Source organism: Vespula vulgaris, chromosome 16 (genome assembly GCF_905475345.1).
Source record: "Vespula vulgaris chromosome 16, iyVesVulg1.1, whole genome shotgun sequence".
In the NCBI taxonomy this organism is placed as follows: Eukaryota; Metazoa; Arthropoda; class Insecta; order Hymenoptera; family Vespidae; genus Vespula; species Vespula vulgaris.
In genome coordinates this window covers 3,947,501-4,018,222 of record NC_066601.1, presented here as the reverse complement: position 1 = coordinate 4,018,222, position 70,722 = coordinate 3,947,501, and the positions used below count along the sequence as shown (strand labels likewise).

The 70,722-nt window shown below is 35.2% G+C and overlaps 2 protein-coding genes and 1 long non-coding RNA gene across 4 annotated transcripts; 2 read left to right on the top strand and 1 right to left on the bottom strand.

The window, feature by feature from the left end:
• The first annotated feature begins 16,758 nt into the window (after positions 1–16,758).
• On the top strand, positions 16,759–23,759 carry LOC127069725 (uncharacterized). The gene is made up of 3 exons (XR_007783686.1): positions 16,759–17,966; positions 22,355–22,632; positions 23,338–23,759. It is a non-coding gene; the product is annotated as an uncharacterized LOC127069725 (long non-coding RNA).
• Positions 23,760–31,796: 8,037 nt separating this feature from the next.
• Positions 31,797–38,863, top strand: LOC127069709 (pickpocket protein 19-like). Its single transcript, XM_051007070.1, has 7 exons — positions 31,797–33,176; positions 33,807–34,065; positions 34,479–34,760; positions 36,524–36,793; positions 36,915–36,971; positions 37,098–37,322; positions 38,435–38,863. Exons 1-7 carry the CDS (start codon positions 32,961–32,963, stop codon positions 38,707–38,709), a joined length of 1,584 nt encoding a protein of 527 aa, XP_050863027.1. The 5' UTR covers positions 31,797–32,960; the 3' UTR covers positions 38,710–38,863.
• A 9,662-nt stretch (positions 38,864–48,525) lies between these two features.
• On the bottom strand, positions 48,526–58,082 carry LOC127069698 (zinc finger protein Xfin-like). Of its 2 annotated transcripts, XM_051007010.1 has the most exons (3): positions 57,905–58,082; positions 57,396–57,567; positions 48,526–57,012 (listed from the first exon to the last, which is right to left on the bottom strand). In XM_051007010.1, the coding sequence occupies exons 2-3, from the start codon at positions 57,468–57,470 to the stop codon at positions 53,086–53,088; spliced, it is 4,002 nt and encodes a 1,333-aa protein (XP_050862967.1). In that variant the 5' UTR covers positions 57,471–57,567; positions 57,905–58,082; the 3' UTR covers positions 48,526–53,085. The 2 variants fall into 2 exon arrangements, with proteins under 2 accessions (XP_050862967.1, XP_050862968.1); XM_051007011.1 differs by lacking the exon at positions 57,905–58,082 and having other exon boundaries at positions 48,526–57,300; positions 57,396–57,535.
• Between the last annotated feature and the right edge of the window lie 12,640 nt (positions 58,083–70,722).

Sequence of the window (70,722 nt, the reverse complement as noted above, 5' to 3'; positions counted from 1 at the left end):
GAAGAAAGAACAAAACAAGAACAAGAAGAACAAAAAGAACAAGTAGAAGAAGAAAGAAGAAATAAAATAAAGTAAAGGAGTGTTGGGTGTCGATAATTCGAGTAGAGAAAAGTAACATCTATGACAAGGAGTCTAAAAGGATCTTGCCTTTCTCCCGCGGGTATCACTGCACGCCAGGGATAGACAATGATAAGGAAGAATGGGCTTGGGTAAACGCAAGGACACAACGGGACCGTAAATTCCCACGGCGAGCCAACCTTTTCTCCTTCCACCTGCTTGACAAATGCACCCCTTCGAAGGAACGTCCGATCTTCGTGGCATCCTCACGTTTGTGACCTCTGATACCACCCCCAACCCACACACACCCCCCTAGAGTAAGCCCGTGTCTACGTGCATTCGATTTGCGGAGAACCACAAGATCAGGAAGGCACGATAGAAACTCGCCTCTGGCATACACGATTTCGTCTCTCTCTCTCTCTCTCCTTTTCTCTTACGCGTGCAGACACGATTTAAATCACGTGACTCCTGCAAGCCTTGTGGTTTTTCGTATGTGGAAAAATACGGAATACCTCAAAGTACTCGAGATCTCTTTCGTAAATCGTGCTTGGAAAACTTAACTCCTGTAATTGATGGTTAAAAAGATTTATAGTTATTATTGTACGCTATCGTGAGTAACTTGATTCTTTCTTTTTTTTTTCTTTCTTTGTTCGCTTTTATTTTCACTTGGACTCGTAAGTAATTTCGTTAAATTTTTCTTTATTTAGTTATTACGGTCATGCGTTTGTTGTTTGGAGATCGTTGTTACATATAGGTTCTCCTCTTTCCCTTTCTATGCATTCTCACGCTATAAAAGCGAACTTGGCTAAGCACACGTTTTCCTTATCGATTCTCGCGACGGTTAAACGTCGCGCGAGACGTTCAGCCTAGCCGATTCTTAATTAACAAACGTTTCCGGGATTCGAGTCACGTCAGTACTAATGGATTTTAGGATAAAACGGAAGAAATACTTGGAGAGTTTAGTCGGGTCGATGTTTAATTAAGCGGATAGACTCTTTCTCTCTCTCTCTCTCTCCTTCTCTTTGAGTACGATGACGAAAATTGAAGGTGGTACAACGGGTTTCTCGTTCGTGCGATCCTTTCTATCGTTACAACACCTTTGTTTCACGTTGGGCACACTGTACTTTAATTTATCGCTCGATTGCTAGTCATCCCAGTCGATAGCTCAAACGTGGAGAACTTTGAAAGTTTTTACCCTTCTCTCTCTCTCTCTCTCTCTCTCTCTCTCTCTCTCTCTGTGTGTCTGTCCCTCTCTGTGTCTCTTTACTTCTCTCACTCTTGTACACATCGTCAATGACGTTGGATAAACTATACCTAAAGGATCAGTTCACTCATTAAATTTTCCTTACCACCGCGCCTCTAAATACGGCTAATTAAAAGCATTCGCGAAATAATTGCTTTATCCGTTCCAGACGACGGAGAATATGGAAGATCGACGTCGAATTGTATTCGCTAGTGTATGAGTGTTAATTGCATTTTCTCCGTTTTCCTCGTCGTTTTCCGTGATATATTCATATCATATGTGTATATGTATATATATATATATATTTTCACATCTACATTACATACCTCATGTACCATAAACGTAGTATATGCAGCCTTCTAGCGTGCTTCTTTATTAAAACACGCGAGATGCGAGAATTGATTTGGAGAAATTGCTCGTATCGTTTCGTAGCTCGATTCGATCTAACTCACGCGCCCTATCCAAAGATTTTATCGAGTTTCTGATCGCTATGAATACGGAGTTAATTGAATTAACTTCGCAGGTATTGAAAACGAAATTGGTCAAATTAAAAGATGATTTATTTGTTATATTCGCACCGGTACAATTTATCCATGATCTCTTTAGGAGACATTTGCTAAGAAAATTGAATCGGACATTTTCGATAAACGAAATGTGTTTGCTAAACTTGACACGTATAAATATACACGTATACACACACACATATTCGAGCGCATGTGTTCCGCTCAGAAGCTAAAAGCCTTATGCGACGAGACTCTTCGGCGTCACTGTCGGAAACGCTCAAAAAGTTAACCGGAACGATCTAATGTCCCTTCGTACTACGCTCGGCCGGTTTTCTTAGCTCACGATTGCCGGTTAGGACATACATACATATATACGTGTATACATATACATACACACGTATATATATGTATCTATATATAGTGATATAGCGATATACAGTATAGATAGAGAAAGAGAGAGAGAGTGAGAGAGAGAGAGAGAGGGAGGAAGAGAGAGAGTATGTGCGAGTACAAAAGCGGCGCATCTCGCTGCGATATCTCACTCTACCAATTTCCGAAGCTTTCAAAAGCGACGTAGATTTATGGCAGTTCGCAAAGTAACGAGATTCCACTCGTAAGAGACGCGTACTACTATACTCCCTTGTATTCTATCGTTTTTCGCGGGGCCTGCTTCGAATAAGCTAGCCTATGTATGCGTGCGCATCCAGCTTCACGATTATCGGCGCAAGTCGTTTATCGAACTTCGATAAGTTCAACGACTTTGAATATCAACACGGCCAGATGAAAATCATTTCGTATCGTAGCTCGTTTTAAACGTCGATCGTTGAATGTATTTCACTCGATCGATATCCAATATCTTTCGTAGCTTTATTCAGCAGAAACATGAAATACTTTATTAGATATTAATTTGAATTGCAAAAAAAATTTATATTACGGATGGATGTGTATATATATATACATATATAGATTAAAAACATAAAAGATATAAATTGTTATAATGGATATTAAATATTATACATGATTTGCCAATCGACAGAATTAGTAGAATCAGACGAGATAATCTTTTAAAGTGATTTAGAAACGTATTCGAGGTAATATATTTTTTTCGAATACTAAATTTCCAATGTACAGTTATTATTTATTAAAGATATTATTAGCATAGGGAAATTGGTAAAATCGAGTTGTAGTTTATCGATGAATTTCATGTCATACGATTTGTTAAATATTACAAAGGGGAATTGCATCGAGGTCGAGTAAACTCTTCGAAGTTGTTGACGAAAAATGACGTGATGTGAAAATCGGTCTAAGTTTAATCGAACTCTTTGAACGTTTAAGCTCTCCTCATTTTATTTTTTCCACATCTTTCTCCTTCTGCTTTTCCTGAATTTTTCCATGCAATTTAGAAATAAGCTATCGTCGAATTTTTTTCACCAACTTTTGGACTCTCTTTGTGCTTGATAATTCTTGTGATAATATAATATAAAAAGAGACATCTTCCTTCTTCTTATCTCCTTTCTTTTTCGCATCGTTGCTCTCAAACGAATTAGAAAATTCTGTATCTCCATTTTTATAAAAACGTAGTCACGATCGCATGATGGAAGTCGTGGAAAGTCGAACGTGCAACCGTGGTAGGTGTAAAATCGTTGCACCTGTCTCTATCTCTATCTCTATCTGTCTCTTTTTCTCTTCCTCTGTCTCTCTCTCTCTCTTTCTCTCTTTCACTCTCATAAACGAGTTTACTCGTTGAAAAGTGTGACAGTTAGCGCTTCACCAAGCACGAAACCAATTTTCGAAAAGGGGCTTATTTAATTAAAGCAATTTATTCGACTCTTCGCCTTCTCACTCCCCCCCCCCCCCCTCTCTCTCTCTCTTTCTCTCTGTCTTTCCTATCTTCTCATTTCGGTACTCCTACGTGTTTTCTCTTTCCAACGATATTTCGGCAAAAATTGCAATATCCATGTAGGTGGCATGCGGCCAATTTCTACGATAAGCTTTTAATTATTATTTGTAGTTTAGTCACTGGCGGATTTAAGGTGAAACACGCTCCTTTCCTTCTCTCATGCCTCGCGAAAACTTTTTTATTTCGTATATTTTAATCTTATAAATTCAATGATTTTTTTTACTTAAAAAATAGATCGGAAAAGTTGGCGAATATAAGTTCGAAATTTAAGGAGAAGAATAAGAATCTCTTATTGTCGCATAAATAAATTACACGAGATTACGTGTATTTACCATACGTAGTACGCTCGCGTATTTTTACTATACTTCTTTTTTCTTCTCGAAGGAAAAGACGCAGTTTGTAAAGTTGTAAAAAAAGAAAGGAGCCAAAAAGAAAGAATAAAAAAAAAAAGAATAGAAGTGAAAATTCGATAAACTCAATCCTTCGGACGAAGTTAATACGTTGACTTTTTCGATGTTTACCGAGCAAGCTTTCTCGTGCGTTCGGTGTGATAATTGTGTTTACCGAAATGCTTTAACGATCGGTGGGTGTATACATATTTTCAAGGCAAGTAATTTATAAAGTCGTCCCCTAAGGCTGCTGCGTTGCTTTCTACGTTGGAAACTTACGCGTGTCACGCAAAACGTCAAGACGAAAAATTTGCCCGGAGCCCTCTCTCTTTCTCCTTGTAACTCCAATTTGATTACCATAAGTTAGCATAACTATGCCAAGACCTTCAACGTATCCGCCATCTTCCACTCGAAACTTTCGACCTGATCTTCTCAAGAATCCTCGGAACTTATCAATTTTTCATCGTTCGTTCTAGAATTTATCTCAGCTACCGATCGAGAAACGTTTTGATTATTAATATCGATCATTGGATTATGGAAATTAGGGATTAGGATAAGCAGTAGGGTGGAACAAGCTCGAGTACACGAATTACATGTATGTATTATACGTTTGGTAAACATACTCGACGGGATGAGTAAATAATCGCTATCACGTTGGTAATAACTCTTTGTAAATTTTTTATAATATAATATAATTTTCATATTATATAGATAAACAAATTAAAAGTTTCTTTCGACAAGATAATCCTTTTCCTCGGTATCCTCCTTTCTTCTTCTTCCTTTTTAATATTTTTTCTTTTAATCGAAGATCAGATAAGGAGTTAAGTTCTTTTATCCGACGATCACAACCTCCTTTCGAAGTTTCAGAGGAAACTTCTAGAGAAAATGATGTACGACCCTATCGTCTTGAACTGTCGAAACTTATCGAGCCGAAGGGAACAAACGAGTACGTATGGTTCGTATCGTAGACCTCGTTGGAAACGGGAAATGGTATTGAAAACTTTCGTTAGATGCTCAGTTCGAATTTAAATTGCAGCAACCGAGAATAGATAGCAAGCATTTGAAACGAACGCCTCAGGAAATAGGTATAGCTGATATCGTTCACCATCACGATTCGCTTTCTCATTAATATACAGAATAATAAGGTTTTCGTTGAGAATAAACGAAAGAGAAAGAGAAAGAGAAAGAGAAAGAGAAAGAGAAAGAGAAAGAGAAAGACAGACATACAGATGGACAGAGAGAGAGAGAGAGAGAGAGAGAGAGAGAGAGAGAGAGAGAGAGAGAGAGAGAGGAAGGAGAGGAAGAGAAGACAACGACATATCTGATTCTATTAGTTTACCAGTACAAATTGCGAACGCGATGTTTCGATAGCTTCCGTTATTGATACCAAGAGAAAACGACAGGAAGAAGAAAGAGAAGAGAGAGTGAGGAGGAGTAAAGTGCTTTCGACGTGAATCGTTCGATCTTTCAAACGTAGCTTTCGATTGAAAGATATTATCTCGACTTGTTCTATCATTTCTAAACAGCGCGATGGACTTTCTAGACAGAGCATAATAAAGAAAGACGTAGCCAAAGAAAGCCAAAGACATACAAGATTCATTTGAAAATTCATTTTTTAATTGTAAGATAATCAAAAAGTTATATATACATACTATTAGTATATCTTAATTAACGAGAGATCAGAGAAAAACGTAATGGAAGTTAATTAAATTTATTTTATCTTTTTAGCATTCGTTATACCGAAAAGAATTCTTTGCTTTCTACAAACATCGTCATTCTTAAAGCCTTTGAAAAAATATCATAAGAAATGTAGATACGACAAATTCATAATATTCCTATAATAATCATTACGTTTTCCCTTTTTCTTTTTCTTTCTTTTCTTCATAGATAAATATACGGTGAAATTAAACACGTTTATCGTTCATTAAAATTGATACATTAATTAATACACATTAATTGACCTATCTGTATTTTCGTCAAAAGTAAACGAAGATATTTTTTATTATTCTTTATATTCTCCGTTGAACGATGAAAAGGATACAGTGTCAATTAGTAAACAAAGAAATAAAAAAAAAAGGTTATTATTCAAAAAGAGATTTTCATTGTTGCTACGATACGACGTCATAGAAAAATTTCATGTTTTTCCACCCTTTTAAACTAAGGTTCACCCTTGAAAGACATCGGCCGTGCTCGTCACCCTGTCATCGTTGGGGAAAAAGCTTGGCCTTTCTTTTCTTAGCTTTGAGAAAAAGCAAAGAGGAAGTTTCTCTCCTTTACTCTCTCTCTCTCTCTCTCTCTCTCTCTCTCTCTCTCTCTTTCTTCCTCGCTTTATCTTCGTCTACTTTTCTCGTCGAGCTCGTGCAAAGAGTTTGTGCAACAGCAGTTAATTACAGCAGTGGCCGCAGCTACGCAGTAGGTACTACTCCGTTAATTACGTGTCTGCCTCCACTCTCATAGCACCCACTTGCAGGTCGATCGAACTCTCGTAAATTGTCGTAAATTTTCGTCTGCTTTTTCCGGACATCGTTCGACGATGGCGTCGTAAAGCCACGACAATGAGAAGGAAAGAGGAAGAAGGAAGAAAAGGAAAAAAAAATAAAAAAAGAAAGAGAAGACGAAGACGAAGACGAAGAAGAAGAAGAAGAAGAAGAAGAAAATAGATAGGTAGACGAGAGACTGAAAGGCGATGAAAATTTAAGCCAAGCTTTCACAAGGAAACATCGATCCATTCGCACGATGTTACGGATTTTCTGAACGAATTCGAAATTGTTTTTCGGTTTACGAGAAAAGTTTTTCGCGTACGCTATTACCTATCTATCTACCTACCTATCTACAGACGCCGCGGGCAACACAGCGTTCGATTTAATTTCAATTATTTCCTAATTTCGTCTTAATCTACATATACCTTCATTCATACATTTACCTCCAAGCAATTTTCCCAGAGGTTCATTAACAAATCGTTCAACCAAGCACGAACTTGATTATTCGACACCAAATGTCCGTACTTTTATCTAATAACTTTACTTTATCTAATAACTTTACTTATCAAATACTATTACCTTCAAATCGTATAACATTGTTAAATATTTTTTTAATCATCGATTAGAATTTCACAATGAAAATCGAAGGAAATTCATGAAACAAATAAAAACCGAGAGGAAACGATTCCATCGACCGCGTTTAACTGTTATCAATGAAAACACACGATTGTAATTAGTTGAATTCGTCATAAAGCAGATTAATTAAGTCAAATGCTTTTGATTAATATCACGAGACTCTTCCTATAAACGATATGTTAATTCAAACTAGAACAAAGCTATTACGCTCATAGATATCATCATTACGCGATTTATGGCGTCGAGCTCGAAAAGGGAGTATTCCTCTGAGAAAAGTAGAAAAGAGGAAGAGAGAGAGAGAGAGAGAGAGAGAGAGAGAGAATCTTGAAAGAGAAGGTTGGAGTGAGAAGGAAAATAGCATAAAATGCTAACTTGCTGAGCCCATGGGAGTACGAACAGATGGAATTATAACAGACGTCACTATAAATCAACTCTGCTCGCGTACGGCTACTGCGTGGCAGACGCGATTTATTCGTGCTAGACCACGAGAAAGAAAGAGAGAGAGAGAAAGAGAGCGAGAGGGGGAGAGAGAGATCGAGAGAGAGAGAAATAGAGAGTAGGGAGAAGTTTAATTTCCAAGCAATTTGCTACAGAGTACAGAGGATAGATACGTTTCGTCGCTCGGACACGATTGGTATCACGTTTAATTGCAACTAATTCGGTTATTCGCTCAGATATTCAACGATACTAACAATTCTGTTGATATAACATCGAACACTCTCTCTCTCTCTCTCTCTCTCTCTCTCTCTCTCTCTCTCTCTCTCTCTTTGTCTTTCTCTCTCTCTCTCTCTCTCTCTCTCTCTCGTTTTCTTCCGTCTTAGCTTTGCATTCCACGCCATTGCAAATACAATCCCTACCATTTAGTTACCACGTTAGTTACTATCGTCTTTCTCCTCAAGAGATAGATAGTAGAGAAATAGATCTGACCAAAGCGATACTTGTACTACTTGTTAGTGGTCGAATAAACTCGAAGGATCGAATACCATGTGTTCGATCGACCTTGCGGAACGTTCTTCCACGTTGCTACTGGCATTCTCTCGATAACTTATCCACTGTTTCTACATCGACAATGCAATAATATTCCAATGGAAATCGATGAACAAACGAAGAAGTAGTTATTCGCGTCCAATAAATTCCATGTTCGACGAGTTCATTGAAATGATACTTGAAAAAAAGATTACGAGAAGTTTCTTTTTATAAATTCAATCCTTGAAACTTTTCCTTTTTTCATTTCTATAGAAATCTATAAATGAATAAATGTTTATAGAACAGTTCGAGCCGATATTTATACGTATATATATATATATATATATATATATATATATATATATATATATATATATATATATATATTTCACGAATAAAATTAAGTCGATATCTCTTAGCTCGATTGGACAGAAAGATGATATTTCAAAAAGGCGAATATGTTATTCGATCATGCGACAGTAATATTTAGTTTTAAACAGAGCTTCTAAATCTCGACGGGAATGAAAAATATTATCGTACGATCGAGCGGTCCGTAAGCTAACTTGCTCTCGAAGCTCAATGCGTTGCATTAAAGTTTTCTTTCTCTCTCTCTCTCTCTCTCTCTCTTTATATACATCTCTCTCTCTCTATCTATAGCTCTATCTATCTCTCACCTTCTCTTTTCGCCTAACTCGAACATGCTTCTAAGCGCCATGCTGTGGTTTACGAGGGTGCTAAGAGAGAGAGAGAGAAAGAGAGAGAGAGAGAGAGAGAGAGAATGAGGATGCACATAGAACGTTAGCAAGGCTCATTCATCGCGGCCTCGTGCTCTTGATGGATTTTCCGAAAAGCGGTTTTGCACAATGTAACGGCGGATGTCCAACGAACGAAATAGACGCTATATGGACCGCTTCTGAAATCCTGACCACTATCATACTCCTTTCTCTCTCTCTCTATCTCTCTCTCTCTTTGTCTCTGTCTCTCTCCGTCTATCTCTTTCCATCTATCTCTCCCACGCACTCTCACTCTCTCTTCTTCTCCATCCATGCTTCTCTATCGTCCTTCGCTTTCTCCCCATTATCCAGACAAAGGAAACTGGAATACCGGATATGGGATCTATACTTGATGCAACATACGCGTTGTATCGACATATAGAATATCTCTTTGGATTATCGATCAAAATGGTATTCGTCCGATTGGTAGTCGTATTATTAGATTCTAATGTATCCTTAAGAACTTTGTTATATATTTTTCTTCGTTTATAACGTCCACTTAGTTATGTATCCGTTTCAGGAGTGAAGAAGAAAAACGAAAAGATTCTACGTGGTCGAACTTTCTAATAAGAAAAATGTAACGGGATTAATGAAACGTTAGGAAATGTTTAATAGAAAGATCGAGTTTATTAACGTAGATGCTAATAAAAAAGAAAAAAGATCTTAAATTATCTCATGGCACCATAATCATAAGGGACAATAATATGATAAACTAACTATCTCATAGTTAAGTTGTTAGTCGACGATGTTATAACGCCGTCAAGTATGCTAGAATTAGGATCTTAATGGACCAGTGCATAGACTGCTCGTTTTAGCAAGACAACCGCTTTCAAAGTACCGGAAAGCTTGCTTTTCGTCGAAAGTAAGGAATAGCTCGTTCTATTACACATCAAACGATTTTCCTCCCTGTTTCGATCGTTCGTAAACGCGTGCTAACTTCTACATTGCAATTTCAATCGAATATCGGCTTTAAGGTTATACATCACCTTTCCCTCGAAGCGTGTGTAACTTCAGCGACAGGTATGTACAAAATATGAACTACAAGCACAAACGGGGAACATTGTCTCCGCCATGCGCCTATCGTATCATAAGCTAGTGTTGGTTATATCCCTCTGACGCGTGACATAACAATCGAGTTAGTATGAGTTAGAGTGAGTGGTATTAGTAATCTGTGAACTTATACTTTTCACTCTCTCATATTTACATTCGTTATATTTATATTTACATTATAATTACATTTATATTTATAAAACATTGAAACTGCAGTTAATTATAAAGGCGTTTGAACGAGAAAACTCTATTCTGATTTAATCCTAATAAATCAAAAAATAAGAAAATATTCGTGGTTGGATTCATTGTTGGTGTAAACCCTAATACAACTAAGGTTGATAAACAGTCTTAACAATAGCTTTACTCTAAAACCCCATAGTGTTCGATCTTAATCGAAGGCAATCGAAGGACTTAATCCCGTTGTTGGAGTAAAGCGATGATAAAACGTTGCCGATCGTATCAATTCGTTTTTGGGATTTAGTTTGAAGATAAAGAGAGAGAGAGAGAGAGAGAGAAGACAAAGAATGATTAAAATAGGCAAAAGTAAAACGTTTCGATATTATTCTGAATGGACAAAGAGCTCTGCATGAGAATATCCTCGAATATTTATCGTATTTTCAATATTCGTTATGGTTAAATCTCGCGTTTTATCGATCGACCACACTTTCAATTCTCTAACGATGATGATTGTGCGATAGCATAAGTGAGACAGGATACAATTAACTCCATCCGTATTGTGGTCGCACTGTGAATAAGAGTCACGAAAAATTACAAGAGATTTTCATAATAATTACATCGTTTTCCATCGCTTTCGAGATACAAAGTTTTTCATTTATTTCTTTTTTATTTTTAATTTAGATCGGATCACTGGAATAGACGGTAGAACTAAAGTAGAATGTTTAAATTAAATGATTACGTAAATCCATCCATTAACTTCCACGAAATTATTTCGAAATTGGTAAAGAACTTTGGGAAAGGACTCAATCTAAGTAAAATCCTTTAGCCATAGAAAATGTTATTTTCTCGTGTGTCGTCTTTCTTGCAAAGTAGTCAAACGCAAATAGGAAACCGCTATGCTCATATTTAATTCGCTTTATACACAGTGCCAATCGTTTTGCCCTGACCGAAATGCGTTACGACATCGCGTTGCAACGCTTTGCGTCGTGCCGCATGCCAGAAAATATCGGTCCCAGGATGGTGCTGAAAGTGATGCCAGTGGTCTTTCTGTTGGTTGTGTAGAACTGCCGGCGGTGGTAGTGGTGGTGTATTCGATGTTGGCAATGATGTTAGCGTAGGTTCAGTGCACACCAGATTCGAGTGACTTTGTTGACAGGACCGTGAAATTAATCGTTGCTCGGAAAGTTAATGAATAACATAGCTGTCGCTGACAAAAGTGCTCGTTCTCATATCATACCTGTACGTATCCATGTATATGTACATCTATGTATACATCCAGCTTGTGGGAGTATCGTTTCCACGGAAAATTTGATTTTATAACTACAACGTTGACCTGGCGATCCGACGAAAGTCAGTGAAAAATGGTTGAACATTAAATCCACCTATCTACCTCTAAAACCCATCCGTGCTATCAATAATAAATGATCCAACATAAAGGTTTCTTGAAATATTCCAAAATTTCTTTTTAATTTACTATCAATGATTGAAGAAATTCCTATATAATCATATTCGATATAATGAATTATATACGGTCGATCGTAATAATGGCTTTTCTCTTTTAATGCTCGTAAAACATCGAATATATTTTAGCCCCTTTTTTTATTTTTTCTCTCTTTCTATTTTCTTTTTTCCTTTTTTTTTCACAATCGGTTATTTCTATTGGATGGTTTTAGCGAGTTACGTCGCGTTTGATACACGTTAATGAATTCGTTTTGGTGGGAGCTTTAATCATCGGTTGTAACACGCTCGTTTCGAAAGTTCCAAATTATCGGCTTGGCTCTCCGTGCAATCGTGGCACGTTCTCTATTCCATAAATGAATTTAGAATGCGACTCACGCATCCTGCATATTGCCTTGTCTCCGACCAATAGGGTACTTAACATTTCCTCTTTTTCTCTATCTCTTCTTCTCCCTTCCTCTAGAGCTTTCTCTCTCTCTCTCTCTGTTTCTCTCTTTTTCTCTCCCTATCTCTATATCTTCCTCTTTTTGTTCCTTTTTCTTTATACAATTTTCTTCTTCCTTTGTCCCATATAAAAAAATTCGATACAATTTTATCGTCCGAGTTGTTCCTCTTTTTTCTTTTCTTTTTTCTTTCTTTTTTTTTTTTTAAGCAAATGTCGACGCAGACGAAGAATTAATTGATGGGAAGGATAGTTAATGAACAATACTCCTTCAGGCAAAAGTGGCTGTCCTTTATGGGAACCAATGAGTATTCAACTATTTGGATAGGAAATATTTCTTTTCCATTCGTCCTTTGTCCATTCATTTTCGTATCGCCAAAGAATTTATCAAAATCCTTTATCGTTCTTTATAATTAATCCCATCGATGTGTCAGGCAAAAAAATAATCCTCTTTTGATATAAACGGTAATATTCTTTTGAAAATATTCGTTTTTTACCTTTCGAGAACATTACGTTTATGCTCTCTGTAATAACATTTGAAATTGTAAAGATCTTTCTCTCTTTTCATTTCTCTTTCATTTCGTCAAATCAGAATTCGCTTCGCTCGGCAATTAGTTCGCGATAATTAATAGGGGATACATTTATGAAACAACTCTTGCGTTATTGCGAATCATTGATCTACGTTTCTTTAACACAAACAGAAATTTTGTCGATCGTTTCTTCGTCTAATTAAAACTTCAAAATTCATTATAAACGAATTTCACGATCGGTGGATTTTGTCCATCGATTCTCGATTTATTAATGTTGTTCAAATTCGTTTCTCGGTTTGTTCGGTCGCTTTTTTTTCCTTCTTTTTTTTTTTTTCTTCAAATGTTTAATCCTCGTTTCTTTTTCTGTCTTGTAAGATTTCTCTCGCCAGCTGTAAGCTTGAAATTTGCATGCATTATGAACGTTTGTCACATTCGGCGGCTCATATCAGTCGACCGCTGTCACGCCAAAACGTTTGTGCGATAGTGGGCAGATTGCGTTATCGATTTCCGATGCTTACTCAGCTTTAAGCTCTATTGCGGTTGATGGAGAACCGAGCAAGCGAGCTGTTACGTACCGTCAGCCACTCTTCGTTTCGATTTTTACTTTCCTCACACCGAACGCAAAAAGGCAAGATGTCACTAGATCCTTTTCCTTTAACTTTCAATGCTTCCTTCTGCGTTTTTCTTTTTTCTTATTTTGTTTTTTTTTCTTCTTTTTATACGATATACAATATTTGGAAAGTTTAAATGGAATTTGTTAAATACAGTAAAACGTTTGATGAAAGCATTTGGACAAATATGACGACCATATTACTTTTTCATATTTAACTTTACATATTCGTAAGTTTATATTTAAGTTTACAAACAACGTCATAATTAGTCTAAAAAATAAATTATGTGATGTAAACTTAATTAAAATTTTTCAATCCGTGACTTTACCGCGTGTAATTTTTAAATCATTATTCTCTTTTTTCTCTTCTCGTTTTTTTTTTCTTTTTTTCTTTACAATAGACTAACTTCTCTCATATTTTTTTTTCCAAATTAAACATAGTTAGTAACAAAAAGAATCGAAGACCGAACGAGACCACATTCAAAACACGATTTAATAATTTTTCATAACTTTCGACGCTAATACACCTCTTCGGCAATACTTGGAGCATTAGAACGATCGCTCGATCGCGTCCAATTGATCGTACGATCGTGTTCAGCCGTTCGAACGCGATATCTTACAGGCGCACAACTGTGCTCGGCTCTTTAATAATTCAGAGAACTTGATATCGCAAGTGGATAACGCGTAGGGCCAACTGTTACTCGTTCCGGAAACGAACGAACGAACGAACGAACATGGTTCCTCTGTGTGTAGGCAGAGGAAAGCACGGATAAATGTTACCCATTAGTTTCACGTCCTTAAAAAATGAGAATGCCAACGACGAAAAGGTACAAGCGCGAGCATGCAAAAAATGAAAAAAAAAGAAAGCAAAAAAAAGAAGGAAAAAAAGGAAAAAAAAATTGGAGCAGGAACCAACGAATATTACAACGAATTTATATGGAGAGTTGGTAGATATTAGCTTGCGGTGATAATAAAATAGTGTAAAACGAAATGGGTCAGCGAATAACACGATTTTTCGACTAGTGTAAATGTGTGCAATAAGAGAGGTAATAAAGTGAAAATAATATCTACGTTCGAAGAAGGATTTCATTTCGTTTAATCGAACGTATCGTTAAATAATAGTCTTTATTAATATCGATAATCAATCGAAAAATTTGATCGATCTAATCATCCTGTTATTTACTACACGAATAATGTTTCTCAGGAATCCTTAGATATATATTTCATTTGGACGTATTTCAAAAATTTGTTATCAATGTCCAATCGATACGTGTTCGGCTCATTCATTACTGTGGTGTATTTGTAATACTAGAACAGACAATTTGTACACGTATAACTGGACGATCGTTCAAAATTTACCTCGATCAAATCGGCTGACTTGACTTGTTGAAAAAACATTTTCAGTAGTTAAAAACAGAAACAAAAACAAAAAAGAAGTAAATTTCAGAGTTCGGTAAATATTTGTAGTGTGTACACGATAATCAACTTCCCCTATGAAAGTTCGAACGCGAAGAAAGTTCACGGATGAAAAAAAGCTTTCAACGTAGTTGAAGCAAAAAAAGACAGTATGTTTTTTCACTTTTTCCAATGGACAGATAACCGTTAACGAACAAAATCTGACAATTAACGACGTTCCAATTTCATTGTTGAATTACTGTAACTACGATACAGAGTTAGAACTACAAACGACTGAAATGAAAGATTTTTGTAAACAAAACAAATTTGCGATGATGCTTGGTAGCGAGAGATCGTGACAAAGGTATGATTGTCCCTTTATCAGGGGCCCCGAGCTACGACAGCTATATTGATTCTCTCGCTCCGAAATTCGTACTTTGTTTACTCTTCACACTAATTCACTTTGGTAATTACCAATAATAGGAAATTTCATCAAAATAATAGCTAACATTATCGAAAAGTCGACATCGTTATTCACAGATTTCTTATTTTCCAAACACTTTTGTTTCCTGGTTTGATAAATCCTAAGTTTGCTAACCATACTACTCAAAAATATATATGCTTGATATATATGTATATAAATATATATACATATATATACTCGTGCGTTCACGAACAGAGATGGAAATTCCTGTCGTGGCTGGGAATTTCAGTCTATGCCCTCCGGATCTATGACGCTCGAATGCAACTTGCCCTTCTAATGCTCCAGAAAGATATATATATGTACATATATACATATATATATACATACATATAGATATATATGTGTGTATATATATATATGTATATATATATATATATATATATATATATATATATATATATGTGTACAGAATGAAGAAGAGAGAGACAGAGAAATTCTCTCGAGCGTAATAGCAATGTAAGGCAAGTCGGTTATCGTATAAGACGCAATTTGTATCCAGCATAAAGGTAGCCAGGTGATAAATGAGGAGTTAAGTAGTATGAGATACAATGGGGAACATAATTGAACCCACAACGACTACAAATGATGAACTAGATTTATATCAATTATAAACGAAAAATTAAGTATTTTTAATATTAAATACGTAAATGACATGATAAAAAAAACTATTTGATCGATATTCTTAGATTGAAATGTCTGTAAAATATTCCGAATCGACGAGTGGTCTGATATATCAGAAATTTATTTATCGATTTTTTTCCTGATCTTAAAGTTCTATTCATAAATATCTATCTTTATATTTTAATTTCCAAACAACTTTCTCAAATTTCGCTGGTACTTCCAGGCCATTAGCTAGCGTCGTTCTATATAACCGAATAACAACTAAAGTGATTTATCAATCGGAAAGCATCGTAACGGCAATCGATCGTGTGGTTATTCAATGTAAGCTCCAAGTCGAAATGTTATACGCATGAAAGTTCGCTTTAAATCAACGCCAATGATATATATATATAGATATGTATGTACGAGTAGATCGGGATTTTTCCTCGTTCCGAAGATAAACAATAGAAGAAAATAAAGGAATCGCATTGCATTCGTATAAAATATATCTGATTTTCAATTTAAAAAATTTTAAATAATATCAGCTATGTCAGAGCGCATAAATATCCTAGGTTTGAAAAAAATGTTTAAAGAGAAAGAAAGATAGAAGGAATAAAAAAACGGAATAGATAAAATTTTAAAAGCTTTTTTATAAAGATATATTCATATTATCGAATGATAATGTTGGAAATGTTCTCGAAATAATATATCCTGTACATCAAATATCGGCAGGATAACTGACCTGATATAATAAAATCCATATCTGGCTTATCGTAGGAAAAGAGTGAGAGAGAAAGAGTTTCCCTTCGATGAAGAAGTCTGTAGACCGTCTGCTTTGGTTCGTTTAAATTCAGCGCGACGCGATAGGGGCTGTGCAAGTCTCTGTGTGCATTCGACGAGGAGGGCAAGAAGATTCTGGCGAAGATTTAGAAATTCCAAGCTGGGCGATGTAGATTGAACGGGGAGGGTAGGGATGGGTATGAGAAAATGAGACGCAGTTGGGAGAAGTAAAAAAAAAAAAAATAAAAAAAAAATAAAAAAGGAAAGAAAGGAGAAAGCCAGAAAAAAGACGGAGAGAGAGAGAGGGAGAGAGAGAGAAGAAAGAAAGAATGAAAAAAAAAAGAAAGAAAGAATTGGCAACCCTTTTTTGGCTTATTATCGTTGACCCAACCTAGAAACTTGGACCTCTATATCCGTGATGGATCCAAACTCGTTCTTTTCTCAACGACGGATTTAGTGGGAAGGACAGTCGAGGAAGAAAGAATAAAAAAAAGAAGAAAAAGAAAGAAAAAAAATAGGAAAAAGAAACAAAACGAAAAGAGGAAAAAACGACAGGAAAAGTTTTACGTTAATGGCCCGAGCGATTTCTTAGCAACAGAAATTCAATTTATAAGGAGACAAACAGGATTTCATCTTTGTTCTGAAGGAAAATAGTATCAGTAGCGACGTGCCTTCGAGAAGGCTCTTCGAAATTTTCCAAAGGCTTTCCAAAGGTATGATGTCTTTGGCTGGTAAAGAAAATTTTTTGTCTAGAATCAAGGAAGGAACGTGGCTGCTACTCGTGCCGGCACGAGTGGAGATGGCGGCTTTGGTGGCCGATGGAGAAGGGTACCGCGCGCCAGAGAGAGAGAGAGAGAGACGGAGAGAGAGGGTAGGCGGGTGAAAGCAAGGGGTGGAAAAGCTGGATCAATAGTCCCGTTGCCGCCTCACTCAATTTGCTCTCTCTGTCTCTGTCTCTGTCTCTCTCTCTCTCTCTCTCTCTATCTCTCTCTATCCCTTTCTATCTCTATCTCTATCCTACTCTCGCTCAATCACTCTCACCCTTCGTCCTTCACTTCCCCCTTCTCTACTTCCCTCGAATTTGTGCAACTTCACTCGCCGATGTTCATTAACTACGAGATCCTCGCCATTCTTACTTGACTCTTTCGACACTTCTGGTGGCGCACGACACCAATCCGGGAAACTTCCCCCCATGTCGCACTTTTCAACCTTCCTCTCTACACTCTTCTTCTATCCCTCCCTTAAGCTACTATCTACCACTGTTACCACTAGTCCATCGATGAGCCACAGTGACGCTCAGTAATTGGCACTCGATGTAAAGCAATCTCGTTGTTTTCTCCCTCGACGAGAAAACTCGTTCACGCTCACTCTGATCCGAAAAAAAGTTGTTTCGTTTGTACAAGTTTTCTTAGACTCAGAGAAAATGTGTGTAATTTGGTAAATGACTATGTTGGATTCGTTAAATTAACAACGACGAAAGTACAACACCCAAGGTATAAAACTGTGATATAGGAAAGCTTCGTTAAATGGAAGAAAAAGAATTACAAATTTTTTATTCCGTAAAGTCGAAGTCTACGTTGTAAAGAAAAATTTGTTATATGGTATAACGATCTCAAAAAATTACTTCGTTACGTCTTGAAAAGTGACGTAATAAATTGACACACATTTTGTCGATGATTTATTAACCGATGTCTATCTAACAATAACGACGCGTTTGATATTAATTAGGTAATACTTTGAGATAAGGGAAGTAGGTCGCGAGTTCAAATCTTGTACGAAATAGGAAAGAATGTCTTATCCGATATCTCATTAAGTTAAATTTATGCTGAAGGGCTCTTGGCGGTCATAAGCTCGAATTATTTCTCGAGGCTGGGTAAACTAGGTAAAGATGAAAACAACTATGTTAATTACGTGTCTCGTAATAGCGAGCCTCTCAACGTTCGACTCCGTTCTCTTACTTCTTTATCATCGTCTTATTCTTATTCTTATTATTTTCCTCTTACTTTAGACTTAAAAAAAAAAAAGAATACGTTGATACTTTGTAGATCTCGGAAGAGAGATGCCTTGGTTCGAGTGGAAGTAATTTTTTTCTTTTTTGTTTTTCTTTTCCTTTTTCTTTTTTTTTTTTTTTTAAAGACAGACAGACAGAAACAAAGTTACCGATCGAAAAACACTACGAAAATTTCAACTGAGCAAACTCATTAACACGGGCAAGTTAAAATAACGTTAGACGTTCTTTCGCGATGTTTCGAAATGAAATATTAAACGTATGTATGAATGAATGAAAGAGTAAAAACAATTAATCATTTTCTCGCATTCCTCAGTTATAACGTAGCCCAAATTACCTTGAAAGATTCAGAGTGCAAGAACCCTTTCATCGCGAGAATTTCCTCTTATTCTTTCGCGAGAATTTATCAGGTACGTTCATTAACAAATCCTTCCCCTCGTCTTCTTTTCTTTCTTTCTCTCTCTCTCTCTCTCTCTCTCTCTCTCTCTCTCTCTCTCTCTTTCCTTCTCTTTCTCTTCTTCCTCCTTTCTTATTTTATCTTCCTCTCGTCAACCGAGCGATAAAGCGAGCTCTCGTCGGATTAACCTTCGATAATTCACGCTCGTTTCACAAGTTTTCCCGCGCGAATGAGCCCAAAATCGTGGCGTCGTAATTACCAGGGAATGGAGGAAATGGAGGTGGAAACAAATTTCATTTGAATTTGATATCGATGAGAGCCGCGATAAATATCTGAAAAAAAAAAGTAGATTAAAGGGAATTATGAATTTATGCGCACGTGTAAAATCAATTTTTATCGTAAAATATGAAGTAATAAAATTTATCAAAAATAATTTCAATAACGAAAGTTATCCGATCTATAAGAAAAATATTCGAGTAATATTTTTGTTAAGAACAAACGAATTATAAAATTATAAAACTTTCGACAGATATAAAGAAACTTTGCGACAATTACTCCCTGCGAATGACTGCACGTATGAACAGTATATCCGCTACTATGATAAGTGTTTCATGCGAATTGCCGATGAAATATGGGAACCATGAGCTGTCAAAATGCTTCATAGTGCGTTATCGTACGTCGTAGTTTGGTTGTCCCATCGTTCTAAACAGTAAGCTTCACTTGTAACCACGCTATTAACACATTGCTAACTACTTCGGACGATTCGTTATATACATATTCGTAAATAATTATTACGTATAAATATGTATACGTACTATCTATATAATTTATAGTTATTTTCATTTCCTATGATTCCTATAAATACATTACAACTAAATTGAGAGGATACTCCGTTGATCATTATCATCAAATGATTAATCTCGTAGGATTAATTGTAATTCAAATTTCGGAAATTCATAGTTTATCGAAGACTATGTATTCAATGATAATATCTTCCAATTCTTTCACATATCGATTTAATAACCATCCTTTCCGTTTCCGTTATAGGGAAGTCAGTGAATCTCGAGAGAAGACCGGTCTTCCGCATCGATTCAACGAATGGTGCGAGTAAACATCTCGATTCTCTCTCTCTCTCTTTCTCTTCCTTTTCGAGAAGAGACTCTACCAAGTTCCTAGCTCATCTTCGAATAACGTCACTTCCTGTTTATCGTGGCGGACAAAGCTAGATAGTCTCTCTCTCTCTCTCTCTCTCTTTTACATTTTTTATTTTAATCCTTTCTCTTCCTTTTTTTCTCATTCAATGAATTTTCATAGCCAATAAACATATTGCGAAAGACTCCCAATAAATATAAGTAATTCGAGTGCCATCGAACTTCCGTCATAAAATCGCACTTTTCTCTTTCTCTCTTTCTCTCTCTCTCTCTCTCTCTTTCTTTCTTTACAAGCTTTTCAATGACGACTAGTCGTTTTATAGTAGCCGTAAGGAGAAAACGAAGCTCGTTATTTCGCTTGGCGATTCATTTTGATCGATCCACGATAGAACGATTTATCGTACCTTTTCTCGATTCCAACCACGCATCGAACCTACCCCTTATTTTACTTCCCTCTTTTTCTACTCCTTCGAGCTAAGTGACAAAAAAAAAAAAGACGAAGAGAGTTTTCTATCGTCATTCTTGACGCGTTTAAACGTCTATCCGCTGTGATGCATAGCCGTCTAGTCGAGCTACGTTGATCAGTCTCATCTCCACAACTCGTCGAAGTCTTCTACACGAGTAAGAAGATAAGAGAGGTGTAAAAAAGAGAAGAGTAAATTTATTTTTTGGGGGGAACGAATATCGTAAAGATGAGAGAAAAATAAAATAGATAAAGTAACCAACCAGTACAAGTGTTCATACCAGTAAACTGAATATATAGATAATTTTAAACAATCGTGATATTCAATATTTAAATCTCCTACATTCATATCAGAATATCTGTTAGATTTTATTTAACACGAGATAAATATGCATTTATTTGCTGATACGCTAGACGATGCTTATTATTTTAAGTTAAAATGATATGTCCTGGATAATAATACGTTGTGTATATATATCGAAATGAGAGATATTATTTAAATTGAACATATTTCGTTATCATTACGTAATAATATATATATATATATAATGGACATAGAATTATTATTTAAACTTTATAATAGAATAAAATTAAATACTAGTTTGTCAATTATCTTTCTTTTTACAAATGCAAAAGATATAACTACTATTTTTCGTTAAGAATAAGTATGAGAGAGATAGAATAGAAAGAGAGAGAAAGAAAGAGGACAATGCATTCACCACGAAACTTCGTCATTTCGAGGAGAGAACAGTCGAGGTTGACGAATATTAGTACTTCGAAACTTCTACCTCGAGTTCTACGATCGGCTTCGGAGTATCAAGCCGCATCTCCGTTTCTTCTTCTTATTTCTTCTTCTCATTTCTTCTTCTCTTTAAGTCCTTGTACTCGTAATTGTACTTTAGTAGATGCGATATTTCAGACAATGGAGAAACACCGTTCGAGAGAAATGTTTCATTTAATGGAGGCTTTTATTTATAACAGAGAGACAGAGGGAGGGAGAAAGAGGACAACCTTGCAATTTTTATTAAAACAAAATCGTTGAAACCAAGACGAATAATTATTGTATTATTTTTCTCTTTTACTTTCGACCAACGCGTATTTGTATTATTAATTGAAATTCCAACAGTATTTTCACCATCCACTCGTTTATCTTTTCTATCGCAAAGATGTCGAAAGGCAACCGACATATTTGCTATGGTCAAACGAAATTTCAAAGAATATTTACACTGTGATTCGTCGACGATCGTACAATTTGTTTTTTCGTGCGTTCGATCGCCGATAACGGAAGGAAGTAGCACGTGGCGTGTAAGATAAAGCGATCAGAGCGTGCCGAGAACGATAACAATTTTTCCATCGATTACTACGTCCCTGAAAAAAAAAAAAAAAAAAAAAACAAAAAAGAAGAGAACAAACAAAAAATACCAATAGTCATTTTTGCAACACTTTTCGATATGTGTCGCGATAGTGAACAAGGATTCCTTCGCAAAATGCCAATTATATCACATTCCAGAAAAATATTCTTATTAATTCGAACATTCGTGAATTTCCAAAATATCCCGATAAAGGGCAACGAATTTAATACCAATTTGTAATTACATTTTAACGAATTATTCCCTTAATAAATTTTATTTCAATTGTATAATTTATTATGCGAAATTCAAAATTTATTCCACGATCTACAAACAGAATAGAATTCTTTGAAAATTAAAGTAGAATTTGACCGATATTCATTCCTCGCAGAAACAATTTCCGTAAAGAGCAAAACTTTACAAACAGAAGAAAAGCACGATATTTATTTTATATGTCTCTTATGGAGGAAACAATTCTCATAATATTTAAAATTCGTTTGAATCAATGGATAGAGAAAAGAGCAATTCGAAATGCTCGTCACTTTGCGAACGAAGCAAAAGGATAGAAGAAACGGACAGTGGAAGACGGACAGCAGTGGTAAACAGTGTAGACGGACAAGGCCAGTGGAGAATTGAAACGGACAATGGGGATAGTAGAAGCGGACAAGAGAAATGGACGCTGGTGGGACTCTAGCGTAGAAATAAATAGTAGAAACGGCTGTTACAAACGGCCAACGAGTGACAAAGTGTGGCTGACTGTGTGGATGCTCGCTATCGAAAAGAGGTAAAAGGTGTGCCATGAGTTTTCTTTTAAATAAACAAAAATTCCTCCTTTATTCAATTTCTCTTTCTCTACCAAAAATTTCTCTGTGTGTTTTTTTTTTCCTTTTTTTCCCATATATCGTATCGATCTTTAAATCAGATATATACTAACGTGTCATGAAGTAACAAAATGATTTTGCCGTTACTCTATATTTACATTTCACATTGACCATTAATTAATTAATTAACTGATAATTAATGTCAAGATAAAAAATTGTCTACTAAAACGAACTGTTTGTTTAATTAAGATGTACAACAACAAGTTGCCCTGTTTGAATGGCAATGACATATACGATGATTAAAAAATTTACGATATATTACAAGATTATAAATAAAAAATATTCTAAGTATAAATATATTTATTATTTCTTGAAATTATTCAATGTGGAAATGACACTTGAAAAGGATATCCTATTTTCCACCTTAACAAGATCAACTAGGAAGACCAGTGAACTTTGTGCTAGAACGGAACCAACAAAAGTCGATGCTGTTTTACCAAAAAAAGAGAGAAAGAAAAAGATATATATATATATATAGGAAAATCATCAGATATTAGATTTCACCGGAAACTTTCCTCTCCATTTTCCTCGAAAGTACACCTGCTTTTGTTTTCTTGTTGTTGTTTGTTGTTGCTATTGTTGTTGTTATTTTCTTCTTGTTTTTTGGTCAAAAAGAAGGCGTGCAATTCTCAATGGCGTCGAGGAAGCAGCGGTAACTGGGTGGAGAAAATGGATGAACGAACGATCGCTAAAACGAACAATGGAGAATAAACAAGACTCGTAGAATTCGTATATGTACCTACATAGACGATGGCATAGGAAAGCGTCGATTGCAGTGCGACTAAAGCGAGCAAATATCGAGGTTATATATGAGGCGCCGATAGAGCATGTTGCTTGCAAATGAGAGAGACAGGAAGAGAGAGAGAGAGAGAGAGAAAGAGAGAGAGGAGGAAATGCGTTTATTTAATTCAATTAAAATTCTTATTAAGTTCAAACATCGTGTCCTCGTGATTCGTTTCGATGCGAATTCATGGTGAACGAATTAGAAATCATCACGTGTCACCGATACATCTACAAATATACCTATGTGTACTTGAACGAATATTACTCAATCGAAATTACCGATTTATATATATATATATATATATATATATATATATATATATATATGTATATGTATATACCTGTTCAACGGGTGTCGACAAATACGAATTTATTAAAAATCAAACTAACATATTAGATGATTAATATTATTCTACGTTTGTCTTCACAATGAAAATGCATTAATCATTGATACTATAATTATTCTTGGGTCTTATTATTTCAGGCATAGCATTCTCAGTGTGAAAATACAGAGTATGTTTTCACGAGAAACAACTGCAGCTTCGGGTGAAAGATTAAAAGACAGATAATGAGAAAAAACGAAAAAAAGGAACGAGACAGAGTAAATATATTTTACTGTCACCATTTTTTCTTTTTTCTTTCGAATCAGGAAAAGAGTCCTCGAACACCCAGTATATATATGCTGAGTGTCCTCTGGACACCCAGTATATATATATATATATATATATATATATATATATATATATATATATGTATATAAAACCGAAATTTCGTGTCACTCGATCCGGTTTGTTTCCACAAAATTCATTTCCGATATCGCATAATTGTCCATACCTCACTTATAGTACTTTCTATCTCGTTATGTTCTTCATATCGGCAATCAGTTTGAAAAAAAAAAGAAAGAAAAAAGGAAAAATCTGAAAGCTTGTTTTTTCTACCCACTTTCCAATCGGATTGATCGTAACAATGATATAATACTTGCGACACAGAATTTCTGATTAGATCTAGACTCGGCTTAGTGATCGAGAAAGCTAGCGAGGATACGATAAATCCAATCGCATTGGTCATTCCGAGCTCCGAATCCAATATTCGTGAGGAAAAAAAAAGATAGATGGAGGACTGGTTGGTTCGAAGCAACGGATAGAAAGAGATCGAGAGAGAGAAAGAGAGAAAGAGAGAGAGAGAGAGAAACAGAACGAAGCCAGATTCGGACGGCAATTGTGTCCGAGGTCGCGGACTACGTTTCGCGAATTGCATATTGATTTTACGCGTTGAAACTCGGCAATGTCTCCGATCGATGCAACGCGTCACGTCGAGAAACAAAATTTCACCAACTTTTTCTCCGATAACCAGGAAAATTTTTCAGAATCCGTTAACACGTACGAAACGTTTGACATTAACGAGGTATGATTGTTCTTTTTAAAAATAAAGAACGAAGAATGACTTTTTCCACCACTCGTTCGAATCCTCTTCTCTTTTACCAGATAAAACGTTGAGGAAAAATTTGTCGAAGAGGTAAGGCAAAGGGACGCTGACTACGACCAACAGTCGATTGACATTTTTTTATTTGTGACAGCGATTATGAGTTGGATTATAATTTCGTCGCTCATTAACGTCACTATCTTAGATTTGACTGATAAAGGGAAAATCATTCGCTGAAGGGGATTTCTGATAACGCGAAAAAAATATTTCTGATTGAAGTCCCTCATTGATTTCGTTGAAAGGAATGAAAGATTCGATCTTTTAGGATCTCGAATTTCAAAGAACGATTAAGGAAACAATATCGTTCGGACTCGGTCGGAAGGTTGGGAAAAAATCTCTAGAACAAAAAAAGAGAAAAAGAAAGAAAGAAAGAAAGAAGAGAAAAAAAAAGAAATTCAACTTACTTTCACTAAATTCTTTCGAAATGGAAAAGAAACGTTTTACAGCAAGGTGGACGGTAGCATGTTTGAGGACAAACGTAGACGAATTCTTACGTCAAGCTCCGATGGTTCAAGAAGTAAGACCCACAAAATCCTTTCCTTCGTCGGCACGTAGCCGTAGCTTTTCCGTGACATCGCACGACGAAACTTCGCGTATATCATGGGATTAAGCCGTATCTTTGCGAGCCCGAGATGAGATGGCGGTGGGAGAGGGAAGGGAACAGGAAGAAAGAGAAACGGGAAAATATGTGGAAAAGGAAGAAATAAGAGGTCGGAGTAAAAGTTCAGCCCTCGTTATTCGACTCGTAGCTCGCCAAACAAGACGAACGAACGGAACGAGTAGTGTGCTCTATGGTCAAGCTGCTCGAACTCGACCCCTGTGGAACTTTAAATCCGTTTCTAGTGAAAATAGTATGGTATATACCGACCGTCCCTCTTTTTCCATTCTTTCTACGTGTTTTTAGATTCAACAAAATTTATGGAACTTGATATGTAAAATAATATTATGAAAGGGCTTTCTTCTAATTAACAAATTCTGCTAGCTGCGATATGAATGTACAGTTGAAGCATATATAAATATATATTTTTCGTATAATTGGAATTGTTTCTTCTTTCTTCGTTGCTTCAGATTTATGTAATAATATTTTTCATAAATCAAACGCATCGGTACGGATAAAATGTAGACCGTTCGTTATTAATAATAAATATGTTTAATATAGGAAATCTCTATAGGATGATATAAATAAGAATAGACACTTTGAAAGGATGTCAGGAAAGAACTTATAGCCGAATATCATTATCGTACGTCGTTATATCGATGTCCCCATCCTCTCGATCTCTTCACAGTGTCATTTATTTCGACAGCATTCTACGCTCATCTCGTGTTTAAAGATACTCGCGGCCACGGGAATTTACGTTGTGGAAATGCGAAACGTGTCCCAACGAAAAATATCGTCGCTATTTTTCAATGCGTAGGAAGAAAAATATTCGCTCGGATGAGTCGTAAATCGTGCGGTGAGTTGCGTTTCGACGAAAACGAGAGAAAGAGAAAGAGAAAGAGAAAAGAAAGAATAATCATTTCGGACTGCTCCTTCGTGACGTGCTGCTTTCATATTTTCGTAAGATTAGCATCCAATTTGCAATTAAGGGAGTCCGAAAAGTCAGTCATCCCTGTACATATTTTACAATCAAATATTTACAATGTAAATTTTTATTCACAAAGTAATTTCTCATGTTAATTCATGTTTACAATATTTCAAAAAAATCTCTCCCCTTCGCAAAAAGACGCGCAACCTCCGGACAAAGCATTAGTTCGATTGAAATCATTTGGAGAAACTTTTGAATGCATTACAAAAAAAAAAAAAAGATAGATTAAAAAATACACTATGTTTACAAAATACTTGACATTTACGTCTGCTCGACCTCATTCCTTTCGATAGCTAGGCAATATTTGTATACGTTCCATCGTTCGATAAAATCGACTAGAATTTTTCAAAAATTCAAATAACGAAACCCGAGAGAATATTTACATTTATCTTCTTTTACCTTTTTTACTCGATTTTTTATATCTCTACCAATCTCTACCAATGCGTTAAGAAAGCTACACGAAATATAAATAAGAGAGAAAAAGGGGGAAAAAAAGAGAAAAGAAAAAAGAAAGAAAAAAGTCCAAAAGAGCATCGTAAGCTTTTCGAGAAACTTTCAAAAGATTCTCCATCTGTTTCTTATTTTTTTCCTTTTTTCCTTCCATTTTCCAAGTGTGATCATCCAGCCACGGCCGATTTTATGCCAATAAATCCGATGCTCCGACGAAAACGATCCTTGGAAGGTTACTTTCAGGTTGGATCGGCTTTCTCGGTCGTCGAACTTCGTACAGATATGGTTGGAGAAGGTGAAGGGACGAAGTTTTCCAGGGGATCGAGGTCGGGTCAAACCGTGCACCTCGGGATTTCGCGAGTTTTGTTCGGCCGCTAAAGATTTAAGTGGAAGAAACGAATCTTCGGTCTGCCCGAAGGAAAACCTAAGAAGGGATGGCGAGGTTGGAGAGATGTGGGAAGGGAAAGAAGGAGAGTACCACCCTCAAACACTTCGTTCCATCTTCGAGAGTCTTTTTTACTTTTTTTCCTCTTTCGTTTCTCCGTCTTTCTTTTATATTCCCTTTCCTTTTCTTTTTCTCTTTCTCACAGACCGGATAATATCGATCCCCACTTTCACCACTACCAACAAGTCGATTATGCTCGCCTCGCTTATATCCTGAATTACTTATGAAATTATTCAACGAAAGTGTGGGCACACGCGTGAACCAAGAAAAAAAGAGGAAAGAAGAAAAAGACAGAAAAAAGAAGTAAAAGGAAAAAAAAGAAAGGAAGAAAGAAAGAAAAACACATCAAGAATCTAATGCGGCCAATTTAAATCTCCCTTTTTGTCGTACCATAAGTGTCGTTTTCCTAATGGGAAAATCGTGTAAACTTTGCGCGTAGCCAGTTGAACGAAATTTTCAAACGACTTCTTCGATCGTCATGATTTCATTATCAAACTTCCGCAGGCTCATGGCCCCACGTCGTTTAAGTTTACCCTATCGAGAAACGGACGAGGGTAATAGTGGAAGGAAAGATAGAAGGGGGGAGGAGGAAGTACGTCGAATGCTCTTCTTCTTCTGGTTCTTCTGCTTCTTCTTCTTCTTCTTCTTCTTCTTCTTCTTCTTCTTCTAGCACTTCGATACTTTTCTCTCTGTTTTCTTCTTCCTTTTCTCCTTTTCTCCTTTTTCTTTTTTTATTTTTTTTCTTTCTCCTCTTTCTTTCGAAACTCTCACCCAATGGCGCCGTTTCTTCACGATCTTTCACCACACCTTTAAACGTTCATTTCATTTGAGGGTAGTCTCCTATTTACTCGTAAGTATACTTTCCTTAAAGAGCTATTCCAGTCGGTATGATTGAAAAGATCTTAAACAATGAAATTTTTCGACTAAGTTCTTCGAATTTTATCTTTCTATTCTAAGAAATCATCATTGTTACAAACGCTCTGTAAAAGAGAACTTTTACAGATAAAAAAGTATTAATTAAAGCATCGAGATTTTGAGAATGGTTTTAAAAACCAATTATATATCCGAACTGAGAGGATTTGTAAAGATCTGAAATATTTCTGAAACGTTTTCTTTCTTTTTTTTTTTTTATTTATTTATTTTTTATATATACATATATATTTCTTCCTTTTCTGTTGTCAAGTAAAAAGATAATGTAACGATCATCCAAATGCATTAAAGACGTCCCTTGTATAATCCAACATCCAAAGGACAAAAGAAGAAAGCAAATTCTTTGTCGATCAGCTGTCGTTAGAACGATTATAGGAAATTGCCGGCCGCGAAATTTTATTCGAAACGTGGCGTTAACTCGAGGCACGGAGGACGAGAGGAATTTTATTCCGATAAATTTCGAGTAGAACGAATCAACGGAATTTCCACGCTGCGCGTTAATGAACGCGGCAATTTGTGAAAAAAAGAAGAGAAAAAAAAACGACGGGGGAGAGAGAGAGAGAAAAAGAAAGAGAAAGAGAAAGAGACAAAGAGACAGAGACAGAGAGAGAAAAGATAAACGACGAATCGTAGGTGAGTTGACACCAGCATACTCGACGAATCTCGCTGTGAGTTACATACATACAATATGTATATACATATGTACTCGCATTTGTATATATATATATATATGTATATATACGTATATATCGGCTTGCACGCGGTATACTTGAAAAGCTTAGGGTGAGAAGTGGATGTCTTCCGCGACGTGATTCTCCGCGGCTGCGTCTTCATTATTCGTGAGTATCAAAACCAGCATCTCGTTAGTTTCTACGTTCCTCTTTCTTTGAAATACCGCCGCTAGCTAGTAAATATATGTATTATGTATCACGTACATATGTATATATATATATATATATATATTGTTATATATCATTGATATCATTTCGTTGTATGGAGATTGTACGTTCGGATATACAAAATATTCTTAATATCAAATATATTGAATTTTATATTATTGAATAATATAGTTATAAGTGAAATTTATTAATTGAATAATTGATCGATCAAACAATTCATCGATTACGAGTTATTTATATTTTTAAGTTAGATTTATTTGATCTTTTTCTAAATTGTTAACGCCGGATATTGTATAAAATTTTTCCGGCATAATTCAGATTCTATTACTTATAAAGAAAAAGAAAAAGAAATATTGAATAGGGAAATGTTGCCAAAGAGGAAAGGAAAGTAAAGATTAAAAAAAAAAGAGAGAGAAAAAACAAGGAAAAACGACAAATAAAAAGAGCCGACGAGAACGAAAAATCGAATCGATTGGACTGGGAGACATAAATCTTGCGATACTTCACGAAGCGGTTAGCGGAGTCGTTAAAACTTAATGGCGCTTAAATCCGACGAATTGAGCGTGAAGCCATCGATAACCTCGGCCTCGCCTTCTACTATTCGTTCTAGCATTTTTTTTGTCTTCTTCTATCTTCTTTTTCAAAGCAAATTGTGGAGAAAAAAAAAAAAGGAAATGAAATCGCGATAAGACAGAAATGCTTATGATAAATTTCCCGTGATCGATGGAGCTGCTTGGCGATAAACAAAAATGGGGAAAAAAACGAAGCAAAAAAATAGAAAAAAAAAAGAAAGAAAAATAGCTCGTTTGTGGCACGATCTAGCAGCCTACTTTCGAAGAGCTTCTTCATTATTCGCGGACATCGAGATCAGGCATCTGTCTGTCTATCTCTTTCTTTCTTTCTTTCTCTCTCTCTCTCTCTCTCTCTTGTTCGTGCCAATGCTGTTTGCCCAACAATCACGTTAAACGGATTATCTTGATCACGTCGGATGAACGATCAAATATGTGCCGGCTTTTCCTCGACCGACGGCGGGACCTTCGCAAGCGGATAATTGATTGGATTCTATTTGCACTGATCCACTGATACAGAAGAACAAAAAAAGAGACAGAGAGAGAGAGGAAGAGAGAGAGAGAGAGAGAGGAAGAGGAACAAGGATACATTTACACCCACGAAAGCTTTTGACCTTTTTTATACACTATCGTTCAGTCCAAACCTTGCCTGCCTACAACGAACACCCTGTGTTTCGTGCTCGAATCTAAATACGGCTAGTTTATGGATAGCCACCGAAAGAGTTTACATGATTTTCTAAAAGAATTTGAAGAACTTTAAATTAAAGGTATGTAAATGTTTGAAAATCGTATTAACATATCATTTAAAAGTTTAAATACGATTAAAAATAGACACGCGAATAGACAAAACGCGGGATGAATATATCTATAGGGTAGATAGATAGATATACATAAATTTTCCTATAAAAATACAAGCATTTCAATGTACTCATGAACGGTAGAGCGTATGCGGTATTCAAAATTGTTCCCACTGTAATAAAGTTTTGGAAATTTGAGCAACACGCACATACGATCCACGTTTGATAAACTAATTCGCACACGTCGCTCGACGACGGATATGGCCGCTAAATCGGTTTGGAAAATCCATCGATGTGACACGCGGAATCGGTGATTCGTTCCCGGAAATGAGGGCAGAAACGAACAATCAAATCGCTGTCGAATTAATGCGCTCTTCATGCGGACGATATTAACGAACGAACGAACGAATATTACGGGCCGGTGTCAATATTAATATTCTCGCGTCACCTCTCGTTTGTGGCGATGCCCTTTTCATTTTAATCGTCGTCCTATCGATATCAACGAGGAAGAGAAAGTGAATATGATAAAGAAGGAACGATTTCGTAGCGACCAGGTTTTGTATAAACTTTAGAGACTGATCGATATTATAATGATAATCTAAAGAAAACTATGAATAATTTTTTCTTCCTCTCTTTTCCTTTTCTTTTTTTCTTTCCATTCGTACTTTCGTTAGATTTCTAACGAGTAGAACGATCGGGGCTTTTCATCGTGTTAAAAAGATTTCTTTTTCCACTCTTTTTTTTTTTCACCTGACCATTATCGCTCCGGGATTTCCAATAATCTGACGAATAAATGTCATTAACATACCATTCATTTTTTATCGACGATAAATTGCAATTATTTTTCAGATGACGTTAATAATCGACTCTTTCGATCGGGTCGATTGAAAAACAAAACAAACAAAAAAAAAAGAAAAAAGAAAGGTAGAGAGAAAGAGAGAGAGAGAAAGAAAAAAGAAAGAAATTTCATCCGATAAAAGTATGTATAAAAATCACGTCGTATCATTACGGTACATTTATCAATTATGCAGAAACACAAATTTTTTATACCGACCTTGGTTGATAGTAAGGCTTGCTGGCGTGTAACTCGAGTAGTCCGCTGAACGAAGGTCAATCGGGTTCAACGAGACCCACGACGGTAATAAGAGTCCTTCGCTTAAGTAAAACGAGTGCTCGTCGAGTCTCTCTCTCTCTCTCTATCTCTATCTTTATTTCTATCTCTGTCTATCCCTATCTCTCTCTCTCTCTATTTCTCTCTATCTCTATCTCTCTCTTGTTAAAACGAACATTTCTCTCGATGCAAGCCCGTGTCGATGCAACCAATGATCGTGCTATGGCGGAAGCTCAACCGCTTACTCGCTGTTGAGTTGTGAATTTGAATCCGTCGCGCGGAATAAACGCACCCTCGTTTTCTTCCGCGTTTCCTACAGCTTATATAGCCCTCTCCTTGGTGGCACGTTCATCATCGATAACAAGCCAAGAGAACGAGAGACGACGATGACGACGACACTACCTGTTCCCGCATACTAATTCTCTTAGTCAAGGTGCCATGTCATCGTCCTTTACCGCTTTTCAACATTCTCGATTTCCCTTTGACAATTGATTAACCTTTCGTACGAGACCATTTTTCTCAATGAACTTTCTTCCACTGCGACATTTGATCTTTTATTTTGATACCGATTACTGAATCACAGATTGATCAGAATCTCTTGATTTTTGAGATATTACCATTTGAGATATTTGCGTGATTGTTTCCTTTTCTCTTCTTTTTTTATTTCTACGTATCTGAGTATATAATTTTCTGAGTTTGATCTGAGTTTAATGCACTATGACGTTTCGTTGCGAACAAGTTTCTAGGAAAATCATACCGGTTGAATTAGATTTAATTGAAATCCTCGTACGTTGTCGGATATTAGAAATAATCTAATCGTCCTTTACGAGTATCTTTCTTTTGCATAGTGATATCGATTCGAAGGAAACCGGCAAGCAAGGATTCTAATCGTAGTGAAATAATTAAACCCTAGGAAGGAGAACGAGGGAGAAGGAGGAAAAGGAGGAGGAGAAGGAGGAGGAGGAAGAGGGGGAGGAGCAAGAAGAAGAGGAGGAGAGAAAGAGGAAGGGAAAGCACGTAAATCGTTAAGAGGTCGTTGAACCTGATAAATTAGGAAGTTCATAGATACAGCCGACTCTTTGTGAGAGCTCACACTTTGGAGAGTTTTACGAAAGCAAGAGAGAAAGAGACAAAAAAGAGGGCGATACCTTTAAAAAGAGAAACTGTTGGAATCGCGAGAGTGTTCATGAAGTACCGAAGAGGAAGAAGACAACGACGGAAACGATTCGAAAGTTTCTGCCAGACTTTGCAATGCTATTGCTCTCATACAACCGTGCACGGCTTGAAATATGTCTCGAATAAAGAATTAAGTTTCCTCGAAAGACTTTTCTGGCTGTTTATAGTCGTTCTCTCGTCGATTTTTGCCATTGGAACGATCTACATGATAGCCGAAGAATTTCAGGTGATTCTACGATGCCCTAACGAACTAAACGACCCTATCGTTCAACGTCGACGATGATAGATGGATGGATGGGTGGATGGATGGATGGTTCGCACCGAACTCGGTTTTGCATCGAACACCTACTTTAACATATACACAGATATACATATACATATACATATATATGTATATATGTGTATATATATATATGTGTACCTACATACATATATATTGGCCGCTACGAGACTTCCAAGTTAAATCGAATTTAAATTTTCAAGTTTATCTCGCTCACGCAAGAGCCGCTTCGATAATGATGCTCGCCTTAATCTAAAACGTTCTCCTAGACTATTAAACCGATCAGTTCATGAACCTGTACATTTTTATTTTTCTTTTTTTTTTCCTTCTTTTTGTTAACTATCATGCATGTAGGTACATTGAAACGTTGAAGTGAAAATGTCGATATTTATGCTCTTTTTAATAAAAGGCACAATTCCTTTACCCCATCTCACATAAAAGTATCAACGTTTCCACTTCTATGCTTTACAAGTTTTATCTGTGAAAAGCAAAAAAAAAAAAAGAGAGACGAGTGAACAAAAAGTATATAGCGAAACAAAAGGACGATAAATAAAAACTTTTTATCTCTTCTCGTAGACTTATCCAACGTCCTCCAGCATAGAGTCGACGAATTACAAAATTTCTGGCATACCATTCCCAAGTGTGGTCATTTGTCCGAACCAGCACATTGATTGGAAAACAGCGATGGATCTCGAGAAGAAAATCTTCTCTAATTCCACGAAAGAAAGCAGCGTCACGACCTTTCGCGAACTACTACAGAAACTATCGATCATAAGTTTCGGTGACTTCGATCTTCTGATGTTCCTAAAGGATCGAGATCTTGACGAACTCGCTGGTGCGTTGAATGGAATTTCAATTTAGATTTTTATACAACTCGTCTTTGCAGAAAAGGAAAAGAGAAGAGAGATAGAGTTCGAAGAAATTTAAAGATTCTTACGAATAAATTTAACTCTTTGCATATCTTGTTATAATACTTTATCATCTTTCTCATTATTTTTAATGAATTTTTCAAAACTTCATTCCTGATTTAGTTACAAATAATTCATGATCTTTATGATCTCTTAATTGCTATCGAAAAGAAAAATATATTTGAAAATATATTAAAAAATATATTTAAAAATATACGTCATAATTATCGTTACATTATAGTACATGAAATTTTAAATCGAATACGTTAATATGATTGCATTAATAAGAACGTATCGACTATGAATTTTGGTTATCGATCCTTACGTCATCTTCGAGAAGATATCAACGTTACGAGAATACTTCTGGAAACGATACCAAAGTGTTCGGATCTCCTTTCTCGTTGTTGGTGGCGAAACTCCTACCGTGACTGCTGTGAGATCTTCGAGGTTCAAAAGACAGAGTACGGCTTTTGTTACTCCTTCAACTCGGAGTTGTCTGAAGAACGGAGAGATCAAACTAAAGACAAGGAAACGCGACCGCGAAGAACATCTGGTTACGGCGAATGGAGTGGCGTTCAACTGACGATGAATTTGGAGAATATAAATAAACCACCAAACTCCAGTAAGATTTTAAAAACAATAATTTCGTTTAATTCATTAATAACACTTTATATATTTGGCTCGTATAATCGTAATTCCCGCAACATAACGTATCCAATTATTGTTCATTCAAAGAGTTTATTTCGAATGAATGAAAATTTCAATGGATTCTCGGTTAAATCGTAAATAAACACAAACATATACAAATTCGCGAGATCGTTATTATTTCGCTTAATTTACTCTATAAATAATAAATCGATGCGATATCGAGTATCAGAAAATGAACGAAATCAAGTATGAGCATAAACAATACAAATAATGCATAAGTATCGATTTATGTTGCACTCGCCTGATATGTTCTACGTTTTATCCTCATCGATATATTACAAATGTGAACGTTACGTTCTAATGCTTTACGGTATACGATATTTGCGATTATGCATGACAAAGATGCACGATGTGTTCCTAAGGTATATGAATAAATTTATATTTTTAATATATATATATACATATGAGAGATATTCGGATGTAATGTATTAGACATCAAATAAAACGTTTTAATCATAACATTGCGCCATATAATCGAGCATGTAATTTCATCATTTAAATTTGGTAATTATCTGATCGATTATAAAATGAATAATCTACTAACGTCATAACGTTAATCAGACTGATACCAATCAGCTTAGAATCATCGGGAATAAATTGAATTTAAATTAATCACATCGACGAAACAGATAGAAAGAGAAAGAGAAAGAGAGAGAGAGAAAGAGACGGAAAATATGTGAATTACGTTAAAAGAAAATGAAATATAATATTAAGCTTTTTATTTCCTTATCTCATTTTCTTACGGACTTTATTATAAAGTAATATTTCACTGTGCTATCGTCGCTTTCACAGTGAGCAAGAAGTTAATAAGCAACGTCAGACGCACATTATAAAACGTTCAACTTTTTTTCTTTATATTTTTTTCATCTTTTTTTTTTCTCCGAGAGAAATAAAGACTTTTCAAGTTACCTTCTCCGTAGAATCTTTGATTAAATTGTCACGTGGTTACCAGTATATTTATTAGCAAATTCGAGCTTATGGTAACTATTGGGTCTACGTTGGTAATCACAGAGACCAATACGCAAGGTTTGCTCTTAATGTAACTCGAATGTTAAACCAGTGACAGTGTAACTTCATCAGCGTGGCATGTCAATCCAGAGCTCGTTAACCGAACAAGCAAAAGGCTTTATATCCGAATCAATTCCCGATATCCCATGTCGACGTACGCATAATTCCTGAAATGTCGTTGGTGATAACCAACAGGCATTCTTCGACCGGACGAATTATTGATCGAATTCGACGGACGATTTCACTCGGCTTGCAATATGACAAATAGCATTTATAACCGTTTTAAATATAAATTTATCCTTTCAAAAATTCAGAATGGGTGGCCATTTTTAATCGTCTCGGTAATACTTTTCAAATCAAATGAAATTATTTGTCAACGTTTTATCGGCTCTTTCCTGTCTCGATTGCGAAAGAATTAAAAAAGTAATACATTTTTTATACACACACACACACACAAATATATATATATATATATATATATATATATATATATATATATATATATATGAAATGAAAATAATAAAATTTGCGAATCGCATAAGATTTAAGATAAAGTCTGAAGAAAAAGTTGTTGCCGAGAGAAGAAAATTTTACAACCACACACACGCATATATATATACTTATTATTCTAGCTTAGAACACGTCGTTTCTCCGTCTGTCACGTTTCAGAAGAAATGGACGGTGGATACGTGATGATACAAGGACCGAGAGTTTGGCCTAACAGCGGCACCATGACACCAGTCGGCGTTGTTCTCAGTATCGCTTTAGACTGCATCTCGGGATATGCGACACAACGAGTCCTCGAGCTCGACGACGACAGGATGCCGTGCAAATACGACGAGAACGGACTCTACAACCAGCAAACCTGCATATCTTTTTGCAAGCGAGCTTACGCGGTCAAGTACTGCGGCTGCAACCCGTCCTTTCTATTTCCATCCAGTGAGACTATCCACTGCCATCTACTTTTACTTTTATACTTGAGAATTTGTGTTATGTACGATAACATATATACATATATATATATATATACATGTACGTAACTTAAAGATATCTGTTTCAGCTACTACCATTCGTGATTGCAATATCAAAGATTTGATTTGTCTTGCGGAAAATAACGGTATGTATTCGAAAAAAATGATGAAAATTACAATTGTAATGAACTAAAATTGATGGTTTTTTTGGTGGATTTTTTTTTTTTTTTGATTAGATTTAACTTACATATTTTTTCTTTCGTTCGATACAGATATATTCAATTCGTATTATCTGCTGCAAGACAAACAAATAGTCGATGACAAACCAGGAATGCTATGCGATTGTCCACCAGAATGCGAATATTATTTCTACAAACCACGGTTGACGGTAGTACCGATATCACGAAGCAAGGATATCGTCGTGGACATACATTTCGAGACGCAAACGAGCTTTCGATATAAGACCGACATTGTCTTAACGAAACTCGACCTCCTTGGTAATTGACGTCATCCTACATTTCCATATCCAGCCAAGGCACAACGAAGCTTCTATCCTATTCAGAACTCGACGCCTAGCATTGTTACCGAAGCTTTTGTTTTTCGAAATGTTCTTCGAGACCACGGAGATTAGCATGGATCTGATCTAATGACTTTCTGCGCGGACAAAAGGATCTTAACAACCTAATAAGCACGTTATCACTAGAAAACATCGATTATATGTTTCTGACAATCTTCTCTTTTTCTCTCGCTCTGTTTCTCCTTTTCTTTTTTCATTCTCACTGTCCTTTCTCGTTATCCTTTTCTTTCTCTCTCCATCGGTCCAAACGAAATCGTTCTTTTTTCTTCACAACTCTCGTCGAGTTTTTACAAAGCCAGTAAATTTTACAAGCCCGAATTACGATGTTCTCGGAACGCTGGAACTACATAATTTATTCGCACGTGCCATACCATATACCTATCCACACTCTGAGACTCTCTAGGACGGCTCACATAGATTCTCCCTTGCCTACAGGATCATAAATTTATCCCCAAACTTTTCATTCATATTGAATTAATTCCACCTTCGTCGTTCGTTTCGCAAAAGGCACGCGTTATCTACCTAACGGAAATGATCGTTCTATCAATTCTAAGTAAGCCCGGACTCACATTACTCGCCAAATGGAATAGAGTTTCAAACTTTTCCGTAGATTTTTCTACCTTTCTTTTCCAATTATACGCTCGCGAAAGTCGATGAAAAGTAAACACACCGCTGGATATAATATTAAATTCTACCGATCTTTTCTACGGTCCGCGTTTCTTCTTTTCACGAGAAATATTAGAGGAGAATCATTCCGATAAATTTTTCGAACTTTGAACACTTTGGAAATTTCCTCGAAAGACGCTGTAATGTTCGATGGGAAAGTCAAACAAAAGTACGGATCGATTTGTTTTCGATAAACTTATCGGTTTAAAAACGTATCCCTAGGGTTCCATAGTTTACGAGCTGATTATTATAATTATAAATTAAATCGTAAATTCTTTTGGAGATTTTCAATTTTCTTTTCTTTTCTTTTCTTTTTTCTTCAGAACTAATTTTGAATGAATACCAATTATTCTCTTATCGTTACAGTATCCTTCGGTGGTATTATCGGCTTGTTCCTCGGAGGTTCTCTCCTAAGCGCGGTGGAGCTCATTTACTATCTTCTAGTTCTCCTGTATTGTTGTGTTTCTTCCTGGTACAAGTCGGCTAAGCGAAAAGTTAACGTCCAAGGAGAGAGCGAAGCTGTGGTAACGGTAATTCCAAGATTACCTATTCTGGATTATGGACCCCTGAAATCGCAATCGAGGAAGATTCCGAATCTACTCGTCTACGATTACGCGAAGCAGAAACCCGACAGATATTGAAGCAATCACGGTTACCAGCTTTACTCGGAATATCATCACTTGCTTGGATTTCAGACTTTTAATAAAGAAATTTTCTCCAAGTTGCTATTATCATCGTTATTAATAATGAAAGAAATTATTAATATACATATGTACGTACCGAATACAATTTTAATGCCAAGTATAAATCTTCCGGAAATTGTCCTCTTCCAATCTTCTCAATTATTTTCAATGCAATTTAAAATACTTACGTTCTATTTGTCAGTATATCGAAATGAAATCGAAAATAACGATTTTCTGGATAGTACTATGAGATTTCTAGAGACTTGGAGAGTGTATGGAGAACAGAAAGATAAGTGCAGAATAAACAACTTCATTAAATCGGCACTAAGAAATCCGGAAAAAGCGACTAACAAGGAGAAAGGGTAGGGAACAGCTGTAGAAAGCGCGCAGAAATGTCACGTGACGAGACAAGTGCCACTTCACGTTTCTCCTCTCTCTCTCTCTCTCTCTTTCCTCCCTTTGCCTCTTTCTCTTCTCGGAGATACATCACACGGAGCAAGTAAAATCGTTCCATAGTTTCCGTATTTTCGTCTTTACCACCATGGGAATGCTTTGCATCCGGTACTAAGGGTAAGATGGGACTAAATGTACGCGGCTGTCTGACGGGCCTCCCATTTAGCCATTTATTATTTACGAGTGCGCTGAAGAGCTAAAGGTAAGACGTGCAAGAAGGATGGATGAAAGAAAAGATAGAGAGGAGTTGAGTAGAGGTGAGAAGTAACCTTGTGTTTTGTTCGTAACATAACAACGTCGAGAGTGTACATATAGTAGTGGGGACTTTAGTATTCGTATAACATGAATATGAAAATATATGTATACTATCTGTATACTATGTATATACTATGTATATACTATGTGTATACTACGTATATACTATGTACTATGTTTATACTATGTGTATACTATGCGTATACTATATTTTCAAAACAAACGGAAACTTTAATATATTGTTCGATGTGTACATAAAAAAAAAGAATAGGTCAGAAAAGTCAACTTACGTTTAATCCGTAAAGTAACAACGTCCACTATTTATGTGCGTGTGTGTGTACACCTTATTTTTCAGACAAATCGACTTTGTTATGTAGTCTAGTATATACGTATATAAAAGACGGAGAAGAAAAAAAAGAAGAATAGGAATCCCTACTCTCGCGTACAAGCGCTTATCTCCCTTCAAGTTTTCCCGTCGTACGTGTAAGATTTATCCGGCTTTGAAAGGTACGAAGCATTGCCAAAGCACAGCTTCTATTTTTTTTTCTTTTTTTCCTTTTCTCTCCCTTCTCTTTCCCAAAGCACCCGACAACGGTTCCATCATACGTCGTTCACTGATAACGACGTTTCCTTCCTTCCACTCGAGAAGACAGTACCCATGTACAGCAGTCGACAAAATTATAGGGTATAGATACTAGGTGTAAACGAGTTTTGCGAGGGAATGACGTCAGCATCGACTACGTAAATACTTTTTTTCGATCGAGCGAAACATACACAACCGTCGCCCTAGTCGTTCTAATTTCTTTCGAATATCGAAAGCGATGACGATTCGATATACGTATATCTTTTAAAGAATATTTTATAAAACACGAAATTCCCGAAAATATCGAAATATTCTCTACGTCAAAGTTTCTTCTCTTTAATCGGCAGGAGCTTCGTCAAGTTCCAAGACTATGTATGTAGTTCTTGCCAAAGCATTTGTTATATAAGTTCAGGGAGTAAATATTTCGAGAAGCAATGAAGTATTTGACTTGGAACATCCTACGAATATAAAATAAACGTCTGTTTCAGACATCGTCCTATTTTATTTTATTAACGACAAAGACTCGACTTCGTTCTGCCATTAGAAATATTTAATACGTATAGAGTCCATTGTAAAAAAAAAAAAAAAAAAAAGTAATAGTTACAATAATAAAATACTTTAATCGTCAATATATAATCGATCGTTATTGATCGATCAAAGGAACGAATCGATGTGACTGACACTTTTTACAATCGTGAAGAAAAAGAAAGGGCAGAAAATCAGAAGAGATAATCGATTATAAGTCACGTTGAAAAGGTGTTGCTTAGAGAAAGCGTGTATTCCTTTCCAAAGGCGCATTACTATTCAAGGGACGAACAGAAAGTGGAATAAAAACGAAATAAGTAGAAAGGAATAAAGCGGGGATAAGAGACGCGAGTTCGTAAGCTTTTATAAGCTCGCGTCGTTGGCGGATCGGTCGTCGTGAGACGTTAGCCTTTCGAGATGGATAAAACTGTCTGGTGTTAAGAGACTCTCTCTCTTTTTCCGTCTCTTACTTTCTCTCTCTCTCTCTCTCTCTCTCTCTCTCTCTCTCTCTCTCTCCATCTATCTATCTCCCTTTACTTCTCCTCTTCTACTTATCACCCAGCGCATGTCTGTTCGACGTGGCCTTACTGATATCGGTAACAGCTTGGGAGATTGGTGGTTTGCTCGAGGAAGGTGAGAGAAGAAAGAGGAGGAAGAAGGTGGATGATGAAGAAGTGGAAGGAGCTTGAGCTTACTCGAGACGAGGAGAGTTAAGGAAGGAAGGCAAGAGAGAGAGAGAGAGAGAGAGAGAGAGAGAATAAAGATGAAAGGGGTGAGAGTAAAAGGGTGTAGAAAAAGCAATCGTTGTCAGGGAAACGAAGGAAATCTGCATTTTGTCAAACTGTTGCTTGAAAGTTTCTAAGAAAACAGGTCCATTGAGTTGAAAGGTGAGAAAGATAAGAAGAAAAAAGAAAAAGAGAGAGAGAGATGAAGAGAGATAAAAAAAAAGAGAGAGAGATGGAGTGAGATAGATAGATGGATAGACAGATAGAAAGAGAAAGAGAATAAGAAAAGCTTCTCTTTGTACGACAGTCGCTGCAGTGACGTAGCTGACGACGGCAAAAGAGGGGAAGTGATAGGGAGGCGGTAAGATTGTCAGGTCGAGAGTGGAAAAAGGAAAGAGAAATCCGTGGCACGACCGGTCTTGGGTAAGGAAGTGAGAAAGTTTGGAAGAACTCTCCGATGTGCTGTTATCTAAACCCTTCACGTACCTCGAGTACTTCAGGGATCTTGGGAAGCGACGAAGTGACAGAAATATCCTCCGAATTACTTTCGATAATGATCGTCCCGTGTCGTCCTTATCGAATCGCATTCAACGAAGTACGGCCATGACTTTTGACTTTTAATCGATGGACTATAATAATCGGACCGTTCTTCTTATTGAATATCTCGATGATTTTACAAAGATACGTCGTCCTCCTTGCTTGTGATCATTAAATCAAAAACACATTCGAGTTTTGGTATTTTCTTTTTTTGATATTGGATAAGAATTAATGAGAAAGTTTGGAGGATTAATGTATCGTAATATTTAATAACATTACCGCGAGATAAGCATAAAATATTCGTAAAGAATGAAAAATCTCTGTCTCATATAGGTTTATCAATCACTAAGAATTCTCATTCGTATTTGAGGAGGGAAATGTATAATAGTTTTGACACGTAGGCAATATACTTATCGCTTCCCTTTTCAACTTGGACGGCCTCCACGAGTTGCAGTCCATTGCAGTTTAAATCTTTCTAGCAGCGCAATATCTTTCTTCTCCGTTCTCGTATATAAGACGTACGACTTTTCCAGATCAAGCGACACGTATTACGCGTGAACACACATTGCTATAGACGCGCGCACACACGTATATATATCCCTATATATATATATATGTATTTACATGTAAAAGAGACACGAATATATAGGAGACGTACACGAAAGAGCTTGAGAACGAGGTCGCACCTGCAATTCGCCGTGCCCTCGTCTTCGTACTCGTTTCATCGGTAAGAGAAAGAGAAAGAGAGAGAGAGAGAGAGAGAGAGAGAGAGAGAGAGAGAGAGCTGATTTCGTAAGCGTGAAAATGCATTACTCTCAATTTTCTTGAACAAGGCAGTATCACCCAATATCGTTGTGCATAGGATATCCGAAAATGTAGAAGCTTTCTCGATGTTCTCTGTAATAGAAAACAACATTATTTACCGAATAAGAAGCATCAACTTCTTTCGTTTCTAGAAAATAATTGAACAAAGAAACGTAATTACGTCCATGAGATATGATTTTCAAACAAGAGATATCGCAAGATTTATACTTGAAGGGAAAAGTGACGAGGAGTCAGTTGAACGATGACGCTCGTCAAACGACAGGATTAGCTCTTTCTCTCTCTTTCCCTCTTGACCAGAAACTCCGACGGTTTTCGAGCCACGATAAGTATCTTCTAAGTTAGCTAGCGAGAATATTATATATGTTTAGCAAAGAGATAGAGAGGACGAGTAGTGTTAGCTTTAGACTATCATCATCCTCGCTAGAACCCAATATAATTTTAATGAATCTCTCTTGACGAGCACATTGTAGTGGCACGCTTTCGTCCCAAGCTTACCCCTTTAATTTCTCACGCTGAGAAAGAATAAGGCACTATCGTCATGAATTTGCCATATTTTCTTTGTACACCGTGTATACCTAGCACAAGTATCGTGGCCAGGAGCGTAAAACAGGCAAGCTGCCACGTACATGCACCAAAGTGGGTTATAACGCGAACCGTAGCTTTACCGTCGTCTCGAATACAAACCAACCCTCAGCATCGCGTCACCGCACCAACCCCCAACCCTTCTATTATGCTCTTTCGCACGGAACGGCTCTTGGCGCGTCGTCACTTGGCTCGTCGATATTCCCGGCACTTATCCGACGCGAACGACGAGAGCTCGTTATTCGCGAGACCGTCTCCTATACCATCGATCGACTTCCCTTTCGACCTTCCTTTTCCTACCTTCCTCAATTTATAACCATGTAACACATTTCTCTCCTTCTCTCTCGATAGCCCTCGTATTGTTTTTCTCTTACCGTTTGATCTCTCGTTAAAGAAAAATCTAATATCTCCCTTTAAAAATCATCTTTAAATCAATCTCTATATCTCGATATAAATAAGATTCGCCGAGAGGTTTTTCAAAATTTACGACATGTTTTACGATATCTTTTTTTTACGATAGAATTTACGGTATCTTTTTCTTTTTCTTAATCAATAAAGTAAGGATATTTGAAAGAATTTTTGCATGTATTAATCGGAAAGGAATGAATTTTAAAATCAACATTTTTTTCGATCTACCGTATACAGGTGGAGGCATTCTAAACAATAGTCAACGTCCCAAGCGTGACTATTAAGTTGAAAATCGAAAAGGATAGTCATTCGATCGAGATAGTCGATAAAGATGTAATGAACTTAACTTAAGCACTTAAATTTAACCAACAACTATACTTCATCGTATAAAATCGAACGGAATTAATACGAGAATCGATGAGAATCGAATTTATCTATCGATCGGTAGATAGTAGTAGGTCGGAATCGTTTCTACTTTGGAACCTTTCACTCGATTCGGTATCATCGTTTCCGAATGAATAGTAATAGGTCGATCGTTGAAGTTAAACGGAAACTACGAGACTCAAGCTCTCATAGAGCTTCAGGCTGTAGTGTAACGAAGGATCGATCAAACGAAACGTTCGTTAAACGCTTTACGAGCATCCGTTTTCTGCCGAATCATGTTTCAGCCCTTTTTTGTAAGATACTTTGACGATCCTTTTTTGGAACACTGTTTTCTTTTTCCTTTCCTTTATTCTTTTTTACACGATTAGATATATCAACGTTTTACTGCGAATTCAAAACAATAGTACATATTGCTTTTTTAACGCAATCGATTGAAACAAAGATCGACTCGTGAATTTTAAATACTTTAAAAAGAAACGAACATATTTATCTCGATACATTTTCTTTCGCCCGTCGATTAAATTTGTAAATAAACAAAAGCATTCGTCTAACATCAAATACTTGTTACTACGAATGAATATCTTCTATATTTTCTTATTAAACATTTATCGGCTAGTAGTTTTTCTCGTTGTACAACTGACGGTTCACGGTGGTTTATAGATCTTGAACTTACTTAATATCTTCCATGTTTTATAGTTCGATGAATAATCGTCGTGTATTCGTATCGTTCGATGAGAGAAAACCCGGGCAATATTGTATTTTAATGGTTTCGGTTACGACAGGATTCTCCTTCGAAAGTACAGGAAACGCAAATAAACCGACTATTTTATTCGAGACTAATATCACGAGCGAGTCGATGTAAACATCGACATAATAAAGAAACAACCAAGATGGATGATCAGAACTATATTCACCGAGATAATCCTACTCCATCGCTATCATCTTTCTCATAAACGTCTTATATCAAATTAACGTAATCCACGAGTTATTACGAAGAAATAACGATATTAACAAAATGATAAATAAACAACAAGTTATATAAGCAAAGCATGAATTTATTTGATAATCGGTTAAATACTTTTAGAAAAAAAAACGTTCTACGCGCGTGCACGTACTATTTACCAGTATAGATTTAATATCAGAGTCGGTAAAGCATATACCTCACGAGAGAAATACTTCCTCTCGACGCAGCTCAACGATATTGGATCGTAATTCGAATGAAAATTTTCTTCCATCTGTATTACCTCCATAAAAATTGCTCGACCCAATAATGCACTCGAGAATCATAGAAAATTGCTTAATATCCGAGAAAAGAAACGTACTAATGTTGAAACTAATACGAGAAATTTATTATGAAATGCGTACAAGATTGCGATTGTAATTTGTGCATTGTATCAAATCATGAGATTGTATCGACCCAATTCATAAGTTCAAACTTACATTTCTAATCTTCTTAACTCGTATCTCGATAAAAAATATTTTTTTATAAGCCAGAATGCTACGAAGAAATATATTATAAATATATCAACTCGCCGTATTGCACTTTAGTATTGCGTTTCTCGATATCGCCGTTGGTCCTTGAGATTAAGAGTCATTAAGATCGTGCCAAGCACAGTCCATGTTGTACATATAATACTACGACCATATACGATATCCACTTACATCCAAGGATATTGGTTCATAACTCAACTCGAGTTGAGTATGTAGTATGGGTTGCACCTGTAACAAAAATGCATTGACGTAGTTGCTGATAATATATTAGTTCATAATGCTTACGGCGAAGCCATAATTTTACGTGTAATTGTATGTTTTTAGTTCTTTGCTTTTCTTTTTTCCTTTTTCAACGGTTTCATTTTAGATACTCTCTTTTTCTCTCTTAATCCACCTCGTTGGTAAGGATCGATATCCTCCCCTCCCCCACTCCCACCAACACAAGCATTGTAATTCGAGAAGTTTCTGCACTGATATCGACCAAAACCCAGATAAATATAGTTTTCGATGCATTTCGTTCGACGTAAAACAAGTATTTCATTGTCAACGATATAAAAGCAACAAACAAGAGAAAAACGTGATGCGAATGTGAGCTTAAGAAGGAAAATAACGATTCGGCGTTTACGTAAGTACGTCTTAAATTTTGATCCTGTCGAAAATCCTACATGTCGTTCGTTCTAAATACCGTACACGAATTTACAAAAAAAAAAAAAAAAAAAGAAAAACACAAAAAATTAGGAAAGACGATTCTTGTATTTAATATTTTTCGAAACATTAACATAGTTTCTAAAATCAAACGTTATCTTTTCTATATCTTAACGCACAGGAGACATGATATATGAAAAATGTTATCGTATACGTACTTTATCACGAATCACCGAATCCGTTGGCAACTTTCAATTCCTCAAGGCGAAAGATGTTGTTTAGTCTCGAGGCGTTTCCACTTGTATCTATTTTTCGGTAGACGCCTTTAATATGCGCATATTGAAAATACGCAAAATATGAGACACGTACGCGCACGTTGCGAACTCGGCGGAGAGTGGTTTGGTACTGAACAACATTCGGACGACAAGAAACGACAAGAAAGGACAAGAAACGACATTGAAATATATTTCCGTGAGGCTCCTTCGAAAACAAACAAATAAAACGTATAACCGACAAGACTCTCTCTCCCTCTCTCTCTCTGTATGTTTTTCTTTCTTTCTTTCTTTCTTTCTTTCTCTCTTTCTCTCTTTCTTTCTCTCTTTCTTTCTCTCTTTCTCTCTTCTCATCCTCGATACAGTACGTACGTACGTATGTGTGTGTTTGTGTGTATGTATTTCCGAGAAGACGTACGCATCCACGTTGCGACCAAGATATAACTCTGGCCATTTCTCTTACCAAGGTTTAGAGGGGAGAAGATAGGATGGAGAAGGTCGCTCGTGGAAAATGCGCAATTTGGTCTGGCACTAGTAAATACGAGAACGTTGGAAAAGTGATTCCGCTGATATTGCTGCTCGAAATTTAGGGTTTCCACGACCATTTCGAAAATCTAATCCCCATTTGTATCAATATTGATGTTCTTTACGATGGACGTATTCCAAAATTTATACCGAAGTCAAAATGAATAATTTATTGCGAATAGAAAAAGAAGAGAAAGATAAATTTCATTTTACAACTCCACGGTATAATTATCGTTAAATACGTACTTGTCGTTTTATAAAAAAGTATCATATTAATTCTCAAATAGCTCGGAATACGATAAACATTGTGGACAAGCATGAGTGTGTTTCTTTGTTTGTTTCTACCTAGACAAGGGTATCGCGCCCTTGTATTGGCCCTACGAAACTTTGAGAAATGGTCCGTACAAAAAAGTGGTGATTTATTTCTCGGGAATGCGGCCACCCCAGTTTTTCTTTTTCTTTCGTCTCATTGCTTCGATAGTTACTTCGTTTCCTCGTTCGACAAATTTTTCTCGCTCCATTTCGCTTGGTACAGTACGGTTCTCCTTTTTCAGTCGTCCTTGACACGTACGAAACAACTCCATTTCCGTCGATCGAAAATGAAAAAGACACTGATGATAACGACGTTCATTGTTCGAAGTCATTAAAAAGACGAGTGACTGTCGACGAAAAGATACGATATAGCGTGACATTATGACGATCGAATGAAATGATCCTTTCCTCAAAAAAAAAAAAAAAATAAATAAAACAACAGGAAAAAACAAATGTGATGTAGGAAAATTCATAAATCGTTGGACGAGTAATGCGTCGAGATTTCTGACGAATACTTGATGTATAAAAAAGAAGAAAAACGAATAGAAATAAATGGAAATAGAATAATTAATGAGAAACTAAAGATAATGGGTAGACGATTTAACTAACGATGATATATGTAACGTTCGATACGAAATATCGATGCAATTTGACGATAAAAGAGTAACGAATCCCTCGGAGCTATCGGTAAAACCCGAGGCGATAGCTAACGAGTTTCTGACGATGCCTTACGCGACCTACGGGCCCCTTTTATGTTCTTTAATGTGCTTGCAATCCGGGATTCTCAGCCGGATGCGGATTTCGTCGATTCGAAAAAGGAATACAGTGCTTCGAAACGAAAGCAAGGAGCTTCGAGTTACAATTTTTCTCTGGCAACGTGCAACTTTCGAATCCTTACTTGTAGTTTACGTTTATCCAATAACGACTACTTGAGAAAAGCGAACTTCCTTTTTACGTTTACTGCAAACTAGTTCTCCGACGATATAAAGCTTTGATCTGTCTTAGACCGACTGTAAGATGATGAAAAAGAAGGGGGACAGAGAGAGAAAGAGAGAGAGAGAGAGAGAGAGATCTTGCGGCAGAGAAATTGGATGTGTAAGTTAGTTCGAAGGTTACAAAACTCACAACTTTTACGATTAAATCTATCAATACTTTATGTATTACTGTATGTACTTTTTCTTTTTCTTTTTTTTTTTTACATTAAATATCGAATGATCGAATATCAGAATGATCGAAATAAAAAAACTTCTCGTTGATTTCATCGCAAACGTTTTATTTGTTAATTTTCAAAGGATTTGTATAATAACTAATTTGTTTTACTTTGTAAAATATTCTCGTTTCGTTAATCGTAAAGAATATATCACAAATGAAGGGACACGGCTATTTAAATCGCTATGTGTTCTCTCGAATGGAGAAACACTAGGCATTCTCAAGTTTCGAGGAACGTTTCTACGTGGACGAAGTTAGAGAGCGAGAACTTAGTAAGCCTCGAGAACCCTAAGGATGGTAGTATCAAACTACAGCCACGAAAAGCTTTCATTCCAACACGGCGAAACCACCACGACTCTCCACCCCTCTTACAACCAGTTAGAACTCGCTCCCGTTTTGTACATACGATCCTAAGCGGACAAGATTTAACGAGTAAAGCTTCAAACTTAAAAAAAATAAACGTAATAATCCGGTAAATAGCTTTCATTCTTATTTATATCTTATTCGAGAAAAACGAACAGTTTTATCAATAATCACAAAATATAACTCTTAATCCATGATTTATTTGCAAAGTTGTAAACAAAAAACTAATGGTTTTATTGTACGAAAAATACTACTTTTTGTAATTAGAAAGTTATAAAAAAGAAGAGAAATTACTAAATCGTATTTTATGATAAAGAAAATTGCGTCAGGTCGTCTTTTATTCATTCCTTTTTTTCATTTTTCTTCCGTATCTCTAAAAGTTGATTTCTTTGATTAATAATAAAAATAAATAATTGTTATTAGTAGTTATCGTACGCCATCTTTTATTACGGAGAAAGTACTAAATTTATAAAATAAATTCCTAACTTATCAACGAACTCATCGATTCACTATCATACGACTTTTACTGGGGTAGATTGCTGAACGCGTCACATCGCGTCACGCTCTGATTTCAACGGTAGATAAAAGCATTAAATATGGCGAGTAATAAAATGATTCATTAAAAACGATTCATAAAGGTTTCCATGAACATAAATTAAACTTCTTAAATAGCGGATAAGTTTCTATCACAAGTATAAGATCTTAAAGGATATTTGATTTGAAAGATCCTAATATTAGCGCGTAGCCCGCTATCGCGAATTTTTATTAGAGATAATTAAGTGCATGTCATTTTAATGAATCGTTAGACGAAATGAATAATATCAAGGATAGAGTATATCTAGTACTAGGAACGAGGAACTAAACATACTCGTTATGTAAATTAAAGCCGCACAAGTAATTAAAGGTTTAACAGGAGTACGTGTACTCGTTGCAACTACTACGGCCAGGTATAATTTTCTTTGGTCCGGTTTAATTCGGTTTAGCTAAATCACTTTTACAATGCTAACGTTCCAGTAAAATCGTACGACTTGAAGTTTTCCTAAATATTCCTGACGACCGAGCAAACGATTTTTCATTTGAGCTAATTATAGCAGGTAATATCGATTATTAATTTTGTTATAGTTGACGCGATTAGATGTTTATCGACTTAATTCAAAGTTAATAGTTGGAAATAATTTAGAATATATTCTTGGCAATAATCGGTCTGATTAGTTCGATGGATTTTAGAAGAGATTGCCTCGAGGCGATCATTCGTTCGAGTATATTGCATCTTTAGTTCTCAATGTAGACAGATAAACCTCTACTTTCATCGATTCTCTTCTAGCTCGTATACGAGTACCTATATATAGGTATATCGCATAGAGTTAAATCGAATAAAGCTTATTCGATCGATCCAATTAAAATATTTAGTTAAATTAAACGATGGATTCAACGACTAATCGTTATTTACGTTGCTACGTCAGACAAAAACAGCGTTAAAAAACGGATATAAACGATGTTAAAAACGATATTAAAAAAAAAATAATACAGTAAAATCTCATACATATTTTCCTATCTCTTTAATTACTTCAGATAATGCGACACGAAAATTTCCGACTATATTACCCCGCTGTATTTAAGTTTCTATCGGATAACGATTAAATCTGAAAATAAATCGTCTTAAAGTCAATCACAAAATAGGAGATCGAGGGAATCCTCGAAAGTGTTGAAAGACTCAAGACGAAGAAGGGTAAACTCGTTGAAACTCGTTTTTGAGCGATGTGCTCCTTTGTACGTACCATCCATCTTCTCTTTTCACGAAAGAGCTAACGACGTCTCGAGCATGAGATAAACGGGCAGCCGACTAACGGGTGACAAAAAAATCTCGCTATTCCAGATGGTGCTCTCTTATCGTTGGAACGTTGGTAGAGGGAGATTCGCCGTAGGAACAACCGTTTTCGGAAGGGTAGATCGAAGGAGCGAGTGTAAGTAACTCAAGTTGGATAGGGTCGGCATGGAAGAGGAAATAAACGGAAGGTGAAAGAGGAAAGAGACGAAGAACGGGTAGGAGAAAGGGTAAAGAAGAAGAAGAAAAAAGAAGAAGGTTGAGGAGGTGCCATGAATCGTGATTTCTCTCGGTTACCTGCTTTGCACCTCAATAAAGCAAGGGCTGCGTAATGTGAAGTATAAACTCGAGTGTTGCCCGAAAATATGGTTGGCGCAAAAAGGAGTAAAATGACGGAAGGGTAGTTTCCAGCACGCTCGAGAAGTTTCCTATCTCGAATGTTACAACGCATCGCTGTTTCGTTGATGTAACAGCTGTCTCATTCGTATCGTCTCTTTTTGATACGCGCGTTTCTACGGGGAGAAAAAAAAGGAATATTTCCAACGTGGAATATTATCGATGCATTAGGAAAAAACTTAACGATCCCGTATAGATCAGAACGGACGAATCTACAGAGATTATCTTTACGGTGAAATTATTGGCTGATAAATAATTTCCATGAAAATATCGGGGATTGTTTTTTCTTTCTTTTTTTTTTCTTTTTATCAAACATCGATTCTTACAAAAGTAATTTAATTGTCTTACTTTCTATTCGTATAGCATAGCGTTAAAATACATCGTGAATATTTTATATTCTACAACGTAATGTTCGACTTACATATGATTCCTAATACTTTTGATAATGAAGACAGTATCGTAACAATATGATGATTTCTTTTCTAAGCTACATCTTAAATTAAACGGATAGATGAATCTTGAAGACCGAGTTAGACCGATCAGAAACAAATTAATTCTGCACAGAATGTTCTTTGACGGAGCAAATGGGAAGTCGTACAGAGTCGATCGGTTTGTTCTCCATTCAAACTCGCACGTCATCAATTTCAACATCGCTGTTCATTGTTCGAGGGATCGGTGGAATCGGCAAAGCTGCGAATGCGATTTGCTTCGGGGCGCAATCAATGTAACGTCTCGCGTGTACGTCGCAAATTCCATGACTGCCGGGCATTAGAGAGCACCTTAGGACAGTTACGAGAATTAGACCCCATCGTCCAAAGTGGAAATAGCAGGAGATAAACTTCGTCTTACGCCTTCAATATTTTTCATTATTCGTTCGATGCTCTGATCCTTCTTCAAGTTCCTTGATCCCTTTCAAAAACACAATTCACTGTCGTTGCGATGGTCCATATATCCAAAAATCAAACGCAAAATTTTCACTCGTTAATTTCACTTGTTAATTTAACTCGATCGTTCCTCGGTTTACCTCTACCTCTATTAATCTCGTAAATGAATATTTAGATGAACAATATCAGTCGATTATTATAAGTACTTATCATAATCAAATATTTGACGAATCTTTTAGACAAATCTAATGCGACAACATCGATATAAAAATAAAAGTATTGGAAGAAAATTTCAAGTTTTAAAACGATTCAATGACGATTTCTCGACGCTAGATTTCTTTGATAAATCGTTTCGTTCGATCTAGAGCAATACCAGATTTTAGAATTGCCATGATTTTTCGTCCCGTCGATATTAGAGCTGCCAAACGGAATACCCCTGGGAGTTACAGAGTTACATTACTGTTTGCAATTATGTATAGAATATCGATGTCATCGCGGATAGATGCCTCTTGAATTTCTCGATAAATATCTACGCAAAGTACGTGTTTGATGATTAATGCTAAAGCTCGTAAGACCGATTTTCATCGTTAAAAACCTTTTAACAAAAAGTGATAAATAAAACAATATTTTTCAAATATTTTTGGTACAAATCCGTTATTATTCTATGTTTCGACTACTTCTATCTTTTTTGCCTTATCATTTTAAACAGTAAAGGATATATTTAAAATACTAGTACTATGATATTATATCTCTAAGATGATAATAAATTTACCTCTTACATATACCGGGCGTTGAGTAAAATACATTTATTTATTTGACAAAGACAGTTCGATATAAAACGCTTCAATTATAGTATCGAATCCAAATATGATATATATATGACTAAAGAATATATAATGATATCGATTATGAAGCAATTTCAAAAAAGAAAGTATATTTAACGAAGCTTCGTTTAAATAAACTTAAACAATATATTATGAGTAATGTTTTTAATACAAGGCGGAAATTTATGGAAATGATAAAAAATGAAAAGAAATTCTTGTTTTAAACATTCACGCATAAATTCCTAGTTTTATTGGGATTATATATAACTTATCGTAGAAATTATATATTACCATCTTGTAAAGTGCGAATGTTAAATTGGCTTTGACGAAACATCTTTAAAAATAACACGGGCGTGTAAATGAGCAACATGAGATTCGAGAAGATCAGAGGATTTAAAGTTTTCGTTACAAACGGTGCAATAATATTCCGAAAAAGACATACCCGGTGCCACATGATTTTCTACGTGTTTTCTTAAAAATTCTGAATTAGCGAAGCGTCTTTTACACTCGCCGCATTGATAATCCCCGAAATCTAAATATTCGGCTAAGTGTTCCTTCAAACATACTTCTTTTTCAAAATTGACAGCGCATATCGGACACGAGATATTACATTTTTCCAGATTAATGGAGGAAGTCGGATTGTGTACAATTACCATTGGTTCGTTATCGATAACCATCTTATCGTCATGAATGATTTCGTTAATATTTACGCTCGTATTCGAATATTTACATGAGAAGGAAACGACTTGTTCAGTTCCTCCCTCACTATGTAAGTGCTTTCGATGACACAATAACGAAATACTAGATATTAAAATTTCGCCACAAATATCACACTTGTGCCCGTTCACCGATCCGTTGTCGTCATGATTTAAACTAATGTGTTCGCACAGTATTGACAACGTATAACATTTTCTGGGACAATCTAAACACTGATAATTGCCGCGATTCGAAAAATGTTCAACGTGTAACATGAGTTCCGCTATGTTGAAGAATTCGACATTACATTTGGAACATATGTAAGACTTGCTCATTTTATTATAATGCAAAGAATTCAATGTAAAATTCGAAATCGACGATTCCATATGTTCTTTGTTCGAATGTACGTGCGACTGATGTGCCTGAAAATGTGACTTAATCGTGAACCCTTCGTAACAAATCGAACATTTATATTCATAAAATATTGAGCTATTTCTAAAATGGTATAGTTTGTTATGACGATGTAGCATGTACCATCCGTGGAATATCTTATTACAAAATATACATGAGAATATATGATTTTCATAATAATACGTATAATGTAACTGATAGCGTTCATACGTGTTAAAAAATAAGCCGCAAATATTGCAAATCGTTTGTAAAGATTGATTAGTGTCGCCGTTGGAGACTTTCAAAAAATCAGTCACTCTTTGATTATTGATAGTTACTGCAGTTGCGTGATAATGCAATTCGTGTATTCGAAGATTGTTTTCAGAACGAAAGCCTTGATTGCAAAATTGGCAGTGCAATTTGTATAAATTACAGATGAGAGGATCGTGAGTAGTATTAATGTGAGTTTTCAATAAGTTCTTCGATGAAAAGAGTAGTCCGCAAATTTCACAGAAATTATTGTACGATCGAGCGTAGGTACGTTGGTGTTTGAATAAACTTCCTTGTTTTTGAAACTGTTTCCCACAAACCGAACATGGATATTTCCGATTATTTACTATAGTTTCTATGTTCGGTCCAGACTGATTATTATCGCTAACACCCGATTGTATCACATTCGTATGCGGTATCAATTCAATTTGCCCATACTCGTTAGAATTATAAATGATAGATTCGTTGGCAGTGTACGAAGCATCCAGTATTGGTTCTTCCATCAAGTCATTACTTCTAGAAGGAGAAACTTCGGTATTATTACTTTTGAATGGGCTCGTTATTTCAACAAAGACTGTCTGATGTCCTAGCCGATCATATACTTTTCCAAGAACATCGTCATTATTCTCTTTGCTTTCGCTAACCTGATTTGTCAGATTCTCTATTCTACTTATATTTAAATTTTCCTTTGGTTTTTTCCGATTAATAACGTCGATCTCTCGACGTTCCGTCGATTGCGATTGCAGCATGATCTTTAAAGCGCTTCTCTTGCACTTGTATCTTTTTGTATTCAAATGACATTTTATAGTTTTACTCGAAAGAGGACGATCGTATTTCGATAACGTTATTTTGATACAATGTAGAAGCAAATGTCGTTTCAATGATAATCGACTATTGAAGAATTGATAACAAACGCAACATTTGCATACCCACATGTCGTGTTCTTGTAAGTAATGTTTCAATAAAAGACGTTTCGACGCATATCGTGCTCGGCATATGCTTGATATGTATGCTGTATGATATTTCTTCATGTGTTTTTTCAAACGTTTCTCCGAGATCAGTGACGTCTTACAAATTGTACAAGGAAATGTTTCATCTCTGCTGCCAATCGTTGCATTTTCATCCACTTCCGGCACGATCAATTCCTTTTTAATTTCTGGCAACTTTACCAAAGATACCTTCACTTCCTTCAATCCAGCAATAGCATTCGCGGAGCGTTTATTTTGAAATTCCGTTGAAACCGATTTCTTCCGAGACGATGAGTTTTTACGATTCGTAATGTTTGCTTTCTTTGAAGATTCGTTCTTTCTTAGATCGAGAAGGAATCGTTTGAGCAACGATCGAGGCGGATCAGAACGCTTCTTGCGAGTCTGTTTAAACTCGGTAGAACGCTTAAAATTTAACGCGATAGATAAGTTTGCTTTACTCTTAGCAATTCGTTTTCTAATTTTTACAGGCGGAGATCTTACAGAAGACTTGTTCGTAACATTAATTAGTGGAAAACGATTCTTGGAAGATAATTCGTTATTCTTACTTTTTCGATGCGGTAATCTACGTTTACGCAATTTACGTTTAACTGGTTTTAAAACCTGAGAAGATGACGTAGTAAATTTCGAAGAATTCGAAGTCAATCTGGTAAGCAATTTATCGTCGTATCTTACCAACAAAATGGTACATTTTTTACACATACTTAAAAGTCTTCTTACCTTGCTACCGCTTCGATTATTTTCACGTACGATCATGGATGGTTTACTATTATTTACTGTTATAGAATTATTTAAAGATCGCAATGCGTAAGGCTTACTATTACTACTATTAGTAATACTATCACTATTAATATTACTACTATATAGGAAAGATTGTTCGAGACAGTCGTCGCCATTAGAAATTCCTAAAAGAGCTTTCATCATGTTCGAATCGACGTGTATTTTAACAAATGGCTGATCTCGTATCTTATTTTCATTTAACTCCTGACTCGTTCGAGATATAGTAGAGACTATTTTATCCGTCGACGATTGATCATTCACTTGATCATCCATCCATTCAACCTCCTGTTTAATTATTGTTAACGCGCTACTATCGTTCGAGTTGTTCAAATTTTCAGATGTATTTTTTGCATCTTCTTCATTAGGACGTACGATGTATTCCATCATTGTCTTCTGCCGCATTCGCTTCTTCCTTAATACACCAGAATATGAAACAGTTGCAGAATGCTTTATTGAAAATGAATCACCTTCAACATTTATACCTATTTCTTTACCATGAACGTGAAATAAATGACCTTGTAACTTTTTTTTCTTGCTAAACAGTCGTTTGCAAAAATGACAACGATATCTAGAAGATTTTGACATCTTATTACTAATCTTTAGTCTCATATGAGAGCAAGAATGCGAGAAGCAACTGGAACAAAAATAATTACTATTCCTGGTATAGGAAGATTTATGAAATTTTAACCGATTCAAACTGTCGTAAGGCAAAGAACATATTTCGCAATAAACAATGCTCTTCTTTCCCATTGTTGCTGATATATCTCTGCCTTGTTTTTTACTGGATGTTTTAATATCGTTATGTTTTACTAATCTTTTCCTGTTTTTACCATTTTTGTCAATTACAAAGGAATCTTTCTCCTGCTGAATATACTTTCTATCTTCAGTTTCCACATGACTCATCAAAAAAGGCTTCTCTTCGATTTGATTAGTTGTTATATTACAAAGGCTCTCAGATTGAGAATAAACATTTTCTTTCCAACTGATATTATCTTCAGGTATATTACTCAACTTAATATCTTCAGATTCTTTAACGGTTGGTATATAAGTATCATACGAGTCCGTATCATCTTTATCACACGGCTCTTGTTTTATCAAGATCTCTTCTTCGCTAAACTAAAAAGTGCAATTAAATTAATTTCAAATCTACAATTTACTTGAAAACCTAATTAGTGCTTGCAATGTAAATGTTACGTATTCTGTTTTCATATATTAGCTAAAAATTTTGATGTCATTAGAAACAAACATTATATAACTGTAACCATAAAATCAATTGTCCATTAATCAAAAATATCAATTGCTATAAAGAAAAGGAATAATTTTATAAAGCAGATATTGTATAAAGGAACTAATTTAGAACAGAGAGATATACGATAACGACCAAAGCTTATTCTATGTTCTAACCTAGAAGAAGAAGAATAATGAAAAAAGAAAAAAGGAGAAGAGTATTCTAAAACCATAAGCAATAAAACTCCACTATACCATCGAATATTACTTACTCTAGGTATGTCCGTAAAGTCTGTGTTAGTGTTCATAGCATCCAATGATCTTTTGTATTCACGAGCTCGAGCCATATTAATATCTTGGACAAAACTTCACTTTCAAGGATCAATTACTTTGCTCGACATTATAGGGTCACTATCTTCATCACAAAAACTTCTTAAAAAAACACTAAAAAAAAATAAAAATAAAGATAACATATTTGTCAAGACATATTCTAATAAAAATACACGTTAATGTTATTTTCTTGAAACGGTTTTAATCTTTAAAGAAATATATACTAATATTTCTATACATCGATATATTAAATAAATATTTAGAAACAAAGTATACAACTTTTGCGTTTGAACATATTGGAATATTCGGTATTTCGATGAAATTTACGATCATATACGAACTACTTTCTATGTACTACTACGATATAATAATTTCTCAGGCACAATTACGTATATACATATATACACGTTTATATCTACTAAAGAAAATAATGATATAAATAAAAGCATACCTTATTTCTAAAACTAATATTTAACTGGAAACAAAGAAAAACTTAGATATATTAACTCCCAGGAGGCTATGTTGCCATTACTATCAGAAGAAATCGCAGCGCCCTCTTGTCGGTAAATAATTTGGCTGTCGAGTGCGACGCTAGTTTACCTACAGAAAAGCTAAATAACAATGGCGAATATATTCCTACGTATTAGTTTTTATCGTAATAAGACTCTTTCTTTGTCCTTACAGGACAAATAATATTTTTATTGTTGTATGTATCAAAGATTAACTATCTCTACTACGCATATACTCGAGTATACCAATATCTCGAATGTTTCTAGGTTACATATCGTAAGTCCTTCATTCGTAAAGAAAACTTCGTAGAATGAAGACGTGATCCGACCAACGCCGAGGAGTGCTAATATAACAAAAGTAATAGTACATTAAGGAAACCATAAAAAAGAGTATAATAACGGTAAGATTAACTACACTCTTATAGGTCGAAAATTTCTTTATCGTTTAAGTTTTGTCCAGATATTACATACATGTATCACACACGCGTACACATACACACATACACACAAACAAAATCTACAAATGACCGTACGAAATGAGTCTACGATCTTCAGATAATCTGTATATCAATATTTGATATTTTCTCCACTAATATTACTTTGGAAAAAATCAATATTGGTTTTTTAGTCGAACATATTCGTTAATCTTCAGGCGATAGAATATAATTTACCGTGAGAAAATGAATAGGAGTAAAAGACCGATTACTTTGAATTATTAACTAAGTACTTTTGAGTTTGTTTGAATTTTTTAACGAAATAGAAGTATAATTGGTTAGCCCCGAAGCAAAGTTGATAGTAGCTTAAAACAGAGGCGAAGCTTCAGCAACGTATTACAGCGATAACAGTGTTCTGCATCCTGCAATAGCGCATCCACCCTCATTGAGTGACGTTGAAACTTCCGTTGAGCGCTGTCTAAGTTCCCTAAGTAATTAAAACCACTTAACACGATTTCACCTAACTTTCTGATATCGCGACGAGCAATCGGTTTTAAATTGTTCCCGTGGGGAACTCCTGTGGTTTGGAGAACATTATAGTGCCTGGCAACACTGAATTGCAAAATCAAAATGTTATCTTGTATCCTGAATACATATATTCTATAAGATATTTCTGTTATTATTTATTACGAGAATATCTTCTTGACAATTATACGACGTTTACTGTAAAATAATAAACACTCCCATTAACAGCAACTTGAAATTTAATAATGTGTTGTGTAATAATTTAAATAAATTGTACTGATTTAATCGGCTTATAAAATATTTAAATTCGGTCCTGTTCATATTGGTTTTTGATTGTTTTAAAATGGGGAGTATAAGTACGTAGCGTGCAATCGCATTTGTAATTTGAACGAATTGTCTATATAAATTTTATTTTATTAGCACATTAAACGTCGATTTATATATCAGCAATAATCTTTTTATGATTTCCGAAAGTCTGTAAATAATCAAGCGATTCAATCGGAGTAGTATTAACAGCTGATAACTAAAAGTCAATGGACGGTCGACAATGTAGCTTCCTTTTATAACATCTCAAGGTATTTTTAACTAGATCAAAATTGTTTAAGCAAATAGATATATAATATATAGATATATAAATATATAGATATATAATAATAGTACTAGCAAAAAATTAATCTATAATCCGTTTATAATTTTTTTATCGTATCGTTATTAAACGTTTCATGTGCATGCTTCATTATTCACAAGAAAATAGAATAACTAATGAATATAAATTTATTGTAAGTAACATAGAGCAAAAAAAGATTATACGATTATTTAACTAAAGTCATTTATTAGTGAATAGGCCGAGAAAGGAAAATTAAGAGGATAAGATTGGCGGATTTAGCAAATTTAAAGACGTTGCTACGTGAAAGTGCTTTATTCCTTTCAGAGATCGTTCATCGCAGACATCGGCGTCGGGAATGCCGCTCTCAATTTTTTTTTTTTTTTTATACTTATATACTCTAATAAGCGACCCTAATTATCGAGTAAAGTATCGTCTGATATTAAAAAATACGCATGTATATGTACATATACAATTACAACACGCGCCAGGACGGCAGGAATCCTGGTCCAGCGAGACCTTAATAATGATTTTAAAACGAAGGTTGAATGTACAGTATACACATTTACACTTATCATTTCAGCAATAACAATTTTATTGTACGTAGATTGCAAAAATTAAATAAAAAAATGACAATGGTACATCGCGTATTGGACGGAAGAGCCCAAAACACTGCGCAGAGGTGTGAGAGAAAATAATAATTTTAAATTCGATCGATCGAGGTGCGATTGCTTTTCATCAAATTTTATCTGGTATTCGTTTCTGTCTTTTCTTCCCCCCCCCCCTCCCTCCGCAAACGTTATCTCATTCCTTTTCCATATTTTTTTCTATGACCTTCCTGTCCTTCTCCCGCGGGTAAAAGCGATTCCCTTTTTACAAAAAACACAAACGGAGAGAGTAAGTCTCTCGTATTATAAGAGCTCACCGAAGAGGGTTGGAAACAGATTCTCGGTTCGATTAAAAACAATTCGATTTAAAGCATGCCCAGTAATACTAGACAAACAGTATATCGTTATCTTTTTTTTAATTTTTTTCATATAAGATGCTCCTACGTAGTATTCATGGTTTGGTTTTTTTTTTGGTATTTTTTTTTTTTGGTTTTTCATTTTTAATCTTGTCCCTTTATATTACAGTAATTAACATCGTCACATACAGACTTATTCGCTAACGATATGACTACAGCTCCAAACCAGCAGAGCATTTCATTAATGAAGTGAGATATAATAGTTTTACGTGTCTTTTTCTTTAATACATTCTTCTTTTATCGGAGGGAAGGCAGTTTCCGTAGACTTCCCAATCGTTTTGTCTTTCTCTCTCTCTCTCTCTCTCTCTCTCTCTCTCTCTCTCTCTCTCTCTCTCTCGCTCTCGCTCTTTCCTTCTCTATCCCTATCTTTCGCTTTCTTTTTCTTCTTCCTTCTTTTCTCTTCTTTCTTTTTAGTTATTTCTTACTCTCCCTCCGCGATGATATGCCAATTTATATACATTTAAATGTTTTTTTGAAATTATTCACATCTAATAATAAGTATCGAATAAAATATCCTTCCGTTTTTCGACTCTCCCTCACCTTATCACCCAAACTTTTCGCAGTCTTTACGTATTACACCCGTTTTCTCTGTATACAGTATATTTATAAATCACCTGCCACCAGCGGCTGTTGAAATTTCCTTTCACGTTTCTTTTCACAAGCGTTCGCGAAAGAAAAGAAGGAAAAAGGAGGAAAAAAAATAAGGGAGAAAAAAAGGACAGACCAACAAACAAACGAACGAACGAACAAACGAAAAGAAAAGAAAATTTTTGACTCTTGACTCTCATATATGTATGTTAATATATGAATTATTGCAATTCAGTGAAATGCTTTTGGAATTATTTCCATTAATGTTTTGGTTAACGCGTTAGAAAATATTTACGCGCATTATTGGAGGCAAGCTTTCGATGAGTACAATTTTACAAGTTCTTACCATTTTTTTCGTCTCGACAAGTGCGAAAGCAGAGTTTAGTAACAAAATATATGTATATATGTGTAGGTTATATTTCCCACAAAGACCATTTTAACAGTTTTCCCCACGACTTATTTTTCCTCGTCCGATCACCGTCACCCTCCCTCCGTCTCACTTCGCCTTTCTCGGCATCATTTTTTCCTTTATATTGAGGCGCGGATTGCCGATTCGATTGTACGAAGGCATCATGTAGGGAACTATCGAAATGTATTTTTACCTATATATTTATGTATATATACATATCTATACATATATATATATATATATGTATACATATATATATTTTTTTTACTCGTTCTCATATATATATACATACATACATACATATATATGTATACATATATGTATATATATATATTTATATCTATATTTATCTTTATTTATATTTATATTTATATTTATTTTTATATTTATATTTATACTTATATGTATCAATGATTTTTAATGAACGATTTGACCAACCGATCGATTGAAACGTTTAAATATCTGCTGACATGGGTGGAGAGCGCTCACTTTTTTTTAAAGACTATCAATATGCGGGGATTCCGGCACAAACAAGGAATGTCATAGTACATTATATCAACATTTAATAAAATATCTGAAACATTAACAAATAGACTATATGAGTACTATATGCCTGCCCTTACAATGTATTTTAGCTAATCGATAAGTAGTAATCTCTTTCTAACCAATGGATTTTTAATCGATAAGTAGGTAGGAAATTCTCTTACATCATCCAACTTTGATCCTTTACCTCGAATCCTGTGACGCTAAATTTTCCTTACAATTTCTTCGATTTTTTTGTTCTTTTCTTTTTTTCCCTTTTTACCTTTCATCCGTCCTTCCTTCCTTTTACTATTTTGTTGTTTCTTGTTTATTATTTTTCTTTTGCTTCTTCGTTTAGCTCGAGAAAAAATCAAAACAATTCTAAATAACACGTGCTTCTTACGCACAGGGTACAGCCTGTTAACAGCTGTTTTGTGCTTTTGTGTATCTGTGTATCTGTGTCTCGTAACATTTAAAGATAATATTACGATTTGTTAAATATCTCTTGATTTTACTAGCTCTGTTTTTTATACTTTTTATCTTCTCTTCTTTTCTTCCCGTTCTTTCTCTCTCTCTCTCTCCCTTTCTCTTGATATTTCCATTCTTTTTCTCACATTTCTTATCCTCAGGTAATAAGCTTTTAACTCTTTCTTAATTGGTACGATTTTATATATCTCGAAATACTTTATATCCAATCCCTTCTCCACTCCTCCCTTCCGTCCTTGGACACTTTTCTAAGACCATTTCATACCACATTTTTTTATTCTTCGTTTTCCAACATACAGCGTCTCTAACTGCACTTTTCTTTTCTTTTTTTTTTCTTTCTTTCTTCCTTCGCTTCGTTATCTCTTCGCATATTTCGAGGTTTTAGTTTCAAAGTTTAGTTTTTTCATTTTCGTTTTCACTTTTTCTTTTTTTTTTTACTCTGGATTGAAACTGGATTCCAATTTGGCTACGTTAAGTTTTCGCCTCCTTCTTTTTTTTCCTTTTTCTTGATTTCTTTAATACGATTACGATGACACTAATCTATATACGTGATCTCGTGTCCGAAAGATATTCTCGAGGTAACAGTTAAGGCAAAGAGCGACCGAACTGAAAGCCGTCGAGTTAAAGAAGAGATTTTTTTGAAAAGGTTGTCATTAGTAGAAATATATTTGATTTCATTTTCCTTTTTCTATTAGCTGCCTGTCTATTTTTATGTATTCAATCCTTCCTTTAAACGAAGTTTCGGAGACGCGTGATTTTCGTTTTGATGTTCATCGAATAAGCCATGTGATTTAGTCGAGAAGATCGGCTTCCGTTCGTTCACTCTAAAAATAAAAAAAAGAAAAAATATTTTTTTTAAATCGATTAATACTTTTGCAGTAACGCAAGAAATGTCAATTTCATCCACGTTTCGTCAACAAGATCTCGTATTTTAATTCTTTCGACGAATTTTATTTAGAGATACGCCCGGAATACACGCGAGTTCATAAACATTTTTCCGTCATTATTTCGTTAAATTACATTTTGTTGCAATTTATTTACTGTTCCGTACATATATATAACTATCTATATATGCACAACGTAAATAGCCTAGGTCATCGTACAAATAAGTTAATCGATATTATTCGTTGCCCTGAGTGCCTTGGTACCCGGCTTACGAACGGAATTTTCGATTCATTGCTTTTCTCTCTCTCTCTCTCTCTCTTTCTCTCTTTCTACTTTCTATTTATTTATTTATTTATTTATTCATTTATTAACTCCTTTCTTCTTAATTCTCCCTTCCCTCTTTCGATTCCCCCTTTCTCTCATTTCTTTCGATATTCGTTACAGATCTTAAAGCGTTCTTATTACAATCTTATAATCCCGTTTCTATCATATTCTCAAAGGTTCAATCTAACGAAAAGATGAAGTATTCCGATGAATCATTTGTCAAGTAAATCTTGCGCGTTTTACCATTTTAATTACAGAGTTTATCGAAGATTTAAACTCAAGCATCTTTTAGTCTCTTTTTTGTTTTCTTATTATTCTTTCTTTCTTCCTTTTTCCCTATTTTTTCTTTTTTTTTTCTTTTTTAATCTTTTTTAAACTGTCAGCAGGAAAGACCGTGAACGAGTAAATTGGAAAAAGTTGAGTCTCTATGCGCGAGCAGCTACAGAATGTATGTAATGTATGTGTTGTATTTATGTATTTATGTATATGTATGTTTATGTATATATATCGAGGTGGACGGTTAAACAGCCACAGGGAAAGTAAGTTAGAATCATTTCGGTACGATTCATCTCGAAACAGCGAAATGTATGTACGTGTATATACGTACATGAAATAAAAATGACATTATAAAACGGTCAAATGGAAAATGGCAGTGTGACGACGGTTCGTTACAATGCGACGGTGCATAAAATATGTGTTAATATATGTTAGTGTTAATGCATCTGTTTTGTGTATCATATAATGCATATGTAAAAAATAGAAACTTAGAAAAACTTCATTTCGGAAACATCGATATAAAATAACGCGAGATAAAATCGAGAATCGTAATGAGATCGATATTCGAGGTAATTTCGTATCTCTTATCTTTGTTTTTTTCTTTTCGTTTTTCTTTTTTCTTTTTTTTCTTTTCTTTTCTTTTCTTTTCTTTCCTTCTTTCTTTCTTTCGTGTATGTCTCTCGTGTGTGTACGTATCTTAATAATTTTTTTTTCCCTGTTCCTTCTCTCTTCTTTTTTTTTCTTCTTCTTCTTTTAATTAATTAATACGAAAAAAGGAAAAAAAGAAGGAAGAGAAAAATGAACTCTGCGAGAAGCGGCCACGCTAGTACAAAACGGCGGGTAATAATGTATAAACATCTTTAAACGCGTACATTATTCACAAATATTCTTCATCGTTAAGTATTTTATTTTATACAAATGTATGCAAAGTTCTTATCTTTTTTTTTCTTTTTTTTTCTCTTTTTTTTTTGGTTGTCTTTGGTTTTATTTGTTTTTATACATATATATATTTTTTTTGGTTTAATTTTCTTTTTCGTTAACTTCTCTCTTTTTTTTTCTTCTTCTTTTTTCTTTCGATAAAACGAGGAAATCGATAATTCGACCTTTTGCATTCATAATAAAACCTCCTTATACCCTTCTTATACCCTCTCATTAATCGGCATAATGCGAAATTTGTGCTGCGCTTTAATAGCCAAGAAAGCTTGTTAGATTCGACCCACGAATAAAGTTTTTTTAGTCTGATTCTTGAAAAGGGTCTCGTTTTATGTATTATACCACCATTACAGTTTTTTTTTTTCATTTTTTCAATCCTTCGTCGCATGCTGATACCGACAAATGATTGCACCGATATATATGTGTGTGTGTATGTGTGTATGCGTGTATTTTTTTATTCTTTATTTATTATTAATTTTTTAATCGTGTCTTGCTTGCTTGCTTGCTCGCTCGCTTACTTGCTTGTTTGCTTGCTGCCAATGCGATGACAGAAATGCGTCGCTTATAAAACTTGAAAAGCGAATGTAATGTTCCTTGAGTTATTTTCTGGTTATTTTTTCTTCTTTTTTTTTCGTTATAAAATGTCCGCGATCGTCCAACAGACGTCCAACAGAGAGAAAAGAAATTTGCCTCGTACGACACGCAAATACGCGTGCAAGTTAAATGCACTTACGTGTACACGATAGCATATACATTTACCCTTGTTAAAATTGTTTTTATTCTGAACACTTTGTCTTATTTTTTCTTTTTTTTTTTTGTCTAATCACTTTCCCAGGGTATTCATGAGTATTTTTTTTTCTTACGTCTTTTTTATTTACCATTCTCTCTCTAGTAATATATTTTTTTCTCTTTCTTGCATGTGAACGAGGTTGTGTATGTGCATGTGTATGAATAAAGTTCTTCTCTTGCACACGTTTTCACGTTGATAAGCGTATTCGTGCATTTGAATAATTTCTTTCTCTTTATCTTATCTTATTTTATCTTATCTTATCCTTACTTTTTTCTTCCTTTCTTTCTCTCTTTCTTTCTTACTTATCTTCCTGTGTTCTTCCAGTATCATCATGCTCCACTGACTAAGGCGGTGGGCGCGTTTTCTTCCCTTTTAATGCTTAAAACGTAAGGAGATTTGAATTTGGGCCAGGTGGCTCTTAGCGTAACCCGGGGCAACTCGGCAGGATGTTTTTCTGAGCTAGTACCGTTAAAAGTTATAGTATCTTTTTTTTTTTGTATTTATACAATTTCTTTAAATATATCCTGTAGTAATTTATCCTTCCCCTCTATCGTCCTCCTCTTCGTATTTTTTTTTTAATTCATTTTTTTGTTAAAATGCGTACAAACGGAGATGCGGAATCATAATATTTTTAAGTACTGAGGGAGACATGGCGTCCTTGAATTATCGATTATTATTATTCATTATTCATTATTCATTATTATTATTATTATTATTATTATTATTATTATTATTATTATTAATTCATTATTATTCATTATTATTATTATTATTCATTATTATTCATTATTATTTCATTATTATTATTTTTATTTATTATTATTTATTATTTATCGTTTATTATTACTATTATTATTTTACTATTTATTTTTCATATTATTATTATTATTATTATTATTATTATTATTATTATTATTATTATTATTATTATTATTATTATTATTATTATTAGTATTATTATTTTAACCGTCCGTTCGCTTTCCCTCTGTGAGCCTTCACTATCGCGCGTGTGAACGTCGACACTTCCGCGCCTAGTCCCTTTTCTCTCTCTCTCTCTCTCTCTCTCTCTCTCTATCCCTTCTCTATCTCTCTGTCTCTCGCTCGATTTTTCTTCTGTTCCTTTCCTATCATTCGCTTTTACATTTACGAAGCTATTTATTTTTTTATCGTCTCGGAAAAATGTCGAGAGTGACTCTCATCCTCTTTTTCTCGCAAAAGCCAATGATTACGACGTCGTCCTCATTAAATTATTTTTTAGTTGAAGCTTCACACAGCCAAAAAATGAAAAGCACTTAAAACAGTGCTCAACACTATATAAATGATTTCTTGATTAATTGTTTAATTAATCAGTTAATTAATTAATAAAACAGATTCTGACCGACTAAAGTGGCAGGGATGACCGCCACCGCGTGCAGCCGTCGTTACAAATTTCTTTAGCCTACTAAGTAGCTTATTTAAAAGTCATTCGTGTGTTGTGTGTGTGTGTATAATATAATAACTTTAGTACTTTCTACTATCATAATGAATCTTCACTTTTTTTTTATACTTATAGTTTGCGAGCGGCATTTTTTATCTTTTTGTTTGTTTCACCTATTATAATCATTCTGCGTTTTTCGCACGTCGTTAGAATTACATTTAAATAGTTAAATATATACATGATATATGTGTATGCGTTCACGCTCTGACATGCCTTACACGCATCAGACGCACGTATTCACTCAAGCGTACACGCAATCGTACACACACACACACACACACACACACACACACACACATACGCGCGTACGTATATATTTATATATATATATATATAGATATATATATATATATATACATATATATAATATATATATAGATATATATGCATTTACATGTAGTACTTATTATTTCTGTATGGCTCAAAATTATTGAAAACTTCAATAATAACAAACGTTAATTTTTAATTATTACATTAATGTAGTGTTTAATGTCGATCATAATACCTAAATATATCACTTTAAAGCGGTCGGCTCGATCTACGAGCGTTCGCACTCGTTTCTCTCTTTCTTTTTTTTTTTATTTCTTTTTGTTTGCCTCTCTTTCACTCATTTTCTCGTTCTCTCGTTCTCTCTCTCCCCCGCAATCTTTCTCAATCTCTTTCTTGCTTCCTTTCATTCATTATTTCTTTCTCTCTCTCTTTCTCTCTCTCTCTTTCTCACACACACACTTTCTCTCTTTTTCGCACGTTATCCCTCTCTCTCTCTCTCTCCCTCCCTTTCTCTCTCTCTTTCTCTTTCTCTCTCTTTCTCTTTTACCTAAATATTACGCTTCGACAATCACATACCGCGAGGCATACGCTCGAGCATCCCCTGCTGTTAATCGGAACATCTCGTCGAGGAGTTGACCTCTCGACCTTATACATCTTTTCACAGAAGGAATCGAATTTTGTCAAGGGAGAAGACGCGGAATAATTCGCAGCGAATTTCGATTTTGAATTTTTGCTTTTGCCTTTTTTTTATTTCTTTTTATATATATATTTTTTTATTTTTCACCCTCTTTTCTTTCTTTCCCTTTTTCTTCTTTTCGTTTCTTTCCCTTTCTTTTCTTTCCCCCTCTTTCTCTTTCTATTCCTTTCTATCTTTCCTTTTACTTATTATTTCTTCGAGACGATCGAGCTCACGATTTATAATTTCATATTCCTGAAAAAAAAAAAAACTCCGAACGCTATTCATTATTACCCCGTGTCTTAAGGTTATAATCAAGCGCTTATTGCTATCATTTTTTTGTTCTTGTTTTTTTTTTTATTTCTTTTTTGTAATAATTTTTGTTATTTTTTTCTTTTTAATTTTTTTCTCGAGTGGCTTTTTTTAAATTTTCTTTTTTTTAAATAAGAGGAGAACCTTCCAACCCACGAAGATTGCTTTAGATCCAACGTTACGTTTGCCTTTTAGTTTTTCCTTTTTTCCTTTTTTTTTTTTTTTTTTTTTGTTATAAATGACTCTACCACTGAAGACCGCGTCAGTTCTACCTTCTTACACACGTTTGAGAATTCTTTCGTAGTAGTCTGTATCGAAAATCTAGTTTCTCGCGAGTTAGAAAAAGAGCCAAGTAAGAAAATCGGAGTGTAGGCTAATCAGAAGGACGTTCGATCGATAAGGTTCTTCGTCTGAAAGCGTTCCAGTGGTACAGTCATAAATAATATTTCACAAAATCAGACTTTTCCAGACGTTTGATAATGAATCAATTCGCGACTCGATCGTCCTTTATATTCCTTATTAATTTCCGTTCGTAATCGATAGCGAGGATCGCGAGCACTAAACCGAGAATCGAGCGATAATTCGCAGCAGGGGAAGTCCGACTTGAGGATGGGCCGGCACTAATTGTATCGCTTTTTTTTATTTTCTTTATCGTTTATTATAATACTCGTAGTAAATAATTTTTACTCGTAGCGACTACTACCCAGCCCGATTTCATTTAGCCATACATTTCCTGCTTTGTTTCTGTACTCTTTCTTTCCTCTTTGTTTGTTATCTCTCTTTCTCTCTCCCTCTCACCCTTCTCTTCTTTTTCTAAAATTTCCTGTCGACTTTTTTCGCCATTCGTTTTATATATTGAATTTTATTCTTTTTATTCTCCATATATTTTTGTCCTTAAGAAAGAGATATTCATTCAACTTCATCCATTTCCCCCCTTCTCTATTTTTTCTCTCCCCTTAATATTTTTTTTCTTCGTTTTCGTTTCGCTATGTAATTAGTAATACAGCAGCAACGGATCTCTCTCGTATATTTTATATATTTATAATATATATATATACTTTTTTTTTATTTTTTTAATATATATATATTCTCGTCTATGTCGCGATTTAGCGGAATATATATCTAGCTTCGTAGCGAGACTAAATTCTTTTTAATTCTAGTTTATTTCGGAATGCATGCTCAACGAGTGTGTCTACCTCTCTTACTTTTCGCTTTTTATCTACGACTACGTTTTCTCGATATTTCTCTCTCTCTCTCTCTCTCTTTCTTTCCTCCTTACTCTCTTCACCCTCTCGCACCCTCATCCATACACTTTCTCCCTCCCTCTCTCTCTCTCTCTCTCATCCCCTTTCATTCGGTATCCCTCTCTCTCTCTCTCTCTCTCTCTCTCTCTCTCTCTCTTCTTTTTAAATCATTTTGCTTTCTCGACTAAACGTGCATATACGTTCATATATACTATACGTATATTATATACGTATGTTTATATATAAACGTATATATGTATATTTATGTATCGATAATCGAACGGGCATAATTGAAGAGGCAATGTTCCAAGTGGAGCCAGCGCGTTTTATTGGCAGAGCGACAAGTTCGATATCTCTTTATATATATATATATATATATATATATATATATATATATATATATATTATATATAATTTTTTTTCTTTATTATTTTTCCTCGTTTCATTTTTTTTCTTTTTTTTTCTTTCTGTCTTTCTTTCTTCCTTTCCTTTCATAACTTTCCTGCTTTTAACCTTCGTAAAATTCAACGACGGCGACTTATCTTACGGGTCGAGATACGAGAGAAGAATCACTTTATATTTTTGATCATTATCACGATATCATCGATTTTAATTCGTAATTTCGAAAGAACGCCTACCATCGATTCTACGCGAAACAATGTCTCTATCTCTTTTTTCTTCTTACGAAAGAAACATTAATACACACACACGCGTTTGTTTTTGCTTTTGTGTTTTTTTTGTTTTGGTTTTTCTTTTTTGTCTATTTTTTTTTCTGCGAACGATTCACAAATCGAAATCATCACGAGAGATAATAATGCGAGATAAAAAGGTGGATTAGAACGCAAGAATGGAAGTCCAATGGATTGTATTTTTTTTTTTCTTTCTTTCTTCTTCTTCTTTCTTTTTTATTGTTATTATATGATTTTTTATCTTTTCTTTCGGGGAAATTCGCGTGCCTGTATATCAAAGCAACGATCAGAC

Excerpts from the sequence above, each read along its gene's own strand:
- LOC127069709 (XM_051007070.1), top strand. The coding sequence starts at position 32,961 with ATGAAGTACCGAAGAGGAAGAAGACAACGACGGAAACGATTCGAAAGT. Across the intron at positions 34,066-34,478 it reads AGATCTTGACGAACTCGCTG|ATATCAACGTTACGAGAATA; the intron begins GTGCGTTGAATG and ends ATCTTCGAGAAG. Across the intron at positions 36,794-36,914 it reads GTCCTTTCTATTTCCATCCA|CTACTACCATTCGTGATTGC; the intron begins GTGAGACTATCC and ends TATCTGTTTCAG.
- LOC127069698 (XM_051007010.1), bottom strand. The coding sequence starts at position 57,470 with ATGGCTCGAGCTCGTGAATACAAAAGATCATTGGATGCTATGAACACT. Across the intron at positions 57,013-57,395 it reads ACTTTACGGACATACCTAGA|TTTAGCGAAGAAGAGATCTT; the intron begins GTAAGTAATATT and ends TGCACTTTTTAG.